Raw genomic sequence first — 72,089 nt, 5'->3', positions numbered from 1 at the left:
AAAGAAGAGGAGGAAAGTGCTCCATGGAGAATCCTGTGTGTTTTTGCCAATCATCTTACATTTGTAACTCAACCAGGTTGGTACAAGTCTATAATGCTGTTCTCAGAAAACAGCTTCCAGCTCAAAACATCCTCAACTTTTTCTAAGACTGCTGAAGGGAACAGTCTCACAGTGCTCAGGAAGAAAATTCTCCAGTATCATCCCTGCACCCACCCCCTCACTCCTGCCTCTGGGCACTGCGGCCATCACACAGCCTCTAGCTGATGAACCTAACAATGCTCCGCTGGACAGAATCCCTCCAGTGAGGACCACACTGTGACTGCTACTCTGGAAACTGGAGATGGGACATCCTTTACTTCCATATCACAAGCATAAGTATGACTTTTTACACTAAGCATAAGTATGACTTTTACCTTCTCTACAGCTAATTGGCCTCAGGTAATAACTCTTTATGAAAATTGTCAGAACGTTTGTGAATCATTTTCTACTCAGAGACTGACCTTTTCCACTTTCAAGAGACAGACACCATGGTGTCTTATGGAGAACCCCTCTACCTCATTCCAGACTGCTTCCACAGGTAACAGCAAACTTCCCCCAAAGACTTCTATATTTCAGGACCTCAATTTAATAAGAGGATGAGAAGTTAAAATAAAATAAGAAGAATTCACAATTTATTCAACATTTATATACTATACTAGACATGATTCCATAGGTAACTTAATCTTTTTAACACCTGCGGAATCGATATTATTATCCCCTTTCAACAAATGTGAAACTATAGTTCAAAGAAGTTAATAGCTTGCCCAAGGTCACATAAGACTCAAGTATGGTCAACTCTACAGTCAAAACCTTCAAATATATCACCCTTCTTTCCTACAGATTATAGAGATCACAAGGTACTGCTGAAGAAGGAAACTCGCAAATATATCTTTTGTACAGTCATTTAATAAAAATAGAACATCCTTCATGAGCTTATATTCTTTTATGACATGTTGGTCTGGATTCCCATTATCTAGTGAAAAAAAAAGTCTAAAAATATTTTGAAAAGTTTATAACCCTATTAAAAGGCAAGGCATTATTATTAATAATTTTTAAGGTTTAATTACCTTTTGCATAAAGAATGTTTTTATTATTTATTTTATTGAATATTATTAAAGAATTATTTATACCATGATCTCAAATCTACAGTGTTAGTGGAAGAAAATAATACGGATTTTCTGATTACTTTGCACATATTATGAGGAGAGCTATGAACTGTGCACACTCCAGAGCTGATTGCTTCAAGATCCTTTATGCAAAATATTCAAGGACTATGTACATGATTTATACAAGGTTGAGTTTAGAAACCTCTTGCTGTTGATAAAATGGAGCAGTAACTTGGCTTTGTTTCAAGAATACTACATATTCGTCTTTATTGTGAATACATAGTGAGTTAATGCTTATGAATGCATGTATAAAACATTAAAAATTATTATTATTATTACTGATAAATTATCCTAGTGATTTAAGTGCAGGCATAGTAAAAATAATCCTAGCTACCATTTATCAATGGTATTTTATGTACCAGCAGGTATATTAGATGTTTTATCTGCATCATCTCATTGTATCTACCTTTTCTAGGTAACTCTCAGAGGTTGGATGTGGAGGCTGAAAGAAGTTAAGTAATGACTCAGAGACACATGTCTAGAAGTCATGAAGTGCTGAGAATTTGAATCCAGGCTCATCTATATCTGAAATTCCTTCCACTTGGCTGGCAGCCTCAGAGTTCCTCATGTGCTGAGGACTGAACCAAGATCAATAATCCTCACTCCACACACAGCTTTGCCATTTATGATTTTTTTTACCCTCTTGGCATTCTGTTGTTCCCTCAGGGAAACTATGCAAAGTGAAGTCTCCTCTCCTAGACTATAGGTATTATTTCCTTTCATCCACATCTCCCTCTTATGAACCTCAATAAAAACCCGATGAGTATAAGTCTGTGCCTAGGGTTATACAAGGTCAGTGAAAGGTACAGGGTAATTTGGGCATGTTAAACTGAAATCACTTTGTTAGAGTTTCTCAGAGATTATCTGGTCTAATGGACAACTTACTAGAATAGTCTGGCCAAAGGCACTGCCCTTGAAGAAGTGAAATTGTAAGTCATATGTCAGACTGTCAGAGCCAAAAAGGATCTTAATAAATTGTTTAACAATTTGTTTTTAGAAGTGAGGACGTTGAGTGCATTTCAGGGAAATGGACGGCCCGCAGTAATTCAGCACAGAGGCAAAGTTCTGAATAGATTCTTTAGACTTTCAGACTTACACTCTTTATTCCGTTAAATATTTATATTTGTATATATATATATATATATATATATATATATATATATAAAACCGTCTGACTGGTTCAGTCAGTTTAGTTGAGTGTCCGACTAGATTTTGGCTCAGGTCAAGATCAGAGAGTCCTGAGATGGAGCTTCTCCATGGAGCTCTACATTCAATGGGGAGTGTGCTTGCTCTTCCTTTCCCTCTGGCCTCCCCCTGCCCACACACACACATGGATGCACTCTCTCTCTCAAATAAACCTTAAAAAACAAAAATAAAAAATAGGAAAGTATAAGGAAAACATAAAAATATATATGTATCCACCACCCAAAATGCCCCAAATTCGCTATCCCAAACCACACTTCCCACCCAAGACAGAGCTACTATCATGAATGTAGGTGTGTGTTTAGTACATTTTATGTTTTTGTATGTATGCATATGTCAATGAACTACATGAAGTGACTTGTGATTCTTATTTACATTAATGACATTATGCAGTGCATTATGTTGCATCCTGTGATTTATTTGCTTAAAACTGTATTTTAGTAACTCGTGTTTATACACAATGACACGTTTTTATCTATTTTAACTGCTCTATACCACCCCATGGTGTAAATATATCAGTTTATTTGGTCATTCCCTAATTGTGGAAATTTGTTGTCTCTTCTCTGCCTTTTTTGTTGTTGTCTCAAACCATGCCGCTATGTACCTGTGTATCTCAGAGCCTATACCATTTTGTTTTGCTTCTTTCTGTAATTTATAAAAACTGTCAAGATTTGGCATACAGTCTTCTGTTTGTCACTAATATTTCTAAGACTGAGCCACACTGACTCACAAAGCTACATTTTGTTCATTTTTACTCTTATATGGTATTCCATTGCATTAATACACTCAAATTATTGACCCATTATTATTGATGGACTTTCAAGCTGTTTCCCACTTTTTCCTATTATGAGCATGGTGCTGCCAACATTTATACATATATCATGGTACATATTTGAGTAAGTTTCTCTAGAACAGACTGATGTGATGCATGAAATGTGTATGTTCAACCTTGGAAGACTGAGAAGTTAAAACACCGTATGAGTTTCCCTATGCCACATGCTCAGCAACCTGTTCATTTTTCTCATGTTAAGTAAAAATAAGATGAGCCATAAAAATATTAAAACTCCCATTTGTCAGGATTCTTAAATTCTGCCTATTTGATGGACATAAAAATGCTTCTCCTGGGGGTCTTAATTTGCATTACCCAGCTCATTAAAGAGACTGTGTAGCTTTATCTGTATTTATTTATAATTCATGCTTCTGTGAAATGCCCATGCACTTGGCTCAGATTTCTTCTTAAGGTAGTTACCATATATTTTACATACATATTTGTCTCTAAATTTTTCTTATTATGTCTAAATTCATGAAATACTCATTATTCTCCTAAATGAAGTAGAAGCATAGCAGATTTTAAAATACCACTAAAATATCTTGATTTTTCTCCCATAAAGTCTTCCATTGTCATTTTTTGGCTCACATTTTATGTCATTATTTTTAATTTTCCTAAATAACTTGGTTTATCTTGAGGGTTTTTCCCCCACCACTTTTAGTAACTTCTACCACATTCTTTGCTCATCTTTTTTTTTCACCCCTTACATCCCATTTGTATTTGGATTCACTTAGAATCCCAACGAAATGTTTGTATGATCATTTTCAGGAAGCTGAGATTTGTCAATATTTGAAAATATCTTTATTTTGCTTGAGCTACTGACTGAGCATCTATTGGTAGGGAGAGGTGATATGTTAATATTTCCACACACTGTATCCCGGGTAATGATAAGTCAGAATGTACAGCAACCACAACACTTGAGACGCATGCCGCTGTGCAGGGGGAGCTCTCCTGAGTGCTATATGTTGAGGAGATCCAGTGTTTCCTAAAGGAAGATTTGGCAAGTCAAAAAGGCAGTGGTGAGGATAATCTTGGGCCCAGGCTGGAGAAGTTTATCAATTGCCTAGGAGAGATCTAACAACTGGCATTGCCACACCAGCACAGCCTGAAAAAATGCTTCCCATGAACCTTATCTTGAGCTAGTTCTTTACCATTGGTGAAAACTTGGGTTTTATATTAAATGTTTTTGTTGATCTTTAATGTTCATCAGTTTTTCTGTGATGTGTCTAGGTGAGGGAAATTTTTTTTTAATCTTGTTTAGTACTCAGAGTGTATTTTCCATTTGTAGGGTCTTCTCTTTCAATTCTAGAAAATACTCAGTCGCCATCAGTTTGAATCTTGCTTCTCTGTTATTCCATCCTTTCCTTCTGGAACTTTTATCTTGGTATGTGTTGATTCTTCTAAATAGATACTCTGTGCTCCTTTCTTCTTTCATAGTTGTCATGATTTTATCAATGCACACTGTATTCAAGGTAAATATTCACTGTCATTGTCCATCTTCCCAATTTGCTCTTTCTGTCCTGCCAAGAGTGTATCCCATCAGTTGACATTTTTCCAATTTCAAGAACATTTTTTATTGTCAGAATTTCCAATTAGATCTTGTTTTTCTCTATTTTGATTTCTTATTTATATTTGTAGATATTATTTCTTTCCTACTATATGAAGATTTCATAAATATATATTTTAAAGTCTTTTTTAAATTGCTCTATCACTTTTAATTATCTTCTTCATTATGTAGATAGTGGCTCTGCTTCTCCGTGTTAAAATTCTAATTGGTGCAGAAGAGCAGGTGCCGAACTTAAAAAAAGAAAGAAAGAAAGAAAGAAAGAAAGAAAGAAAGAAAGAATAAATATCCACAAATTAACTTTCATCTGAGAAGTGAGAAAAGATAAACACCGTTTGATTGTAAGTATAGAATGTACAGGTCTATTCCACATGATTCATCTGTAAATACACGCTCCAGGCAATATTACACCTACCCCTATCTTGCAGGTGATGAGTAAAGGATCATGACTAGGTATCTCACTCACACCAGGGGATTAGCCTCCTAAGTCTTACTCCCTCCCCTGGTTGATTCTCCACATAGTCAGACTGGCTTTTAAAAAACTTGAGGTTAACCATGAGAGACTATGTACTCTGAAAAACAACCTGAGGGTTTTAAAGGGCGGGGGATGGGAGGTTGGGGAACCAGGTGGTGGGTATTAGGGAGGCACGTATTGCATGGAGCACTGGGTATGGTGCAAAAACAATGAATACTGTTACGCTGAAAAGAAATAAAAAACAAAATTAAAATCAGGGTGGCTGGGTGGCTTAGATGGTTAAGTGTCTGCCTTCAGCTCAGGTCATGATCCTGGGGTCTTGGGATTGAGTCCCTCATTAGGCTCCCTGCTCAATGGGGAGTCTGCTTCCTCCTCTGCCTCTCTGTTTCTCATGAATAAATAAAATCCTTTTAAAAAATTAAATACATACATACATACATACATACATCCTTAAAATCAGGTCAACCAACCCTTTTCCCAAACCAATGGTTTTTTAACAATAAAATACCAATAACAATGAAAAATACCTACAAAGCTTTCTTTCTGTACTCAGTGGTTTTGAAATTTTCAGTACCAGTTGAATTTCCTGAGACTAACCTGAGATTTTTGTTAAGATGCAGATTCTGATCTTCAGATCTGAGGTAGGGTCTGAAACTATATATTTTACAAGTTTTCAGGTGATGTTTATCGTGCCAGTCATGCTGGGCTGCAGTTCTACTGTAACCTGGACTTAGCCTTCCTCTCCTACCCAATTTCACACCCTCAACTCTTACTCAGGCTGCCTGCATTGGTCTTGAGGAAAACCAAGATTATTAAAGCCTTGGACTTGGACTTAGGATCAATTTCTGGTCTACTCCCTCACTTCCTTCTGGTTTCTGCTCTGATATGACCTCCTCCCAGGGCTCTCCTCTGAATAGCTCACCTAATACACTTCCCACTCTTCACTACGTCATTCTTTACTGTATCTTCCTTTCTCTTCATAGTGAGACAGAGAGCTGAAGGGACCTCTTGAGAGAAGAAGCTGTTTTTCGTTTTTTTGTTTTTCCTTTCTTCTTTTTGGACTTCTATTCTTGCTAGTACCTATACTTCCACTCTACTCTACACATGCCCTGTAATGCAAATCACTTATGTCCTCCTTGTAATGGACGAGTAGTTAATGGTTCTCTAGAATAAATCACATAAATGGAAGAGCCAGGTGACCAGAGGAAACTCTCATATGTATATTCCAGAGCACTGGCTCTAGACATCTCTAAGCCAAGACCCCCTGGCTCCAAGGAGTAACACCTGGGCCTCCCTGACATGTTCCTGGATGCCCAAGAGGGCACGGACAACAGACCACCATCATCAGTAAAATCCCTCAGACCCCAAACAAAGATGAGACTCTCTTTTTCCCTTTCCAAGTCTCCCGGATTCTCCATCTGTATCTATCTATCTATATATCCTCAATAAATTCTGCTTTCACCTCTTACTGGCTCACATTTGATTTCATCCTGTGTGAAATCTTGGACCCTCTTGACTGATCCTGTTGACCCCTGTTCTCCTTGAGTCCTCAGACTCTGTCTACTGGTACCAATAGCATTTATCATTAATTTACATTAAGTATAAATATATATATATATGTTTTATAAGTATATGTAAATTATGGATACAATATAAATATATAAGGTATATATAATATGTATTTCTTTAATAATTTGCCCGACTTATTAAAATATGCATTCTGTAAGACCTTCGAATCTTTTACTCCTGTTATCCACTAGATAATAAACTCTTTGAAGTCCTAGAGCCTGATTGTCTCTCATAAAAAGAATTTCACTTAGCAGATCTAATACAGTCAACAACCACTTTGTGAAGGAAAGATGGAAGGCAAGTACTTTGTGAACCTACTTGTGTAACCAGTTCCTAGCTCCAACTTAGAGAGACTCCAGAAGCAGTGCGGACTTTTATTCTAAGTCAAAACTTGCCCTGTACTTAGCAGTGTGTTAGGCAGAATTCTAAGACCATCCCCCAAATTTCTGGTCCCCGAGGTACACATACCTTCTTCTGCTTATTGAGTCAAACACTAATCTAGGTGCTGTGGTGAAGGGATTTTACTGATATGATTAAAATCCAAAATCAGTTCATGGTTAGATAAGGAGATCATCCTCCAGTGGACCTAACACAGGTGAGTCCTTAATATGGATAGGCTCTTTGAGAGAGAAATTTGGAGCATAAGAGGAATCCAACATGAGGAAGATTCTCTGTTGTAGGCTTTGAAGAGGAAAAGGGTCACATGGCAAGAGGTGATTCATATATACAGTAAAAATTAAGAAACACTGATCTATAGACTATATGTGAGATTAGAATCAAAAGATGGGGGATGTCCTGGAAGTCTGTCTGGCCTTGCCATGACGACTGAAAGGAAAACAATGCCATGTCAGCCTTTTAAGTCCGGGGAAAGATGGAGTTGTAAGACATGAGGGAGAGTGGCTCTAACTATAAAACCAATTGTTTTCCTTAACATACAAATAAATATATAAAGGAAGGGCTGCACAAGAAAATTTGCAAAAAAAAAAAAAAAATATATATATATATATATATATAGAGAGAGAGAGAGAGAGCACACGCCCATTCATTAATTCTAGGTGGCAGGAGCATGTCATGCATATTAAAGCACCACTTAATTCTATTTTCTTTTATTTTAAAGATTTATTTGTTTATTTGTTGGGAGGAGACAGAAGGAGAGACTCTAAGCAGATTCGTCATTGAACTCAGAGCCTAACACAGGGCTTTATCTCATGATCCATGAGATCATGACCTGAGCCAAAATCAAGAAGCAAGAGTCAGATGTTTAACCAACTCAACCACCCAGGTACCCAGCACAACTTAATTTTAATTAAAAATTTCTAGATACAAAAAATAAAATTATGAAACTTGCAAACCTAGCTTCACCAACTGGAATAAAAAGAATTTCTCTGACTTCCTTATTCCAGAGTATAGCAACTCCAGATCCCAGCTATGAGAATTGAATGTCTGTCTATCGTTACTTTAATTTCTAGTAGAATAAAAATTTAGATGAGCACCTTTGAGACCAGAGGAAGCCACAGCCACTTCTCAGTGCTGCTATCATTGCTACTGTTATCCTAATATTCTAGCAGGGGATACACACAGGTAGACAATTGGACAACAGAAGTTAGTTGAAAGAAATAAAACAGTAACAGCCACCTTCACTGAGGTGGTCAGGAAAGATCTTATAAAGATATGCCATTTGAGTTGAGAATAATGACAAGGATACTTTCAATATTCTGGGAAAATTGTTCTTGGCAGAAAGAAAGCCAAATGCAACTACTCTGATGGGGGAGGAGCTAAGTTTGTTCATGTTTTGGAAATTTGTGGTCATTTCATTCACCTTTCCCCATTCCCTTTCTGGGTCAGCACAGCATGGTCAGGAGGAAGTGACTTAACTCTCAGTTCCTTGCCTCTGGATGAAAGGAGCAGAGTAGAATTTGTTAGTATGATACAGTCTGCCTGCAGGCTACCAAGGGACTGATTTCTCTCTCACCTAACTTGGAGGCCAGACAAGGAAGGTAGCAGAGCTGGTGGAAACCATAGAAGGCAGTGATAGGTATCATGATATGTAGAAACTGTAGGGAGATTATAAACCCATAGATATATGGAGGTAAGAGACTGGCACAGAAAAATATTAGAACACTGAAGGCCCTAAAAGGCTGGGGTGAGATTCTTTGAGAAACTAAGACATTTAAAAGCAGTTATGCATATGGTGGGGGTTGGGGAGGAAACTTCCAGTTATAAAATAAGTAAATCCTGGGGATGTATATAGCATGGTGACTATAGTTAACAATACTGTATTGCCTATTTGAAAATTACTAAAAAAGTAGACCTTAAAAGGTCTCATCCCAAGGAAAAAAAAAATGTAACTATGTATGATGACAGATGTTAACTAGACTAACTGTGGTGATTATTTTGCAATACACAAATGTCAAATCTTTATGTTGTACTCCTGAAATAATATAAGTCAATTATACCTCAATTAAAAAAGCAAAACAAAACAAAGACAATATCTTGCTGTTTACATTGACCTTGTTTTGTGTTCTAAAGCAGAGGCCATCAGTGAAGAAACACATGCATGAAATTTAATAAAGAAAGATTTTTAAGTAACTGTCTTAAACATGCTAAAATTCAAGGAAAACACAAAGAACAAAATCAGGAAAAATGATGTATCAATAAAAAACAATATCAACAAGAAGATATAAATTATTTAAAGAATTGGAGCCTAAAAATGCAATAACTGAATTGAAATTTTCACTAACAGAGTTCTACAACTTAATTGAACAGATAGAAGAAAAAAATCAACAAATCTGAAGGCAGATCATTTGAAATCATCATGTCCAAGAAGCAAAAAGAAATAATGATGGAAAGTGAACAAATCCTAGGAGACCTGTGGGACACACTCAAGCAAGCCAGCATACACAAGATGGGTGTTTTAGAAGAAAAGACAGGGTCAGAGAAATTATTTAAAGAAGTGATGCCTGAAAGCTTCTCAAATTAGAGGACATGGATAGAAACACAAATCCAAGAACCCCAACACTCTGAACTTAAGTAAACCCAGAGATCCACACCAACAGACAATGTAATCAAACAGTTGAAAGTCAAAGACAAATTGAGAAATTCGAAAGCTAGATAAAAAAGGACCACAATTGCATTACAACTTCATGTAAAACCTCATCCAAAGCAGTAAAGGATGATCCTACCAATGGGCAGAGCTTTGAACAGTGTGATAGGTCATATGCCTGGTGTGGAAGGAAGATAAGAGTCTGACTCCTCATTTCAGCTCATGTCATGATCTCAGGGTCCTAGGATCAAACCCCGCATAAGATTCTGCACTCAGCAGGAAGTCTGCTTTTCTCACTCTCCCCTTTGCCCCTCAACCTGCTCGCTCTCTCTCTTTCTCTTACTCTCTCAAATAAATAAATAAATCTGGGGGACCTGGGTGGCTCAATCAGTTAAGCATCTGCCTTCAGCTCAGGTTGTGATCCAGGGGTCCTGGGATTGAGCCCAGTGTTTGGCATCCTCCTCAGCAGTGAGTCTGCTTCACCTTCTCCCTCTGCCCTTCCCCACCACTCATGCTTTCTCTCTCTCCCTCTCTCTCTCTCAAATAAATAAGTAAATAATGTCTTTTTAAAAAACCTTTAGAAAAAATAACCTGAGATTAGAATATATGTGAATTCAGGAGCAATGACCAATGGCACTGTCCAAGGGCCTGAATAAAGAACAATCAGAAGATTAAAGAGAAGATGGTCTGAGGGGGAGACAGAGGAGTGGGCATAAAGTATGAAAACTTTTGTATTACACATTCATGCCTAGCAGAAAGCATCCACCATGGAAAAGGCACTAGATCACAAGCTCACAAAATGTCTAACCCAGTTGGCCTCAACGCCTCTGACACTGGATGCTCAGTACTGGCATGATGGCAACAAAAGTAAAACAGATGTTTTGGCAGAGATGGAAGTTATGCATGGACTCCTTCTAACCATGGCTAATCTAGCTTCCTTCTACCTTGTTCTCAAGTATAATTTCTTCTAGTGATTGATATGACAATTTCCACTTCCTTCTGATTTTCCACCCTCTCCCAGAGCAAAGAGACCCAGTCCTGTGAGCCATTACAAAATAGATGAATATCCAAATTCATACTGTGTTTCTCTAAATAAGGCATCTTACAAATGGATAAGAAAATGTCACTGGGATTCAGGAAGTAAGAATCCTTCTTGCTAGAGGAAGCATAACTGAGGGAGCTAGCAATGTAATTGGATAGTCGAGAACTTGCAGGCATATTGCTTAAATTGACATTTGGATTTCATTGTTCAAAATCTGTACCCTGGCTCTGAGTTAGAGCATGACCAATGAATATGTGTTAAACCACTTCTGAGACCGTGATTATAACTGTTTTCAAAACATTCACATCTTGACAAAGTGTCTTCAGAGCTCTTTCACTTCGAGCCAAAGAAGTAATCGATTTCTCGACACAAACAAGTGACCAGCAAATACTCAGTGACACCTTCTGACTTCCCAAAAATTAATGACTCAGCACTTAGTTCCTAGTCTGACTTTTCCTACTCTGAGTGGCTAATTTCCTCAACTGTTTAAAGTCATGTTTCCAGTTGTCAAAGGAATTAGGTGTTCCTTTTCCTTCTTAAAAACCTTGTGTGTTCAAGTGACGGCTGTCTGCATGACCACAGAATATTTTAATAGAATGACACTCTAAGAGTAGGGAAGGTGATTATATTTGAGACTGTCTACATGTATTAGGAGTTTATCTGAACCCGAGCATTTTCAGTAAACCAATCAGTACCCTTTCTCAATGTCTTCATATGTTAATATTTCTCAGTTCTCTGCAGAAATTTTCACCTCATGATATGTTGTCAAAAGAGAAAGATTCTCCCTTCGATGTGTATCAATACTGATTGTACTTCAGGAAAATTCAATTCAATAAATAAAATTTCCTGTCACAGCCAAAGCCATGACATGAAGTAAGTAGTGGTTCTGAAGCTTGTTAGTCCAAATGGGATTCCTGAGTAAAAGGGGATTCCTGAAATTCACAGGCAAAAGAAAACCCATAATTGGTTTTCCTATTTCCACCTGCCAACTGGACATCATTGGATGACTTACAAGTGCTTATCTGAAGCTATGAAAATCCAGTCATTATCACATCTGCCCTCTTCCTGCCTTCTCATATCTAAATAGCCATCAAAACTTGCCATATTATACCACTTTCATTTTTAAATTCTCCACCCCCCACCCACCAACTTTCCGCCTACACTGCCTCTGTCTTATTATTCTCTGGTTTTTTTTGTTTGTTTGTTTTGTTTTTAGCAGCCTCATTTGTCTTTCTGTCTCTGGTCCCTGTTCCTTTGAGAATTTCTTCTGCCCAGCTGACTGGATTCCATTTCCAAAACAGAAATTGTTGTATCATTCCTGGTCTGGAAATGCCTAGATGGCTTTCGGTCACCCCTAACAGTAGAAAGGGCTTTTGGCACCAAAGCCTCATACTGATTTCGAGCCTCCATTCTGCTGGTTCCCACAAGACAGTCTCTGCTTGAGCAGGACAAAATGATTTTAGTAACCGAGATGTCCCTGATCTTTCCTGCCTCCATTTCTTTACATGCAGTGGTGTGCAGCTCTTTTCTGCTCTCCCCACACACCGTATCTTTTGAAAACCCTCCAGACCGGGTGATCTTCCTTAGTACCCACAAAGAGATCCTTTCTTCTGTACTACACTGGCCATTTGCACTTATTATCAGAGGGCTCGCCACAATTCACTGGACAGAATGAAACTTTCCTGGTTGAAATGATGGCAGCTAGGATAGTTGCAATACCTACCTACCCCTAGCTCAGAAATCCTTTTTGAATTAATGAATAGATTTTTTTAAAAAAGTATGACTGTATCTGACCTCCCCTTCCCCCAACTCTAACTCAGACACAAGATGGATAAAATCTTCAGTGGTATCTCCCTAGGGACTTTATCCCTTTGTTCCAGCATGACAAGCTAACTTCCCTGACTCAAGAACCAGAGTTAACCTTTCTATCTGGTCTCCAAATCACCTTGCCAAAACTCAGGGCCACCTGAATTGACTTATTTATCTCACTAATAAAACATCCTTCCATAGCATTTTCATTTTATAAAAATTTGAATGATTAAATTATCAGATGTGACTTACACTACCAAGAATTGTAAGCATTTAAGATTATTTAGTATTTGCTTCAAATTTTTAAATTAAAAGAAAATAATAATTTTTAGTAAATTCTAATTTAGAGCCATACCCTATGTCATTCTCCCTATTCCCTTCCTATTTCTCAGCCCTAGTCAGAAGCAACCTCCATCTTGAATCCAACTCATTTTTATAGTTTTACATGCACACATACACACACAGACACACACTAATTTTCAAAAAGGATGCATTACACTGTCTTAACAAATTAGCATATTGATTGTGTGTATGTGTTTTTAATTCATATAAATGTGATCACTTGGACATGTTATGCTGCATTCAAAATATGCTTTGATATCTCCTTTATATAACCATTGAGATAAATTTTTCCTATTATCTGATATATAGAATACTATATTGTATTTAATATTACATTTAATTTTATTTGTCTTTTTGAAGAATGTTCAGGCCATTTATACATTTTCTGTTTACAAGTATTGCTACGATAAATATTCATGTACCTGTACCAGAGTTTATATTTATACATCCTCTTTGTGTGTGTGTATGTGTATATATACATATTCTTTTTTTTTTTTAAGATTTTATTTATTTATTAGAGAGAGAGAGAGAGCAAGCACAGGCAGAGGCAGAGGGCGAAGCAGGCTCCCTGCCGAACAAGGAGCCTGATGTGGGACTCGATCCCAGGATGCTGGGATCATGACCTGAGCCGAAGGTAGCTGCTTAACCAACTGAGCCACCCAATACATACATATATATATATATATGTATGTATTCTTTGCATATATATTCTTTGCTGGGTCATTTTTTATTTTAATAGGTATTAAAATTTGTTTTTCAAGTTTTATACTAATTTACATTACCATCAAAAATTCTAAATATTATTTCCATTCTAAATTGATTTTCCTAATTGATCGTATTTTCTTTGTTTATGATACTTTTTGAGATTACTTTTGTTGCTATAAAAATCCTAGTTTTTTAGGAAGTCAGATTACATAATCTTTCTTTCTTTGATTTTTTTTTTACTTTCTTCTTGAAAAATATATTCCTTACCTGATGCCATAAATATACTCTCTTTTATTCCTTCCAATAATTTGATGCTTCCTCTTCCATATTTTGCTTTTAAATCCATCTTTAATTTTTTTTGCTTATAGCAGAGTTTGGGTAATATTTTCATTTAGAATTATATTATATCTATCACATGACATATACATTTTGGGGAGATGTGTTTAAATCCATGATTTCTTATTAAAACACATTTACAAAAACAAAACAAAACGAAAAAGCACATTTACTTTACATAAATTTTTAAACTCACATGTATTAATTGACGTATAATGTGTGTTCCAAAAGACACATATTAACTGCACAGATTGATAAATTTTTACCACCATTCTGATCAAAAAACAGAACAGTAGAAAGAAAGGCAAAGTGAATTGGGGTAAATTGCAGGGGGAGATGAAGCATGAGAGACTGTGGACTCTGAGAAACAAACTGAGGGTTTTGGGGGGAGGGGGTGGGGAGATGGGTGAGCCTGGTGTCGGTATTAAGGAGGGCATTCATTGCATGGAGCACTGGGTGTGGTACATAAACAATGAATCTTGGAACACTGAAAAAAATTAAAAAATAATAAAATAAGCATAACAATAGAGTAAAAGAGAAGTCCTCAATCTTTTGGTATCAGTTGAATCCTGGTTTGTGGCCCAGTATGTGGACTATTCTGGAGAAAGTTCCTTGTGCACTCAAGAAGAATGAGTATTCATTGTTTTAGGGTGGAATGTTCTGTATACATCTATGAGGTCCATCTGGTCCAATGTGTCATTCAGTTCTCTTGTTTCTTTATTGATTTTCTGTGAGAATGATCTATTACTGCTAATGTCATGTTAAGATTCCCTACTATTAATGTATTCATATCAATATGACTCTTTAACTTGATTAACAGTTGTCTTATGTAGTTGGCTGCTCCCACATTAGGGGCATAAATATTTACAACTGTTAAATCTTCCTGGTGGATAAACACTTTAAGAATGATGTACTTTCCTTCTTTATCTCTGACTACAAACTTTAGTTTAAAATCTAATTTATCTGAGATGAGAAGTGTTATCCTAGCCTTCTTTTGAGGCCCATTGGCATGAAAGATACTTCTCCATCCCTTCACTTTCAGTCTGGATGTAACCTTGGGCTCCAAATGGGTCTCTTGTAGATAATATATGGACAGGTCCTATCATTTTATCCAATCTAAAACCCTGTGCTGTTTTATGGGAGCATTCAGGCTGTTCACATTGAGAGTGATTGAGAGATATATTTTTATTGACATCTCTTTAATGTCCTACACTTTCAAAGTCATACCGATCAAAATTCCTATGCTTTCAATGCCATCCCAATCAAAATTCCACTGACATTTTTCAAAGAGCTGGAACAAACAATCCTAAAATTTGTATAGAACCAGAAGAGACCCCAAATTGCTAAGGAAATGTTGAAAAATAAAAACAAAACTAGGGCCATCATGTCGCCTGATTTCAAGCTTTACTACAAAGCTGTGATCACCAAGACAGCATGATACTGGCACAAAAAGAGACACATAGACCAGTGGAACAGGGTAGAGAACCCAGATATAGACCCTCAACTTTATGGTCAAATAATCTTTAACAAAGAAGGAAAAATGTACAGTGGAAAAAAGACAGTCTCTTCAATAAACAGTCCTGGAAAATTGGACAGCTATGTGTAGAAGAATGAAACTCAACCATTCCCTTACACCATACACAAAGATAAACTCGAAATGGATAAAAGACTTCAGTGTGAGGCAGGAATCCGTCAGAATCCTAGAAGAGAACATAGGCAGTAACCTCTTCGACATCAGCCACAGCAACTTCTTTCAAGATAAGTCTCCAGGGGCGCCTGGGTGGCTCAGTGGTTTAGGCCGCTGCCTTCGGCTCGGGTCATGATCTCAGGGTCCTGGGATCGAGTCCCGCATCGGGCTCTCTGCTCGGCGGGGAGCCTGCTTCCCTCTAACTCTCTCTGCTTGCCTCTCTGCCTACTTGTGATCTCTCTCTGTCAAATAAATAAATAAAATCTTAAAAAAAAAAAAAGATAAGTCTCCAAAAACAAATGAACTTTTGGGACTTCATCAAAAGCATCTGCACAGCAAAGGAAACAGTTAACAAAACAAAGAGGCAACCCACAGAATGGGAGAAGATACTCGCAAATGACATTGCAGACAAAGGGCTGATATTCAAGATCTATAAAGAACTCCTCAAACTCAACACACACAAAACAGATAATCACTTCAAAAAATGGGTAGAAGACATGAAGAGACACTTCCCAAAGAAGAAATACAAATGCCTAACAGACACATGAAAATATGTTCATCGTTACTAGCCATCAGGGAGATTCAAATCAAAACCACATTGAGATACCAACTTACACCAGTTAGAATGGCCAAAATTAACAAGACAGGAAACAACATGTGTTGGAGAGGATATGGAGAAAGGAGAACCTTCTTACACTGTTGGTGTAACACAAGCTGGTACAGCCACTTTGGAAAACGGTGTGGAGATTCCTTAAGAAATTAAAAATAGAGCCTCCCTATGACCCTGCAATTGCACTGCTGGGTATTTACCCCAAAGATACAGATGTAGTGAGAAGAAGGACCATCTGTACCCCTGTGTTCACAGCAGCAATGGCCACAGTCGACCAACTGTGGAAAGAACCAAGATGCCCTTCAAAGGATGAATGGATAAGGAAGATGTGGTCTATATATACAACAGAGTATTATGCCTCCATCAGAAAGGATGAAGACCCAATCTTTGTATCAACATGGATAGGACTGGAAGAGATTATGCTGAGTGAAATGAGTCAAGCAGAATTTTGCTTATTTGTGGAGCATAAAGAATAACACAGAGGACATGGGGAAATGGAGAGGAGAAGTGAGTTAGGAGAAATTGGAGGGAGAGATGAACCATGAGAGACTGTGGACTCTGAGAAACAAACTGAGGGTTTTGGAGGGGTGGAGGGTGTGAGGTTGGGTGAGCCTGATGGTGGTTATTAAGGAGATCATGTATTGCATGGAGCACTGGGTGGGGTACATAAACATGAATTCTGGAACACTGAAAAGAAATTTAAAAAAAAATAGAGAGAGGAGTCAAGATGGCGGAGAAGTAGCAGGCTGAAACTACATCAGGTAGCAGGAGATCAGCTCGATAGCTTATCTAAACATTGCAAACACCTACAAATCCAACGGGAGGTCGAAGAGAAGAAGAACAGCAACTCTAGAAACAGAAAATCAACCACTTTCTGAAAGGTAGGACTGGCAGAAAAGTGAATCTAAAACGACGGGAAGATAGACCATGGGGGGGAGGGGGGCGGCTCCCAGAAAGCGGAGGAGCAACGGAGCACAAAATCAGGACTTTTAAAAGTCTGTTTCACTGAGGGACATTGCTCCAGAGGCTAAACTGGGGTGAAGCCCACGCAGGGTCAGCGTGGCCGGAGGTCCCACAGGGTCACAAAAGGATCAGGGGTATAGGAGTGTCACAGAGCTCGCAGGTATTAGAACAGAGAAGCTGGCTGCAGAGACAGAGCCTAGGACTGAACTCTCAGCTCGGGATTACCTTGAACTGGTCATGGGCTGGGTGAGCTCGGAGCGTGGCTAGAGGCTGGGGATACGGGAGTGATTGGGTGCTGTCCTCTGGGGGCGCACTGAGGAGTGGGGCCCCAGGCTCACGGCTCCTCCGGGCCGGAGAATGGGAGGCCGCCATTTTCATTCCCGTCCTCCGGAACTCTACGGAAAGTGCTCAGGGAACAGAAGCTCCCAAAAGCGAACCCGAGCCGATTACTTAGTCCGGCCACCAGTAAGGGCAGTGCAATCCCACCTCGGGCAAAACACTTGAGAGTCACTACAACAGGCCCCTCCCCCAGAAGATCAACAAAATATCCAGCCAGGCCGAAGTTCATCTATCAAGGAAAGTAGGTTCAACTCCTAAGAAAGCAGAGCAATTCCAGAGGAGGAGAAAGCAAAGCATGGAACTCATGGCTTTCTCCCCATGATTCTTTAGTCTTGCGGCTACTTCAATTTTTTTTTTCTTTTTCCTTTTTTCAATTTTTTTTCTTTTTTCTTCTTCTGCTAAATTTTTTAAAACTTTTACCCTTTTCTTTTTTAATGTTTTTGACTAGTTTATCTAAATATATATATATTTTCTTTCTTTTTTATATTTTTTCTTTATTTGTTTTATTTTTTAAATTTTTTTCTTTTTTTTTTTTCTGAACCTCTTTTTATCCCCTTTCTCCCCCCCACAATTTGGGGTCTCTTCTCATTTGGTTACAGCGCATTTTTCTGGGGTCTTTGCCACCCTTTTAGTATTTTATTTGCTCCTTCATATCCTCTTATCTGGACAAAATGACAAGGTGGAAAAAATCACCACAAACAAAAGAACAAGAGACAGTACCGAAGGCTAGGGACCTAATCAACACAGGCATTGGTAATATGTCAGATCAAGAGTTCAGAATGACAATTCTGAACATTCTAGCCGGGCTCGAAAAAGGCATGGAAGATATTAGAGAAACCCTCTCTGGAGATATAAAAGCCCTTTCTGGAGAAATTAAAGAACTAAAATCTAACCAAGTTGAAATCAAAAAAGCTATTAATGAGGTGCAATCAAAAATGGAGGCTCTCACTGCTAGGATCAATGAGGCAGAAGAAAGAATTAGTGATATAGAAGACCAAATGACAGAGAATAAAGAAGCCGAGCAAAAGAGGGACAAACAGCTACTGGACCATGAGGGGAGAATTCGAGAGATAAGTGACACCATAAGACGAAACAACATTAGAATAATTGGGATTCCAGAAGAAGAAGAAACAGAGAGGGGAGCAGAAGGTCTATTGGAGAGAATCATTGGAGAGAATTTCCCTAATATGGCAAAGGGAACAAGCATCAAAATCCAGGAGATGCAGAGAACCCCCCTCAAAGTCAACAAGAATAGGTCCACACCCCGTCACCTAATAGTAAAATTGACAAGTCTTAGTGACAAAGAGAAAATCCTGAAAGCAGCCCGAGAAAAGAAGTCTGTAACATACAATGGTAAAAATATTAGATTGGCAGCAGACTTATCCACAGAGACCTGGCAGGCCAGGAAGAGCTGGCATGATATATTCAGAGCACTAAACAAGAAAAACATGCAGCCAAGAATACTCTATCCAGCTAGGCTATCATTGAAAATAGAAGGAGAGATAAAAAGCTTCCAGGATAAACAAAAACTGAAAGAATTTGCAAACACCAAACCAGCTCTACAGGAAATATTGAAAGGGGTCCTCTAAGCAAAGAGAGAGCCTAAAAGTAGTAGATCAGAAAGGTACAGAGACAATATACAGTAACAGTCACCTTACAGACTAATAATGGCACTAAATTCATATCTCTCAATAGTTACCCTGAATGTTAATGGGCTAAATGCCCCAATCAAAAGACACAGGGTATCAGAATGGATAAAAAAACAAAACCCATCAGTATGTTGCCTACAAGAAACTCATTTTAGACGCGAAGACACCTCCAGATTTAAAATGAGGGGGTGGAAAACAATCTACCATGCAAATGGGCATCAGAAGAAAGCTGGGGTGGCAATCCTTATATCAGATCAATTAGATTTTAAGCCAAAGACTATAATAAGAGATGAGGAAGGACACTATCTCCTACTCAAAGGGTCTGTCCAAAAAGAAGATCTAACAATTTTAAATATCTATGCCCCTAAGGTGGGAGCAGTCAACTATATCAACCAATTAATAACAAAATCAAAGAAACACATCAATAATAATACAATAATAGTAGGGGACTTTAACACTCCCCTCACTGAAATGGACAGATCATCCAAGCAAAAGATCAACAAGGAAATAAAGGCCTTAAATGACACACTGGACCAGATGGACATCACAGATATATTCAGAACATTTCATCCCAAAGCAACAGAATACACATTCTTCTCAAGTACACATGGAACCTTCTCCAGAATAGATCACATCCTGGGTCACAAAGCAGCTCTCAACCGGTATCAAAAGATTGGGATCATTCCCTGCATATTTTCAGACCACAACGCTCTGAAGCTAGAACTCAATCACAAGAGGAAAGCTGGAAAGAACCCAAATACATGGAGACTAAACAGCATCCTTCTAAAGAATGAATGGGTCAACCAGAAAATTGTATAAGAATTGAAAAAATTCATGGAAACAAATGATAATGAAAACACAACAGTTCAAAATCTGTGGGACACAGCAAAGGCAGTCCTGAGAGGAAAATATATAGCGGTACAAGCCTTTCTCAAGAAACAAGAAAGGTCTCAAGTACACAACCTAACCCTACACGTAAAGGAGCTGGAGAAAGAACAAGAAAGAAACCCTAAACCCAGCAGGAGAAGAGAAATCATAAAGATCAGAGCAGAAATCAATGAAATAGAAACCAAAAAAACAATAGAAAAAATCAATGAAACTAGGAGCTGGTTCTTTGAAAGAATCAATAAGATTGATAAACCCCTGGCCAGACTCATCAAAAAGAAAAGAGAAAGGACCCAAATCAATAAAATCATGAATGAAAGAGGAGAGATCACAACTAACACCAAAGAAATACAGACAATTATAAGAACATACTATGTGCAACTCTATGCCAACAAATTTGACAATCTGGAAGAAATGGATGCATTCCTAGAGACATATAAACTACCACAACTGAACCAGGAAGAAATAGAAAACCTAAACAGGCCCATAACCAGTAAAGAGATTGAAACAGTCCTCAAAAATCTCCAAACAAACAAAAGGCCAGGGCCAGACGGCTTCCCAGGGGAATTCTACCAAACATTTAAAGAAGAACTCATTCCTATTCTCCTGAAACTCTTCCAAAAAATAGAAATGGAAGGAAAACTTCCAAACTCATTCTATGAGGCCAGCATCACCTTGATCCCAAAACCAGACAAGGATCCCACCAAAAAAGAGAACTACAGACCAATATCCTTGATGAACACAGACGCAAAAATTCTCGCCAAAATACTAGCCAATAGGATTCAACAGTACATTAAAAGGATTATTCACCATGATCAAGTGCGATTTATTCCAGGGCTGCAGGGTTGGTTCAACATCCGCAAATCAATCAGTGTGATAGAACACATTAATAAAAGAAAGAACAAGAACCATATGATACTCTCAATAGATGCTGAAAAAGCATTTGACAAAGTACAGCATCCCTTCCTGATCAAAACTCTTCAAAGTGTAGGGATAGAGGGCACATACCTCAATATTATCAAAGCCATCTATGAAAAAACCACCGCAAATATCATTCTCAATGGAGTAAAACTGAAAGCTTTTCCGCTAAGGTCAGGAACATGGCATGGATGTCCATTATCACCACTGCTATTCAACATAGTACTAGAAGTCCTAGCCTCAGCAATCAGACAACAAAAAGAAATTAAAAGCATCCAAATCGGCAAAGAAGAAGTCAAACTATCACTCTTTGCAGATGATATGATACTATATGTGGAAAACCCAAAAGACTCCACTCCAAAACTGCTAGAACTTGTACAGGAATTCAGTAAAGTGTCAGGATATAAAATCAATGCACAGAAATCAGTTGCATTTCTGTACACCAACAACAAGACAGAAGAAAGAGAAATTAAGGAGTCAATCCCATTTACAACTGCACCCAAAACCATAAGATACCTAGGAATAAACCTAACCAAAGAGGGTAAGAATCTATACACAGAAAATTATAAAGTACTCATGAAAGAAATTGAGGAAGACACAAAGAAATGGAAAAATGTTCCATGCTCCTGGATTGGAAGAATAAATATTGTGAAAATGTCCATGCTACCTAAAGCAATCTACACATTTAATGCAATCCCTATCAAAATACCATCCATTTTTTTCAAAGAAATGGAACAAATAATCCTCAAATTTATATGGAACCAGAAAAGACCTCGAATAGCCAAAAGAATATTGAAAAAGAAAGCCAAAGTTGGTGGCATCACAATTCCGGACTTCAAGCTCTATTACAAAGCTGTCATCATCAAGACAGCATGGTACTGGCACAAAAACAGACACATAGATCAGTGGAACAGAATAGAGAGCCCAGAAATCGACCCTCAACTCTATGGTCAACTAATCTTCGACAAAGCAGGAAAGAATGTCCAATGGAAAAAAGACAGCCTCTTCAATAAATGGTGCTGGGAAAATTGGACAGCCACATGCAGAAAAATGAAATTGGACCACTTCCTTACACCACACATGAAAATAGACTCCAAATGGATGAAGGACCTCAATGTGAGAAAGGAATCCATCAAAATCCTTGAGGAGAATGCAGGCAGCAACCTCTTCGACCTCAGCCATAGCAACATTTTCCTAGGAACAATGGCAAAGGCAAGGGAAGCAAGGGCAAAAATGAACTATTGGGATTTCATCAAGATCCAAAGCTTTTGCACAGCAAAGGAAACAGTTAACAAAACCAAAAGGCAAGAGACAGAATGGGAGAAGATATTTGCAAATGACATATCAGATAAAGAGCTAGTATCCAAAATCTATAAAGAACTTATTAAACTCAATGCCCAAAGAACAAATAATCCAATCAAGAAATCGGCAGAGGACATGAACAGACATTTCTGCAAAGAAGACATCCAGATGGCCAACAGACACATGAAAAAGTGCTCCACGTCACTCGGCATCAGGGAAATACAAATCAAAACCACAATGAGATATCACCTCACACCAGTCAGAATGGCTAAAATTAACAAGTCAGGAAATGACAGATGCTGGAGAGGATGCAGAGAAAGGGGAACCCTCCTCCACTGTTGGTGGGAATGCAAGCTGGTGCAACCACTCTGGAAAACAGCATGGAGGTTCCTCAAAATGTTGAAAATAGAACTACCCTATGACCCAGCAATTGCACTACTGGGTATTTACCCTAAAGATACAGACGTATTGACCAGAAGGGGCACGTGTACCCGAATGTTTATAGCAGCAATGTCTACAATAGCCAAACTATGGAAAGAACCTAGATGTCCATCAACAGATGAATGGATCAAGAAGAAGTGGTATATATACACAATGGAATACTATGCAGCCATCAAAAGAAATGAAATCTTGCCATTTGCGATGACGTGGATGGAACTAGAGCGTATCATGCTTAGTGAAATAAGTCAATCAGAGAAAGACAACTATCATATGATCTCCCTGATATGAGGACATGGAGAAGCAACATGGGGGGGGTAGGGGGATAGGAGAAGAATAAATGAAACAAGATGGGATTGGGAGGGAGACAAACCATAAATGACTCTTAATCTCACAAAACAAACTGGGGGTTGCTGGGGGGAGGTGGGATTGGGAGAGGGGGAGGGGGCTATGGACATTGGGGAGGGGAGGCGAACCATAAGAGACTATGGACTCTGAAAAACAACCTGAGGGTTTTGAAGGATCAGGGGTGGGAGGTTGGGGGAACAGGTGGTGGGTAATAGGGAGGGCACGTTTTGCATGGAGCCCTGGGTGTTGTGCAAAAACAATGAATACTGTTATGCTGAAAAAAATAAATAAAATGGGGAAAAAAAATAGAGAAGTCCTCCTCAAATTCTCTGTAAGTGATTATCCTTACAGGTAAATATTTCTTAACTTGTTACACTAAACATACATATAAACACAATTGATATATATATATATACATATATATATATATATATATATAAGTTAAACCTAACTATGAAAAAGGAGATTCTCAGATTGAAAATAAAATCAAAATTAATTAGCTATATATTGCTTAAATTATCCATGCCAAAATAATAAATCATTTCTCTGTAAGGTTATTAAAAAAGAAAAAAGCTGGTGTATTCTAATCAAAATGAAGCTGATATAATAATGTAAATATAAGAAATAGAAATTAAGAAAACAAGTGATTTTACCAAAATTTATTTACCCGTTCCGGTGCTGATAAACATTTGGGCTGTTTCCACTTAGGACTCACATAAACATTGTAGCTATGACTATAGATAGATAGGTCTATCTATCTATCTATCATCTATCTTTTCATCAATGCTGTTCTTTTGGGTATATGCTTGGTGATAAAACTGTTGATCATACAGTATGCAAGAATTTAATGTTAGTAGATATTGTAAAACAGATTTCCAAGGGACTGTATCAATTTACAGTCCCACTAGCAAAATTAGAGAATTTTAGTACTAAAGAATTTGTTTTCAATTACTGTCATTCTGATACATAGGTAAGAGCATCGGATTGTAGCATAATTTTTATTTCTAAAGTAACTAATCATGTTAAGCACATTTTTATGTTTCCTAGCAATTTTGATACACTTTTTGTAAAGTGACTTTTAAGTCTTTTCCTCAATTTTAAAATTGTATTGTCTGCCTTTTTTTAGTGACTGCTAGAAATCCAGATCTCTCTGAAACAGGTTGATTCTCACACATTTAAGTGTATGTTCTGATGAGCACAAAGTCTTAAATTTACTATAACCGAATCTATCAATCATTTCCTTTATAATTAGGGCTTTTCATGCTCTGTTTAAGAAAACTTTGTCTGCTCAAAGATGATAAAAATATTCTTATATGTAATCTTCAATAAACTTTATTGTTTTACCATTAATATTAGATCTACACAATCCACTTCAAATTAATTTCCATGTATGGTGTAAAATAGAGGTTAGGGTAATTTTTTCTATATAGGTATTTTATTGATAAAGCTTTATTTATTAGACAAATCTATTACTTTTACCTTCATTGTTCTATTTGTATATTTTTACATGAATACCACACTGCCTTCCTTACTATAATATTATAATAAATCTTGACATCTACAAATATAGGTTGCCTAACTTGTTCTTTTTCCAGATTAATTTCACTATCCTTGATCTTTTTTACTTCCATATACATTTTAGAATCAATGTGAAAATTTTCACCAAAAAAAAAAAAAAATCAGCTCAGATTTTAGTTGAAATTGTAATATATCAATGGGCTGACTTTTAGGGAGCCCTAACAATTTTATTTCATCAAGCCTTTAATCCCTTACTATGAAATGCCATTCCTTTTTTTTAGATGTTCTATGTTCTCTCTCAGTAGTATTTTGTAGTTCCCTGTGTCAATGTCTTCCAAATCTTTTCTAGATTTATTTCTAGAGTTGCTTTATACTACTATAAATGATAATCATTTATGAAATATTATCTTTTAATTATTTGTAGCAATATACCTATAAAAAGGTATATTGAAATGAATCCAGAGATCTTACTAAATTTACTCAGTAATTTTAAATAATTTATCTCTAGACATTTTTGGATATTCTAAGTACACAATCTCATCATGAATGGGTGCTATGTTACATCAAATGTACTTTCTGTAACTGTTAATGATCAAATGAGCTGCTCATTTATTTTGCTATTATGGTGGATTACATTGTTCGATTTACAAATGTTTAACCAACTTTGTATTCCTGGAATAAAACCCATTTATTTATGATGTATTATCCTATCAGTATATCTCTGGATTTAAACTGCTAATGTTATGTCCAGGGTTTTTTGCATGTATATTTATGAGGAAATTTAGTTTGGAATTTCCCTTTCCTGTAGTATCTTGATAGATTTTAGTTTCAAGTTTATTCTAGTCCTTCAAAAAGACTTGAGCAGTTTTCTCCCATTAATTATGAATTAATTTATTTCATAGATCTAGGACTATTCAGACTTTCTATTTCTTCTTGAGTGTGTTTTGTTAAGTGACATTTTCCTAGGATTTCATTCATTTCATCTATTCTTTCAAGTTGATTTACAGAGTTGTTTATGATATCCTTATATTAATTTTTCATATATGTGCATTCTATTATGGGTGGTCTGTGCATTACATCAACTTTCCTTTGTTAGTCTTGCTAGTAGTTTATCAAATTTATTAGTCTTTTCAAGTGATCAACATTTTGTTGAGTTTCTCAATTGTGCATTTACTTTGCCATTTTAAAATTTTCTAACCTCTATTTTCTTTAATATTAATTTGAAGTTTTTTTTACTAAATAATTAACATGTCTCCTCTCCCTTGCTTTATTATAAAAGAAATGTAGCTACTGTTTCCCTTTTCCTTTTATCACTTTTTATTTTTTAGCTTGATCAATATGTGGTAGACAGAATAAAGAATGTCCCTAAAATGTTTATGTTCTAATCCTTGGAATCTGTGAATATGTTACGTTGAATGAAAAAAAAAAAAAAGAAAGAAAAAAAAAGACTTCGAACAAGTGATTAGTTACAGAATTTGAAATGGGGAGATTTTTCTGGATTATTTGTGTGGGCTCAAAAAATCAAAGGGGTCCTTAAAAGGAAAAGATGGAGGCAAGAAAGTCAGACAAGGAAATGTGACCACGGAAGCAGAAGAGAGAATGGAGGTTTTTTTTTGTTTTTTTTTGTTTTTTGTTTTTAAAATTTTTTTTAATTTTTATTTATTTGACAGAGAGAGATCACAAGTAGACAGAGAGGCAGGCAGAGAGAGAAGCAGGCTCCCTGCGAGCAGAGAGCCCGATGCGGGACTCAATCCCAGGACCCTGAGATCATGACCTGAGCCGAAGGCAGCGGCTTAACCCACTGAGCCATCCAGGCGCCCCAAGAGAATGGAGGTTTAAAGATGCTACTTTCTTAGCTCTGAAGATGGAGAAAAGAGCCAAGAGCCAAAGAGTGCATGTAGCCTTGAGAGCTGGAAAAGGCAAGGAAGTGTATTCTCCCCAAAGTATATGAAATACATCAAACCTCCAGACATCTTGATTTTAGCCTAGTGAGAATAATTTTAGACTTCTGACCTCCAGATTTTAAGATGATAAGTTTGTGTTTTTAAAGAGCTAAATTTGTAGGCCTTCCACACAGCAGTGCTAGGAAACTAATATCATATATTTAAAGATCTTTTGGTCAGGTTTTTTTTGAACCTGCTTTTTCCAGCCAGATTCAATGTTATCCTTCTCAGCTACATTCTCAGTGGTTTCTTCCAGGTGAGTCAATGGATATTAAACTTTAATAGCCTTCATATTTCTTAAATGCCTTGATTCTGCTCTGACACCTGCCATGTAGTGTAATGGTATAACAAGTGGAAGCACTCTCAAATCAGGTACTTTAACAGTTTAGTAACCTTATTTACTTTTAATGAAGAAAAACCCATTGTCAAACTAATTGTTCTTGCATTGTGGAAAATCTGACTTCTTCCCCCTCTCATAGATATTTAAGGTTATTTTCTATTTATCCTAGATATTAGTGGGGATTTCCCCTTCGTTTTTTATTTCTTTTTTTTTTTTAAGATTTTATTTATTTGACAGACAGAGATCACAAGTAGGCAGAGAGGCAGGCAGTGACAGAGAGAAGGGGAAGCAGGCTCCCGGCTGAGCAGAGAGCCTGATGCAGGGCTTGATCCCAGGACCCTGGGACCATGACCTGAGCCAAAGGCAGAGGCTTTAACCCACTGAGCTACCTAGGTGCCCCTCCCCTTCCTTTTTAAAGGAAGGTCTATATATTTTATTTAACATAAAAATACATTTTTATCTACCCTTCCTTTTTGTTTGGAAGCGATAAGGAGGAATTTTCCTTATGCTCCCTCACTCATCTGGACCTAGAAAGGCTCTAGAGCTATTTAATGAGAAATGGAAGAGCTGTATTAAGACTTCTTGAAATATGACACATTTAATTAAAACATGTCTATTGATTTTAACACATTTGTGCATTCTTTGTATTGTTTCAAAAATTTCTTAGTAAGTACTATTCTGTCCTGATCCTATATTTTCCTCTTTATCACTTTTCTAGGACTCTGAATACCACTTATTCACATAAAATAGAGAATCATGTTTCAGTTTAACCACTTTAATATATTTCTTTAAATTATGCAGATAGAGACAGGGTTCTTATCTCACATTACAATTGATCATTAAGGAAGATGATGTCATCTTTCAAGGAAGAAAATAGAGAAGGTAGAAGAAAGCAAACAAAATGCTTGTTGTATATGTTAATTAAATTTCCTGACGTTTTTCTATAAAATGTTGATAGTGTGTGGATCTTTGCAAGATTATTTTTTATACTTAATTAAAGTAATTGAGTAAAAACAATCTGTAACTAGCAGGACACTCATACATGTGTGAATGTACGTGCGTGCACACGCACGTGCACACATGGCAGCTCCCCTCTCTCGTGAACACCAATTTTCTTTCTTTTATTTTATTTTAATCATTTTTTAAGGATTTTATTTAATTACTTGAGAGAGAGAGAGAAAACATAAGTGAGGAGAGGGCAGAAAGAGAGGTAGAAGCAGACTGCCCGCTGAGCAGGAAGCCCAACTCGTGGCTTCCATGCCAGGACCCCAGGATCATGACCTGAGCTGAAGGCAGAGGCTTACTGAGCCACACAGGCACCGTAGTGCCATTTTTCTTATTAAAAATAAAATAGGGGCGCCTGGGTGGCTCAGTGGGTTAAAGCCTCTGCCTTTGGCTCAGGTCCTGATCTCAGGGTCCTGGGATCGAGCCCCGCATCCGGCTCTCTGCTCAGCAGGGAGCCTGCTTCCTCCTCTCTCTCTGCCTAGTTGTGATTTCTCTCTGTCAAATAAATTAAATAAATAAATAAATTAATTAATTAATTAAATAAAATAAAATAAGGGGCACCTGGGTGACTCAGTGGGTTAAAGCCTCTGTCTTCGGCTCAGGTCATGATCCGGGGTCCTGGGATCGAGCCCCGCGTCAGGCTCTCTGCTCCGCAGGGTGCCTGCTTCCTCCTCTCTCTCTGCCTGCCTCTCTGCCTACTTGTGATCTCTCTCTGTCAAATAAATAAAATATTAAAAATAATAATAATAAAATAATAAAAAATAAAATTAAAAAAAGAAATGCTTCCTACAACTCAGAGTGGGTATTCTCATTATTCAGTAGGAATAATTTTGTTTAGAGTTATGAGTGCTGCACTTTCCTCTTTTGAAGAGTGAGAGGTTGTACAGAATCAATGCATGTGGATAGCTTATGAGAGGAATTCAAAGATCTCGTAGGTGAAAACGACAGGAACTGCTCAGAATGGCAAATGTGAGCACGTTGGGAACGGAGCACCTCCTCAAAGCCAGGCTGCTTCCTTAGGCCCCCAGGCACTCACTCAGCTATGAACTGAACTCTGAAATGTTTCCCCTTCTCCCTGCCAATCCCAGCATCAAAATCTTCTTCCTGTGGTTGTCAGTAGTTGCCACAGAGGAGGCAATTCATATTGATCCAAACAAGAAACGATACAAAAATCTTGGCCTGTGGAGGTATAGCCCTGAAGGATAAATCCCAGCATCACCACCCATCAGTAAATACACAACCTGCCTCTTCCGAGTTTTCCCTTCAAGGAAATGGAAGACAGCAAATATAATGGCCTCTTGCAATAATTATGAGGAACCAATGAGAAAACGTGCATGCAAATGGCCAGATGTGCGATGCGGCCTGCAGATACAGTATGTAGAGAACAAAGCACTAAATCTAAAGCATAGTCCAAAGCCAAGACATGCACTGAATGCTGTTATTTACGACCTGTAGAGTGGTATGTGATTGTTCATTGTAATAACAACATTCCTACAAATTCACACATCACCCTTGCTCAGGGGCTATGCTAATCTTCCCCGTATCATTCCAATTTTAGAATAGGTGCTACCAAAGCAAGCACACAACAATATTCTCAATAAGTATGAACACCTAATGTGCTTTCCAATAACTCTTTCCCTCTTACACGATTCAGTTTTGATGGAGGGGTTTGGTATATACGCTGTAATGTCGGCAACCAACAGGACGGTGAAAGCCAGCCAGGAAACAGAAAGAGACAGCAGAGAGGGTTGGTATACTAAAGGCTTAAAGTGTCCCTCAGATCAGGCAGAAGGGAAATCGTGTGTTTTTGTTTCCATTAGACAAGGATTACCTTGTACCAGCACGAATATACAAGCCACTTAGCAAATTTATTTTAATTCAAACCATAATGACATTCAGTGCAACATTCTCCAGAAGTTAACAGCTCTCCCGACAAGCAGCAGCCAGTAGTTTGTGTGGCACTAATATGCAGCTAAGTAGTTTGGGCTACTCAGACATCTGGCTCAAGAGAAACAGCTGGAAAAACGCAGCTATTAACCTTTTGGTTGCAATGAGAGCTATCCCTACAGATGCCAAAGCTTTGTGGGAGACTGAAATACCTTGTTGTGATGCAGACCACTTTTCTAATTGCAGGTGGTGGTGTTATGCCTTCTTTTCCACATTTTTAGGAAAGAGAATCCTGTCTGGTTTTGATTATTTGATCTGTGTGTTGTTTTTGCATACACCCCATTCCATTTAAGCTCACCACATGCAGGCAGAGTGGGGCTCTATAGAAAAATAGTATACCATGTCTAAAACCAAAGAAACAGTGCCTTAGGGAGGACATTTGATGAAAGGGAAATTAAATCGACATTTTTTGAAATTATTGTACCAGAAGTGCAGGGCCACAGAATAAATATCTGAGGAGAGCTAATCCGATATATATGTTAGTTCTTTATGACTTTTCTCATTTTTTAATGTTCAGTGGAATTTTGTTTATGGAAGAGAGGGAAGCATGGAGAGCTTGTGTATGTTGTTCATGAAAACATACTTAGGACATGGTCATTCTGAGGTTAAGAACCTAAGCAGTCCCCCTGGACCTTCCATATAACGCCCTAAATATATCAGATTCTAAGAGTGCCTGGATGGCTCAGTTGGTTAAGCATGTGCCTTTGGTTCAGGTCATTATCCCAGAGTCCCCCAATTAGCTCCATGCTCAGCAGGGAATCTGCTTCTCCCTCCTCCTTCTGCCCCTCCCCCACATGAGCATGTGCACACACTTGTGCACGCACGTTCTCTCTCTCTCAAATAAATAAAATCCTTAAAAAAATATATATCAGATTCTAATTCTTGCCCAGAATTTTAAAAAATCTGATTAAATTTTAAAATGTTCCACCTAAACTCCATAGTGGCAGTTTTGCGGGAAATGCTAAGTTCCAGATATTTCTGGATACTTTGTGTGTCTCTGTGGTTATTTCATCAGAAAAAGATGTAGATAAATAAATGGCAGTATCTACCTCAACATCTTAGGTGGAAGGCTCATATGTGTAACAGTCCTACTCAAATACATTTCAAATAGTCAGTAGTAGTAAGAATGCAAAGTGATCAGGGAAAGCATCAGAGCAAGACATGTTGGGAAAGGTAGACAAGGACAAAATTATAACATGAAGACTTAAGGTTTACGACCATTCTTTTCTAAGTAAAAAAGGAAATCTATCCCAGTATTTTAAACAGGTGGGTGTTAACATGACTTGATTAGTGTTTTGACAACTATGTTTGGCTGTGGTTGAAGAAAGGATTCCCGGAGGAAGAAAGGGCAGGAGATGAAAATATCTTGGATTATGGCAAAGGCTTGAAGAAATAAGTCAGTACTCTGTTAAGGATTTGGATTTGGAGACTACAGAAGGAGACCTACGGGAGGGGCGTCTAAGTGTTCTGTCTTGTGTAACTGTGTGAATGTCAGTGTATCCATTCACCGGGGGCATGAAAAGAAGACCATGTATGAAGGGAAGTCCTTGAGTTCACTTTGGGACATAACAAACTTGAAATAAATTTGGGACACCCAACTGGGGATATCAAGCACTCAACTGCATGAGTGTGTTACACAGCAAAGTATCTTGGGTTAGAGACATGCACTCAGAAATAATTCTTAGTTGAAGCCTTTTGCACAATTAAGATTACTTAACAAAAGAAAACCAGAACAGACAAAAGACCAACACAGAGATGAGTTACTTTATTTTTTTTAAGATTTTATATATTTATTTGACAGACAGAGATCACAAGTAGGCAGAGAGGCAGGCAGAGAGAAGAGAGAGCAGCCTCCCCGCCGAGCAGAGAACGCGATGCAGGGCCTGATCCCAGGACCCTGGGACCATGACCTGAGCTGAAGGCAGAGGCTTTAACCCACTGAACCACCCAGGCACTGGTTTCTCTTCAGATCGTATAAATCTTTCGCCTTTTACTTTATTACATGCCAAGTAGCATACTCAACTTGAAAAAACACTGGTGCCTTGGACTATGTTTTAAATAGGCCCCTTGGAGTGGTCCAGTGTGATAGCACTGGATAGAAGTTTGAGGACCCAATAACTAAGGGAGAGAAGGAAAAGCTTATCAAGTGAGTGCCCATAAAGACACGTAAGAGGAAAACATGGGCCATATATGGCAATGGAAGGAAAGAGAAGAGACTATCTCAAGAAGGGCAACATGAGAAGTTACAACTGTGACTGAGACATCAAGTATGGTGATGATATAGAAAGAAGGACATTGAATGTAGCAACACAAAAGTCATGAGCATTCTTAGCAAGAATCATCTCAGTGGAATTACTGAGGAAGAAACCGGAGTGGAGTAAGAGAACAAATGAGCAGAGGTCTGACCGCAACTGTCAAATCTCATCAAACTCTGAATTCTGTAGTAGCATTTACCTCACTGCAGTGAACCTATGTTGGTCTCAACCTCTCAAATGAAGTGTGAATTCATAGACATTAATTAGGACCCTATCAGGTTTATCTTTGCATTCCAATTTCATTATAGCAGAGTGGTCCTTCCAAATCATAAATCAGATCAGTTTTCTATTCTATCTAAAATTCTCCACTGATTCCCAGTCTCCTCAGAGGAAATGGCAGAATCCTTCATCTGACCCTCAAGACCCTCTATCTGCTATACCCATTATCTCTCTGGCTTTATCTTCCACTACTTGCTTTTCAGCCATTCACTAAATGACTATGACCTCCTTACTTATCCACAAAATGCTAAACATGTTGTTCCCTTCTCACTTACTGTTCCTCCCGCCTTGAGTGCTCTTCTTCTAGACTCCCTTGTGGTGAATTTCCAAGCTTCTTCCTGGTCTTTATTCAAATATCTCCTTTTCTGAGAGTCTTTCCCTGACAGCCCATCTGAAATGTAGACCCCTCACCTTCCCAGTACATCAGTCTCTATCCTCTCTCCCTTTTTACATATTTTTTTCCTTTAGTACTTAACACTCTCAAGCACCCTCTATAAATTATTTGTCCTACCTATTTTTCCTCTTCTCCCTTAGAATATAAGTTCCATGAGGGTAGGAATGTCACATGAGTTTTACTGCAGTTTCTTCAGCTCCAAAAAGGTAGGCTGCACAGGAAAGTGCTCAGTAATTATTTGTTGAATGAATTTAAGTTTCTAGTGCCTAATACAGTGCTTTATACATAATTGAGAGTTGATACATGAATGAATAAAGTTTTGCATTATGTCTAAATTACACTATTAATTGCTAAGATTGTATTAAATGAAAGGATACAACTGTTCTTTTTAGAATCTGCTTGTCATTAGTTTTTGATATTTATTTATAACTCATCAAAATTGCAATATAGTCATTATGGCAAAATTCTTTGCAGCAGTTTGAAACTGCAGGGTTTCACTGGCCATTCATATCAATCCTGAAATTAGATTGATATAATGCTATACATTCATTTGAATCTAATGCGTTTCCTGGAGCCTCAGAGTAAAGAAAAATGCCATTTTTAAAATAATAATAATAATAATTATTATTATTATTTCCCTAGTAACAGCACTAAAAATACAGATTGTACAAATCTAAAATTCTTTTGTTTCTAATCCCATTCTAAGCATGAGCCTGGCTTCAGTAAATAGAAAGAATAGATAATACCAGAGTCTAGACTTGTCTAAGAGGGTAGATTAAACAATTGGGTGAAATGTTTCATAGTATCTTTATGTCCCTTACCGATGTTTATTTCAAATTGAGTCACTTATTGCTCCAAAAATTTCAACTTAACACAGTTTCATATCACCTTTCTCCCCAAAGAAGATAAAGACCAGGTTGTTGAGCCATATCTCAGTTGGCTTTATAAATTGATGACCTGTCACCTGGTATAAGTATGTGAAAATTGTCATAATGTCAGAGATTAGTCTGTCCAGGGCAGAGCGAGATCTTGATGCATAACTTCTAAGCAGAATAAACAATTTTCTCTGAGGAGCTTGGTGAATGTTTGTAAGAAATATGGTCCACTGGTGATATTGTTGCAAGAACAGCTGTGTTCGGGGATTAAAAAAAAAAAGACATTTAACGGATGACAGGTATGAGGCACAGCAGCCACAGCTCCCCTGAGGCTCAAATACTACAGAAAATGTGTACTGAGAGTACACATATGGCATGGCCAAAGGTCATGGTGTAGGTTTCATGTCAAAAGCAAAAAAAGAAAAAATAGTAAATTCCTTCCTTTGGGACATATTTCTACTTCCTTTTCTCTTATAGTATTCAAACTAAGATAACCTTACTTTTTAAATTCATTAACATTCACGATAAATCCCTTTCAGAGCCTTAAGAGGAAGGCAGCAGAAATTGTACTCTGATCCCCAAAAATGTATAAATGAGGCAATTGGGAATTCCTCATCCTCTATCATAACAGAAACAATATCATAAATGTCGCCTTCTATAGATTTCTTTTTTTTAAAGGAAACAGCTCCGTGGCCCACTTGGAAATCTCCATGGCACCCAGTATACTCATGCTTTCCAACACAAATCTCTGACACATCAGCTCATTCAGGCTGGATCCAACCCTCAAAGTCCCAGTGTATTTAAAAATATCCTTTTCAGCGAAATGGCTTAGGGGAAGAGGTGTTATCGTGCTGTCATTTGCTTGTTTTAGAGCCCATTCAGTTGTACAGTGATATCACTTCTGTGTCTTTATCCATAAGAAACCTTTTCCCTGATGAAAGTCATTTACCAAAGGCCTTTGTGTCCTGCCAAACTAGAACAGTTGTTAGTTCCACAATGTGAGTGCAGGCTGTAGAATGTGAGGAACCTCCCAAAAGTGGTTTGTCCCGCTACTATCTGTATCATACTGGGAAAATTACTTGAACTCATTGCGCTTCAGCATACTCTATATGAAATAGGAAAAACTAAGAATATCTACTTCATAAGGTAGTTGTGCCAAGTAGTTGAATGACTGAGAAGTTCCTGGTTCAACTAATATTCAGCAAGGGAACGAAGAAGAATCAAGGGGGAAAGGATAGTTTCTTCAATAAATGGTGCTGGAAAAATTGGAAATCCACATGCAGAAAAATAGAACAGGACTGCTATCTTGTACCACCCATAAAAATGAACTCAAAATGGAATGAAAACTTAACATCGTACCTGAAACCATAAAACTCTTAGAAGAAGGGGCAAAATTTCTTAATATTTCTTTTGGCAATTTTTTGGGCTATGATACCAAAAACACATGCAAGGGAAAAAATTAATAAGTGGGATTATATCAAACTCAAAATCTTCTGTAGAGTAAAAGAAACAATCAATAAAACAACAAGGCAACCTATGGATTGGGAGAAAATAAATGCAAATCATGTATCTGATAAGGGCTTAATTATATCCAAAATATAGAGAGAACTCATATAACTTAATAACAATGAACAACCTGACTTTAATAAAGGGTTTGATTATATCCAAAATATAGACAGAACTCATATAACTCAATAACAGTGAACAATCTGAACTTAAAAAAAAAAAATCTGACTTTAGGTGGGAGACCTAAATAGACATTTTTTTTTTCCCCAACAGGCATGTGCAAAGACACACAACATCACTCATCCTCAGGGAAATGCAAATCAAAACCATAGCGAGGTATCATCTTACACCTGTCAGAATAGCTGTCATGAAAAAACAAGAGCTCACAAGCATTGACTAGGATTTGGAGAAAAGACTTTCCCTGTATACTGTCTGTTAGTTCACAGGCTCCTAGGGAGTTTCCCAGGTGAAATCTGAAACTGACCCCCACAGGCAGAGGGCAGGGAGAGGCCGACTAAAGAGACAGGCCTCTCCAGATTTGTAGGTGGCAGTATTAATAAGTAAAGGAACTTATATACCAAGCTTGATTGGGTGGCTACAGACACTCGTGTAGCTCTCTACACCCACCTGTCAAATTTTAGAAATATATATACAGGCCTTACCTGGGTTCAATCACGTCTACCATTCAGATGATCTCAGCACCATATCACTATTTCAAAGCTTCTGGGACTGGAGAAGGCAAGTGATAACCACATTCTATGCACAGAAGCCTCCAATTACCCAGGTCCCGCTCACAAGTCAACCAGTGGTAATGTCTTCTCGAAGACCTCCCCCAACTCTGTACCTTTGTTGAGCTCACATATTGCCCTCTTCACCAGTGTGTCCTCAGGGGCCAGCAGGGGTTTCACTAGCTTGAGGTGGCTCCTCTGATGGTTATCTGGCCGCACTGGAGGCAGATGTCAGAAGAACAATACAGGCTCATGCAAGAGAAAGCACAGATTAAGGCAGTGATTCCCAAAATCAGTGGCAACTTTTTCCTCTAAGAGCCCCCATGATATGAACCACTGACTTACTAGATCTCTTAAACCAGGGGTCAGGATCGCTCAGGGAAGTCACTTATACCCTCATGTGATTTGAAAAATGGTACATTAACAGATCCATCAGATATGAACACACAATATTCTGTTTGGATAATGGCACAGGTGTCTCCTTCTGAGACAGTATTAATGTCGAAGTCCATTGTATTTCAGAGGACAGCTTTTCTCATTAAAGCTCTCTCAGTGTTCAGTAAGGACAAGCTTTGTGGGCTATCCTCTGATGCTAGCGGAGTGAATTTCATAAGGGTTTCTGTGTATGCTACGATGTGTTTTAGGACAATGGAGGGAAAAAAGATAGCAGCCAAATGATTGCACTGGTGAAAAACAGTGTCTATCTGGCTTTGAAGAGAGGGGGATTGGTGGTTTTAGGAGCTTGACCTGGTTGTCAATCGCATATATGTTAGCCAAGAGGGCCAGCACTGTCAGACATGAGGAGATGGACTGGGGACAGGACAATGCCAGAACAGAACCCTCCCCACCTCCCCTCTTTCACTGGCATATGTTCCATTCCAAGCATAGTAGGTCTGGTTTATAGGAAAACATCAGGTTTCCCATTGAGACTGAGTAGTCTCCCCTTCACTCAGGGATGCCAAGTAACTTTCCCAGCCCTGAGGGACATTCCACTGCCATTTCCAGTAGATAATTCCTTTCCTAGGTGTGATGGGGCATGGTGCTCTCATTAGCAGAGCATGTGATCCATGGTGAGAGTGGGCCCACTGGTTGTTTCCCATGACTTCCTTACTTTCACTGTGTTAGGTTCCTCAGTAGGGGTCTATGAGCTGGCATAGGGGCAACAGGCCTATCTGGTTAATTATTCACATGTATTAAAGCTTGGACAGTACGTTAGTCCACCCAGCCAAGGTGGATTTACCTGTTAGTAATTTAACCTGTTATTTTAATATTCCTTTGTCCCTTTCTACCAAACTGGCTGTTTGCAGGTTAAAAGGGAGATGGAAACTTTACCCAAAGTTATGCTGTTTTGCCCAATCTTATATATCATGACCTTTGAAATGTGACCCCCAATCACAGTCTAGAAGATAAGGGTATCTATACAATGGTACTCAGCTTCCATTATCCCCCAGTGATGGCAGCCTGGTTTGCAAGGCAACGGACGACAGCTTGGATCAGGCCAGATGCAGTGTTCATATAAGCCAAGGCATATTTAGAAACCTCCTTGGAAAGAAGTGGCCAATACAATCAATTTGCCAATCCCTTACTGGTTGAGAACTCCAATGGAAAGTCCCAAACTCCTTCGGCAATGGCCTTGGGCAGCATTCAAAACACACAAGACATGTGGTCACTGCATTAAGCAAGTCACTGTATTTCAAGGGCAACCCAGCATTCTTGGCAATACTCCATCACACCTGGGCACTGTGGTGGCAACTGTGTCTCTGCATCCAATCTGTTGCATCTACTAAGAGTATGTTGCTGGGCTCGTCCTGGAGCTAAAGCATCAAATTCCCAATTGCTGGGGCGTGTCAGTGTCTTATGAGCCAAGACATGGACGACAGTGAGGACTGCCTTAAGCACTTACAGATGGAAAAAAAAATATATCTTTCCACATATCCTGACCCCACAAGGGCTTATTAAGACCATGTACCCCTTGGCCGTAGGGTTCATCCCTTTAGAACAGCCCAACCATCAGCACATAGGGTTAACATCCATGGCTCATAAGTCATCCATCACCAGCCAGACTGCTCCAAGCTCAACCCCACTGGCTGCCTCACTGGCTGCTGTGTGAGGGGCTGTACCCTACCCAAAGCCTCGCAGCATAAAAAGCTAGCAGCTACCATTCCGTAGAGGTATATTGGGTTTCTGCCCAATTCCAGAGCTGGGGCCAAAATCCTAGGGCATTTTTCCCCTTCTGTTGTTTTTGTCACAGTGTCTGATCCATACATTCCTGAGTCACAGACACATCGAACTCAAATGGCAACCCTACTTGGGAGATGCCCAGAACTTTATTTCACTAAGTCCCTCAAAGATGACTTGCTGCTCTAATTCTCAGTCCCACATATGCTTTTTTTTTTTCTTTTTTCTAACCAGGACATAAGGGACAGGCACTGTACCAGGTGGGGATTAAAAGTCCTCCTAGCTCCCAAAATCTCCATAAAGACTTACACTTCTTTCACATTCTTAGAGCGTCGATAGGCTTATCAATCTCAGCTTCTGGGAAAACATGCATTTAACCTGACCAAAAGGCTCCCAAAACCTTCTGATGATGCGGGGTCCTCGGACTTTCTGTGGCTTCGTCAACCATCCTCTCCCTCACAGACAAACCTTCAGGATGCCCTTCACCAGAGGCAAGTCCTCACACGTTAACATCAGCTCATCAGTGTAATGGCCCATCTTACTGATGTGGGAAAGCAGGGGGATAGGGACACGTCTCCAGCTCCCATCCCATGGCATACTGTCAGGCTATGCAGATAGCCTTGGGGGAGCACTTGAAATGTTCATTATTGTCCCTCCCACATGAAGGCAAATTGATCTCAGTGATCAGAAACCTGTCAAAGTCTTTTCCATGAATCTCTCTGAAGATGATACACTTTTGCAAGATGACTTTTTGCCAAAGCATCGGAATAAAACAGTAACTGTCTCAAATGACGAAAAACTAAAAAATTTACCATGGGTAAGGAGCTGGTGAGAGTCCTTTAGAATGAAGTTGATGAGAGAATATAGTTATTTCTGTGACATACAGTTTGTAATTGACTGATAACTATGCCAGGGAGCATCAGAGTTTTAGGCATGTCACAACGCTATACTCTAAAGAAAGTAGCATCACTTCTTATTTGACAATGCTTCCCATAAAATATAACATACACTACAAAATTGTAAAGAAGTTGGGTCTTTTAGTAGAGAAACCTCGGTTTTCTTAAGTAATCAAACACCCGGTAAAGACAAAAACACAGAACTTTTGTGTTTTTAGTTAGATTACATTAAAAGGAAAGAAAAAGTCTTTGTTTACAATTTCTTATTAAGAGCTGGTCGATAATCTAAGAAAACTTTGGCCTTTTACCGGAGAAAAAACAACTTCTAATTTTACACCAGTGTACTCTTGACATTAATATCTTTTTTTTTCCTTTTAGCTTACATAACCCATTCCAATCCTAGTTTGACTACACATAAAATTCCTTGCTCGATATCCCTCTTCCACAAACCTGCAAACTTCTATATCCATTCAGCTGCTATTTCAAACCTCTAGCCAAGAACAGGTCCCCATCCACGTGGCTAAAGCTGTTCACAGATGTCCGTGAACTTTTGGAGGCTCTGCACTGAATTAGGTGAGGGAACTCCTCTAGCAGTCTATATCCAAAAAGACCTCTCTCCCTCCTCCTTTTTTCCTTCAGTCTCCTCAGGCAATGCCTTTTTGTCTATCTCTGGGTATTTCTTTTTCAAAGACATGGTAAGATGGACAACTTCAAGAGATAAAGAAACAAATGGAAGTTTTCTCCTAGAAGTTTTTTAGGGTAATTGCTATTTAAAATGTTCCCCTCTATGAGGGCCCAGAAAGGGCATGTGGCATTTTTTTTCTGTTTCCTCATCAATTAGCATAACATGCTCCTCTTCCTTTTCACCACTTCCCCAGAGATTCCACTGCTTAGCATTCTAATCAGACTTTGTCCCAAGTGCCTGGATCATAAGCAGCAAGGGCACTTTTAGTCTTCCAGAGCAGGAGCTAAGGTCTCCAGCTTCCCATCTTGCCTTCCGGCTTGTCTGCCAGCCCCAAAACCAGCAGAGTGGTGGACACTCAAATATCTTTCTCTAACCTGAGCTTCTCTTCCAACTTTTTTTTTTTATTTTTTAAGATTTTATTCATTTATTTGACAGAGAGAGAGAGATCACAAGTAGGCAGAGAGGCAGGCAGAGAGAGAGGAGGAAGCAGGCTCCCCGCGGAGCAGAGAGCCCGATGCGGGGCTCGATCCCAGGACCCTGAGATCATGACCTGAGCCGAAGGCAGCGGCTTAATCCACTGAGCCACCCAGGTGCCCCCTCTTCCAACTTTTAAACTTGAACTTCAGCCTCTAGTTGGGCATCTATGGCCAGCCCACTGCGCTTACCTTCTCTGCCACAGAACACTCTGTGAGGTTCCTCAAACAAACCCCTAAACCAGCCAACATGAGTCCCCATACTCACATGACATCTTACATGGACCACCAACCCCCACACAGAGGTCACAGGCCAACTCCAGCTTTCCTCTGGGGACGCCTGTTTCCCAACCAGCCATCCTTCCCCACAGAGAGGTCAGTGGCCAACTCAAGATGTCCCCCCTTAGATGTCTCATTTCCCATGGACGGGGTCTTCAGTCTGCTAACTGGCTCACCCATTTTTGGTTTGCAAACTCCAAGGGAACTTTCCAGGTGTGATCTGAAACTGGTCTCCATGTGCACAGGGCAGGGGAACCAGAGAAAGAGGCAGCCAGACTGGTGGCAGCAGGTCTTATAAGCAAAGAAACACACACAAAGCTTGTCTTGGGTGGCTGTAAGATGAGTAGATCTCTGTACCCATCCACCAAACCTTCCAAGTATCTATAGAAGTTTTACCTGAGTTCAGCTATGTCTACTGTGTGAGTGTTCTCAGCACACATCACTATCTCAAGGTTATGTCTCTGGGGCAGCCTCTGAGTAGGCAAAGCAGGTGGAACCCATGTCCCAAGGGCAGGGGAGGAGGTAAGGAGCTTCTGTTGGTTGGTGGCTAGCTCAGGCATGAACAGGCAGTCACATCTTCTCAATGATCTCCCCCAACACCATTGGTGAAAATATAAATTGGTACTGCCAAGATGGAAAACAATACTGAGGTTTGTCAAGAAATTAAAAATACAACTATTATAAGATCCAGCAATCCCACTTCTGGGTCAATAGCTAAAGGAAATGAAAACAGGACCTCAAAGAGATATCTACATTCCTACATTCACTGCAGTATTACTTACAATAGCCAAGATAAACAACCTAAGTATCCATCAACAAATTAACAGATAAAGAAGATGTGGTTTATGTACACAATGGAATATTATTCAGTCATGAGGAAAAAAGCCATGTGAAGACATATTTGAAACTTGAGGACATTATGCTAAGTGAAATAAGTCAGAGAAAGACACATCTTCTGTGATCTCACTTACATGTGAAATCTAAAAAGAAGTTAAACTTAAAGAGAATAAAATATTTGTTGCCAGAAACTGGGAAGTGGAGAAAGGGGGAGATGGACAAAGGGTACAAACTTCCAATTTTAAGATGAGTAAGTTCTGGGGATCAAATGCACACACATGGCATTAGCCATATAGTGATAATTATAGCTAATAATACTATCCTATATACTTGCAATACTGTCCGGGTGCTAAGATAGTGGATCTTAAATGTTCATACCACAAAAAAAGAAGTGGTACATGAAGGGACAGAGGTGTTAGCTAATGCTGCAGTGGTTAAGGATTTTGGGATGTATAAAATGTATCAAGTCAACACACTGTACACCTGAAATTTACACTATACTAAATATCAGCTATTTCTCAATAAAGCTGGAGAAAAATAAATGAAAAGAGTGCCTGACACAGAGTTCGAACTTGGTTGATAGGTGTGGCATTCTCTAGGTCAGACTTCAGACCACAAAATCATGGAATTCTCTCATGTGAATTATCCTATCTATGATGTGACCATCCAGTAATGAAGTGGACTCCACAACTGACTGGTAAAAATTAGAATCCTAGTGCCTAGTGTTAGCAATAGCGTCAGATTATTTGAAAAAAAAAAAAAAAAAAGTATAGATGCCAGGCAGTAACAACTCTAAATTAGTTTCCACTTGACTAAAGTTTTTTGATCTCTATTTGTGAGCCAATTTTGAGAAAATGTTAGACTCATAGAGATCCTTTCTTGCATCGCTAGAGATATCTTTTTAATCATTGAAAAATTCATGTGTAGCATCTCTTCTTACAGTATGTTACGATATCACACTGTGAAATGTGAATCTAAAGCATCAGGTAATTTGTAATTTAGCTCTGGGCGCCTATTGAGGGAGAAGAGGTTTGGAAGCGGACTGCCTACAATCAGGCCATCCAGAATCACAAGTGAAAAACAGCTTGTTGCCATTTGGATTCTTACTCTGAACTATTTTATATTCCTAATACTTACAGAAATGAATAGAGGATGAAGAGAGGTGTCTATTTTTGTCTCTTCATGCCACTTCTGCATAGTATTTAAACATTTCTTCAGAATCGTCAAATTCCCAAAATGTATAAAACAAGTACATGTATTCATCAGTCATCTACTTACTGGTACCTACTGTATACAAAGATATCAAAAACTGGAAATGCAACAGTAAATATGAGAAACAGTCTTTCGTGAGAGGGGATTACAGGCTAATGCGAGCTCCTAGTTAATTTAAAAGAAATTGAATAGTGTTCCGGTTGTTAGTCTCTTATCTCAAATTGATTGTTTATTCAAATGATGCCTAGATATTCCTTTACAAACAGGATTCGTTCTTAACGGGGATGCACAAGTTATACTAAGTTAAATATGCCACATTTGTCAGTTTGGGATCTGTATACACACTTTCACTGACAGATAGCAAACAAGGCCAATGAGATAATCTATCATACATATTGCCCTGAGGAATAGAATTGTGATCTTCAGCACAAACTGACACCTTTCTTCCCTGTTGTAATACTCATTATTATTGTGGTGGAGGAGGTATCTTTGTTATATTCAGAAACTGCTTGTCTCTTTCACCACTTAAAAATGTCGGAGCTGATTTCCCAAAGCCTCACCGGTGCCTCTCAAAGAGGGAGTGGTTGCCAGACGAGCAGCCCTGGCGTCAGCTGGGAACTTGCTGGAAATGGAAACCAGAGGCCCTATTCCAGACCTCTTGGATGAGAACCTCTGGATGTGGGGTCTAGCGATTCGTGTGTTAATAAGCTATGCAGGTGATTCCAAAGCATAGTGAAGCTTGAGAACCATCAATTCAATCCAAAGCCATACCCTTGGAGTTCGTTCCAAGAGTGTCATTCACATGTCCTAGAGCTACAGAGTCCCACAGGGTAGTTAGTACTCGGTGTAGCTATGCAGCTCTTGAAATGTGGTTAGTCCAAATTGAGATGTACTATAAATGTAGAAATTGTCCAAACTTCAAAGATTGAAGATGAAAAAAATGTGTAAAATATTTAAGTAATTTTTTTATTAAGAAATTTTATTTTTTAGAGCAGTTTTGGGCTCTCAGTAAAGTTAAAAGGAAGGTACAGAGATATTTATAGACTTCCTGCTACCTCATAGGCCAAGGTTCCCCCTGCCACCATTATCAACATACCCCACCAGAGAGGTACATTAATTATAATCAATGACTCTACATTAATACATAATTATCACTCAAAGGCCAGAGTTTACATTAGCCTTACCCTTTGGTGTTGCACATTCTGTGGATTTGAACACATGTTAAATTACATTTATCCACCATGATAGTACCATACAGAATCATTTTACTGACCTGAAGTCCTCTTGCTTCACCTATTCGACCTTCCTTCCCTCAACATCTGAAAACCACTAATCTTTTTATTTTTTTCCATAGTTTCACCTTCCTCAGAATGCCATAAAGCTGGAATTATACAAAAATGTAGCATTTTCAGATTGGATTTTTCAATTCAGCAATATGTCTTTAAGGTTCCTCAATGTCTTTGCATTCATTCATAGCTGATCCCTTTTTTTTTTTATTTTTATTTTTATTTATTTAAGAGACCAAATTTTCAAGTTAGGTTCTAAGGTGTTGCTTTTGCTTGTTTGTTTGTTTGTTTGTTTGTTTTTTCAATTTATTTATTTGCCAGAGAGAGAGCGAGTACAGGCAGGCAGAGTGGCAGCAGAGGCAGAGGGAGAAGCAGGCTTCCCGCCGAGCAAGGAGCCCAATGTGGGACTCCATCCCAGGACACTGGGATCATGACCTGAGCTGAAGGCAGATGCTTAACCAACTGAGCCACCCAGGCGTCCCGCATAGCTGATCTCTTTTAACACTGAATACTATTTCATTGTGTGGATTAGCACAGTTCATTTATTCATTCATCTACTGAAGAATAACTTGGTTGCTTCCAGGTTTTGGCAATTAAATATAAAGCTACTATAAACATTCTTATGTAAGTTTTTGTGTAGACAAAGTTTGCAACGCATTTGCTTAAATAGCAAGGAGTGAGGTTGATGGGTCCTAAGAATATGTTTAGTTTTGTAAGAAACTGCTAAATTCTCTTCCAAAGTAGCAACATCATTTTGCATTCAGACCAACAATTTACGAGACTTTACTCACATCCTCGCCAGCACTAGGAGTTATCAGTCTTCTGGATTTGCCCATTCTAATAGGTGTGGAGTTTCTTGTTTTAATTTGCAATACCTTAATGACATAATAATGTGGAGCATCTTTTCATATGCTTACTTGTTACCTATATATCTTCTTTGCTTAAGAAGGTCCGTGGCCTATCTTTAATTGGGTTGTTCATGTTTATTTTATTGTAGAGTTTTAAGAGTTCCTTGCATAATTTGGATAATAGTCCTTTGTTAGATGTTTCTTTTGCGAATATGTGGCTTGTCTATGGCTTGTCTTCCCGTTCTCTTAATAATATCTTTTTCACATTGATTAGATATTGATGTGATTACATTTTTGAGATGTTGGATTAACTATTACAAAACCATATGGAAATTACTTCTGCTTTTTAAATCTTTCTCTTCTTAATGTGGCTACTAGAAAATTTAGAAGTTCACATGTGGCTTCCCTTTTTTTCCTATTACATTTCTGTTGGACAGAGCTATGTGAGAGTCTTACATCTCTCTTTGGAAAAATCTCGACTTCATTGTGATACACGGTGCAGGAAGCAACGGTGTCAGGAGTTCTGAGATAAATACCATAAACATGAATTACAATGAATTGTGAAGAACATTGAAAATAATTTACTTTAAAAAAATGATTACTATACGTTATTGTCGTCAAGAAAACAATCTTGAAAAAGGAAATACTTGCCCCAAGTCAATTCTACTAGCAAATGTAAATATTACCACTTATCTTGAATATCTATTAATGGCTGTAGTCACATACCAGGAATGGGATGTCAAGCATTGCCTTTGTTTCAAAACTCATATGTTCATACTCTGGTTAAAATGACTGCTTAGGGGAGCCTGGGTGACTCAGTCAGTTAAGCGTCTGCTTTTGGCTCAGGTCATGAGCCCAGGATCTTGGGATTGAGTTCCTCATCGGCTCCTTGCTCAGCAGGGAGCCTGCTTCTCCTTCGGCCTGCTGCTTCCCCTGCTTGTACTGTGTGTGTGTGTGTTCTCTCTCTAGTTCTCACTCTCTCTCAAATAAATAAATAAAATCTTTAATAAATAAATAAATAAAATACAGACTGCTTTGCCTCTATATCTGAGACATAACTGCTCGCCTCCCTTTTCAGACCCTCTTGGATTCACCTGTTTCTTAGTACCTGGCTATCTTGCTTTGCCTTAGCAGTAATCATGGAGATTCGCTCTCTGTGGACTGGTGCCTCTGCCAGGAGCCTGCCACTGTCTGCCGAGAACCTCCAAAGTCTTGTAAATGTGAATGAAGAACCACATTCTGGTGCCTGGGACCTGGTTTTCCAGGCAACTGCCAGCATAACTAGGCACACAGTCCAGAGTGACAGGGAGAAAGAGAGCTCCCCTTCGATAAATGTTGATCAATGAGAAACAGAAAATGGCAAGTAGGTACACTACATGCCCTCCCCCTTCCTCCTCTCCTCCAGCCCGCAGTCCAAAGACGTGTCTTGCACGTGACCTTTCACGGTTCATCTTACAGCAGAGGCCAGCCTACTGACCACTCCCTGACATTGCACCCCTGCCTCTGGCGCCTGTCCCTGCAAACATTAAAATCCAAACCCAGGATGGAATGCTAGGTGGGACAGAGAGAGGGGAAGCAAAATGAGGTTAATGAGCTGTGAAAAAGCAGTTGCGGTCATGAATCAGAGGTCTCATTACATCGAGATGATGTGTGGAATGAGGACAACGAGAGTAAATTCCTTCAGTTAAAACAAAACAAACAAAAAAATGTACGTTTAGTTCAAACAAAAGGATTTTTTTTTCATTTCCGTGCCATACAAGGAAGACTTGTAGTCTGTGCAATACAAGGACTATTTCTGAAATATAATTAATTTCCTGCAGTGGAACTAAAATAGCTTCTGTAAGTAACAATTGACTCACTTCTTTACTATATATTTAGAGGTAAAATGAAGATCCTCCAATAGAAAGCTTCTCTGACTTATTCTTAGGTCATCTCCTGCTAGTTGTGAATGTGACAGAAAAGCTAGCTCATTAGTGCTCTGTAGATGCTTGTGTGGGAAGACTTAGCAGCCCATTTTACTTAGCTGCTTGACATTTTTCTCTCTAATGTGTAGTCTACTGAGAGAAGCTAATCCTCAACTCATCCTGCTCAGTAGGAAGTGAAGAAATTGCTAATTATCCCATCGTGAATCCACAAGTACTGTAAAATTTGGTTTGGGTGTTTTGTACACAGCATTAATGAACTAACACCCATTCCTCAGTGCGGTGATCTAAAAGTAGAATGTCTACCGGATACTTGCCTTATATTTGCACTGGGCGTAAAACTAGGAATATAAGGGAAAATCTCCTTCAAATGTTTACAGGCAGCTGGAAAATAGTACTGTCACATTTCTGTGAGGGCAAAGCTAAAGGAAGCTTCTGAGAACAGAACTCCACAAATGCTGAGGAGGAATGTGATACCCAGCATGAAGGACTCCTAAGAGAAAAGTCACAATCTGGCAGATCCTTTGGCTGAATTCAGCTCACAGACAGGTTGAATTCAACTCATTCAGTGTTTTTATAACATGAGCTAGTTGCCAAAATTCAAAAATTGGCAGGCTGCACATACAAATGCAATCCATATTTCTGACTTCCTTTGAAAAACAGGTCAGTCTAGCATACTGGTGCCCCATTCCATAGGGCTATTGTTGGTTGGAGCAGGAAAGCATGCTGTCCCTAATTCACCTCTGTTCCCCTCCCTGAAACCCCTGCTGTCACTCGTTTTACCAACTTGCCACCTATTTGCATTCTCAGTTAAGAAATTCCCTACATTTTGGGACGTCTGGGTGGCTCAGTAGGTTAAGCGTCTGCCTTTGGCTCAGGTTATGATCCCAGAGTCCCAGGATTGAGCCAGACTTCCAGCTTCCAGCTCCCTGTTCAATGGGGATTCTGCTTCTCTCTCTCCCGTTCACCCTGCTCTTGCGCTTTCTCTTTCAAATAAATAAGTAAAAATCTTAAAAAAAAAAGAAAGAAAGAAAAGGAAGAAAGAAAAGAAAAGAAAAAATAAAAGAATTTCTCTACATTTCAATTGCATCTGATGTGACAGGTCTTTCCCACTGGGGCATTCTGGGACAGTGATTCCCAAATATGAGCACATGCCGGAGTCGCCTACGGAGCTTTAAACACTCCTCCGCTTAGGCCACACCCATCAGTCACCAAAACCAACTTTGGGGGGAGACAGGTTAGCATTCCGGCATAATTGTTTTTCAGAGTTTTCCAAGTTATTTCAATACGCAGTTAAGTTTGAACAACACTGTACCTGAAAACTTTTCAAACTCCTGACGCATTCTTCCACAGAATTCAGACAGCCAGGTGCTGCCTCTCCAGGAGCAGTGAGATGGCAGGCGGGATGGCAGACAGAGGCACGGGGGAGGGAGAAACTGGTTAGGTCAGGAGTTTGTATGCAGGTTGCACATTAGAATACCATCAGAGAGCTTTGGGGGAAAACAAAACAAAACAAAACAAAACAAAACAAAAAACAAAAAACCTAGTGTCCTGGCCCCACTGCCAGATATTCTGATTTGAATGATCTGGTTCAGTACTCATTCATCAGTAATTTTCTTTTTTAAGCCACTGAGCTTTTCTAAGAAAAAGCTAGGGTTGAAGACACTGGTTAAAGCTTTTACTACAAGGTAGAGTACTTACCTGGGTAGGAGTTCTTTACTCATCTAATAAGGACGAGCAAACAGACAACTGTATATCATTGAACAAAGCAGCCTTTCAACGGATCTCATTTCCTTCCCATGCATGGATCTGACCTTCAGCTTTCCGTGGCCTTTTAATTCCCATGAAAATTTGTCACGTCTCCAAAATTAGAGGGTAAGTTTCTAATTGGCAGAGTCTATAGCCTAATTTCATTTTTAACATATATTTTAAATGCCTACCAGCTGCTTGTTTCTATCTTCTTTCTTGCTCTGTCTCAAGAACCTCATGTGGAATCTGGCACCTGGTAGACTCCCAGAAATGTTGGCTGAATTTAGAATAGAGCTGGAGAGTTTTCATAGATTCTAACATCTGCCTCTAAGTTTTCTCTTTCTTCATCCTTAATTATAAAACAAATACCACCACAAGTTCTTTTTTCTTAAGATAATTTCCTCAAAGTTGAAAATGTGAACTTACCTCAGAAAGTTGTTTACTAATTTAAAGTCTTCGAGGGTAACCCCCTTCATTATTCAACACTCCAGCATCCATTTCACCAGCTCATAACTTCATCTTTTTTATTTCAATGTCTGGATTTCTGTTTCTCATTGGAATGGGGTTAGAGCTATCACCAGAAAACTTGAGGCAGCATGGACCAGATGAGGAGTAAATATGCTATCCACTGTTGGGGAAAACAAAAGTTATATTGAGGAAAAGAAAAAAATATATACATAATCAAAAGGAGTCAGCAAATATGCAAGTAGGAGGATACAAACGAACATAAAGGCCAAGAAAAGGACAAAATCTCATAAAAGAAATAGGATCAGAAGAAATGTTCAGAACAGAGATAAAAGGGAGTGCATTCCTGGTGAAAGACATGGAAACTTCCTTAAAACCTAAGGACATAGACAAATTTATTGTTAATCATCATCCAGGATTGGACTTTCCTATTCCATAAAATTCCCTCAAATTAAACTTCTTTGGCTCCTGGACTGTATCATTTGGAAATGGTATTCTAACTGATGTGTATGGATTTTGTCTCAGATTGATGAAAGCAACACTTCCCAAGCATCCTCCAGAATGCCAACCACAGTGGCAACTACATCTAGTTGTCTTTCTCCAGCTCATGTGTGGCTTGGGTTCTGAGGCAGATTGTATTTTGTACAGATGGCTCAACTATCTGCCATTCCATGTTCTTGTTAAACCTTTCCATTCCCTTATTGAGAAATGGAGTTGACTTCTACTCTCCTTGAGTCTGGGCAGACTAGTGACTTGTTGGTAAGCAATAGAATGTGCTGGATGTGATTCTGTGATGCTTGAGGCAAGGAATGAAAGGTAATAGAGCTTCCACTTTCTTCCCTAACTTCCACTTTCTTCCCTAAGACACACTTGCCTTTGGAGCCATTGAGATGCCACATATGAAGTACAACTACCATGAAGGCCATCGTGCTCAAACTAGTTAACACGGAGAGAACACTTGGGGGGGGGGGATTACATAACAAGAAAAAGATGGGACACCTAGGTGGCTTATTCAGTTAAGCATCTGCCTTGGACTCTGGTCATGATCCAGGAGTCATGGGATCGAGCCCCACATCAGGCTTCCTACTCAGCAGGGAGTCTGCTTCTCCCTCTTCCTCTGCCCCGCCTCTGCTCATGCTCTCTCTCAAATAAATAAACGAAACCTTAAAAAGAGGGAGAGAGGGACAAAGATGCATAGCCAACCCTGCTGTTCCAGCACACTTGGGATCCAGCTCTAGCCACCTTCTGACTACAATTGACTGATAAATTCTTAGCCATAATTACCAGCCATCGTCTCTCTGGAATTACTTACCAATAGAATTGTGAGTTATAATAACAAAATAATAGCTGTTGTTTTAAGTTACAAATTTATAGAATTTTTTTTAAAATTTAACAACATAAGAAACACATTTCTATTACAGGGCTCATTCTTTGGATATGGAAGTTCCTCCTTAATCTGCGGTGTGTTTGTGAACAACCCGCTCTTAGGGTGGGTGGTGGGGGGAGCCCTAGTTAGTAGCACTTGCTGATTACCTTGTAATTTCAAGCTACCAGTAGAGACATCACTGGAAGTAGGTTTGGAAAGAGTTACACAGCGGCACATCATTATGTTTTTCCACGTATGGACAAAATAGGTTTAAGTAGCCTCAAGGGCATAGGTAGTAGTCATTTCTACAAAATAATTCGGAAGAGGTGAATTTTAAATTTATCTATCTTTGTTTTTAATACATGTAATTTTAAATATACACAATTTAACGTTTCATGACGGCTGTGTCCAACAAGTGGCTTACAAAATTCCTGAGAAGTTAACCATTGGCTCCAGACATGGCTGTGCTTGCCTTTCTCTATCACCCTCTTCCTCAGTTCTGCTGTAAGTGCCAGTGCTCAGGAAAATGTTTCAAATGCCAGATGAGATCTCTTTGGCACAGATGTGCCTCCCATCCAGCATCCATCCCACTCACACTCCCAGCTTGTCCCAGTGACTTCACTGTTTCACTGACCTCCGACAATCTGATGGTCCGTAATTGTCGAAATCAAAATCCATTTCCCAAATCAATTTACTCAGACTTATTACGAGTTCGCCTCACACGTACCTCATATTCAATTTACAAAGAGTTGAAGTCATCAACTTTCTCACCACCCCTTTTCCTCAGCTTCTTTATCTTATTCAGTAGCATCATGAAACCCCTGTTCCCTGAGTATACGTGGATTCCACCCTCTCCGTGTCCAGGCATCAGAAAATCCTGTTATCCCAGTGTCTTCAGTTTTCACAATTGTGTTTACTTCTCTCCACTTCAGATGTGACTATCACAGTCCAAGTGTTGATGCTTTCTATACACATCATTGAAACAGCATCCCAACCTCTGCTCTTCTACTTATCCTTTCTTCATTCTGACCTCAGGTTTCCTTTCCAGACCACACTGTGTTTCTTTTTCTTTTCTTTTTTTAAGATTTTATTTGTTTATTTGAGAGAGAGAGAACACATCCAGAGGGAGAGTGGCAGGCAGAATCATACTCCGTATTGAACAGAGAGCCCAGTGTGGGGCTTGATCCCAGGATTCTGAGATCATGATCTTAGCCAAAGGCAGGCACCTAACCAACTGAGCCAACCAGATGTCCCCACGCTGTATTTATGTAGGTTGCTCCCATTCTTCCAAGATTGTGAGAAATAGTAGAGCATGTCACAAGCACCCCCACTCCATAATTTCATTGTCCAGTGGAGACAACAGAGGAGGCCCCCTGGGACACACACTGGGTTTACATATATACCTTCATATACAGTGTATTAACTCAGATTATAAATTTAGTCTGAAGTTTCCTTTTGACCAGTACTTACCCTACTTGTGGAATTTCACTATGGTTCAGGTAATTTAAATTGTTCATAATTCATTTCAGAGATATTTCTCCTTTGTACCTGTATTCTCTAACAAACCCAGTCAATGGAAATTAAAATCTATATGAGAGATATTTGCTATTGTCTGGAGATTAGTCTTAATTTTTCCCCTTGATTGCATCGTGAGATAGAGCTATCAAAACACAATTATGGTCACCCGATTTAATTCTTGAGGAATGATTCCCTTGAGAGTTGTGTTACTTTGATCAACCTTAATTTACAACAATAGAACCATCTGGGTCTGATTTTTGTGGGCACCAAATTAGAAAGAAAATCAGTTAGTTTACCCACATTTCACCTCTGAGCTGTATCATTTCATTTAAGTGACAGTAGTTGCATAAGCAAAAATATATTGGATTTTTTTATTAACCCTAATTCATATACTCAGTATTTTAATCTTAATCCTAAAGTACTTAGGTTCAGCATGAGTTGCTAAAATGAATAAAATGCATTGGATCATAAAAGAAGATAGAAAAGTTAAATGATCTGAAATACGTTTTATATGAGACTCTCATTTTTCAATAAAGCTTCAGAAAACATGCCTGTATTCTACAAGAAGGGATATATTACAGTCACATTGGAAGTTTCTATAATTTCTGATGTTCACAGTGGATTATTTAGGTGCTTAAAACTGAGGGAAAATGTTTTTCATCAAATTCTGCTGAATTACGTTTTCTAGGGATATTTTTCCAATACAGTCCTATACAGTGGGAGGGGGGGCTTTAATAAAATTATCTTAGAAAGAATAACAGATTTTAACGGAGAGATCTTCATGTTCTTCGTTCCCATATAGAAAGTTTTTCAGTTCTTTAAAATCTGGCTCAATACAGACAGCTACGCCCAAGAGTTGTTTTCTTCTTCGCGGTGCCTGCCTCCCGAATGCTATTTTGTACTTGTCAGCCACGTCCCTGTGTTGTCAGCCTCCCATTTGTCAAAGGCACAAATTCCACTTGCAAGGCTTTACCACTTCACCTAAAAAGAAGAGATGGCATTTCCACACAACTGTCATGGGATTTCTTGTTATGCCACTTTGTTTTGATTATTTCCCATACAGAATAGGATGGATTCTGAACTTTGGATAGAAAATAAATTGCAGTGAACTATTATAGAGTATTCCTTAGATTTGCATTGTGTGTGGATTTACCAAGAGTATTTATGCATTCATTTACTACCCCTCCATGTCTTCCTGAAGTATATGTTTTAATAGTGGTTGAAATTTATTGAAGACTTACTCTGTGCCAGAACTCATGCCCAGCATTTCATATATTAGCCCGTATATATATCCCCAAACAACCTTAGAAGACATAAGTACTTTTATTATGCCCATTTTGTGGAAGGAGAAGCTGAGGTTAAAATGCTTTTCATGTGGGACGAGGTTTCTTTCACTGTACTTCCCACCATTAGCTTTTAGAAAGAAAACTTTGCATCATAGAATTGGTAGAGAAGGTGATTTCCAACTTACGTGAAGACGGCTGCAGATTTAGAAAATAAAAATATAGCATGCCCATTTCAATTTGATTTTCAGATATAAACTTTTTTGGTACGAGTGTGCCTTGTACAATATTTGGGACATACTTATGTTAGAAATTATTCATTGTCAACTTAAAATTCAGCATTAAATAGGCATCCTGTATTTTATCTGGAAACATTTTATAAAGCTAGTTCAGGCTTCTAACATCGGGTCCCATATATCATACCTAAACAAGACTTACCAAAACTCCTGGGAGTACAGAGCCATGTTCCATACTGTGATTTTAGCTTTGATTCCAGCCACCCTGTGGAACAGGTAGGGTGATTCGTGCTCCTCAGTGGATCTTCCTGCTATGTCCTCTGGCCCCCTGGCTAACTAGACCTAGATCCCTCCTGCTGGCAGGGCGAGAGATCTTTGCTTCTGGGTCTCTCTTCCCATGGTGCCATGGATCTGCGGTGTTGTCTGCAGTTTGGGTTCTGGACTCCTCTGGCCCATCCTGCTGTGCTTGTGTTACAGAGCATGGACAGAATCCTGGCCAACGAAACCAAGTGGCACTCAGAGAACTTGGAGGATCCGAGGTTTATTTCACGCCGGTGGGCCCAGAAGAGAATAATCTCTCAAGGTCTGAGCTCCAAACAAACAAAGGGGGTATTTTATATACTTTTACTTCTGTATCTATGCCACTCTTGTGGCTCAGGCCGGTGGGGCTGGGGAAAGCCCGGAATGGCCCTGAGGCTGGGACTGGGATTCCCCTGCTGGATTGGTCAGCCACCTCAGAACACAGATTTTCCTTATCATTCCCTCCTTTGATGCCCCTTTAAACACCTGGTTTAGGAGGGCATCATTTTATTATCTGCAGGGCGATAGTGAACGAGGAGCAACTGGAATCCGATCTTAGCAATATGAGCAGTGAGGAGGAACAGCACACCGGGCAGCAGAAGACCGGGGCTGACTGGGCTCAGGAAAACCATAGTGAAATGTGCTTAGGAGTGGACAGTCAGAGGGCTAATAAAATTGGGGTCCACAGCCTTAGCTAGAGGGAACCATTGTGGCTAGCTTGGCAGCAGATAAAACCTTTGGACAACAAGCATAGTAATATACCTTAGGGTCACTCAATAAACAACAACAATGGCAAGTCTCTGGGGTAAAGTCCAGCCAGAAGAGGCAAGAGTGTGCAGTCCGACTCCTAGAATGAGGGATGCCAATGAGAGTTAGGGACCATGGCAAGTAGGTGTCCATCAGTAGGTGGGGTTTCATTGAAGGAGAAGCTGGAGCGGGTCTGTGGGGTTTGTCTGGACTTCCCATTGGCATGGCTCCTCATCCAGGTGATGGGCTTTTTTTCACTCTGAAGTGGTGAACCTACGGGGTGACACCAGAGTCCTTAAGGGTAGTATGGGTGGTCAGAACAACAAAGTGAGGTCCTGTTCCCTGGGGTTTGAGGAGGTCCCTTTTCTAATCTTTGACTTAGACTGAGTCTCCTCCTGGAAAGAGTGTACCTGGGACCCTCAGAGACTGGGCCTCTCTCAATGGTGTACCTTTGTAATTTACTTAGGGTGGCCCCCAGGGCCTGAAGTTGTCTTTTTATTTTTTTATCCCCAGTCTGATGTAAGTTTCCTGGAGGGCACTTTAGGCACGGGAGGTCGTCCATACACAAATTCGAAAGGGGAGTAACCTAGGGTTCCAGGTGTGAGGGGGGAATGCAAGGGCCGGGAGAGCAGATCTGGCCATGAAAGGTTAGTCTCTTGATAAAACTTTGCTAAGGTTCCCTTGAGGGTGTGTTTCATTTGCTTTCCTTTCCCTGAGCTTTGGGGCCAGTAGGCAGCGTGGAGCCTCCAGGTGATGCTGAGAGACTTGGCTAAGACCTGTACAATATCTGCTACAAATGTGGGCCCATTTTCACTATGGATTGTTAATGGCAAGCCGAACCAGGGAACGATCGCCCACAAGAGGACTTTGGTTACTTCCCAGTTCACTCCGTCCTGGTTGGGAGGGCCTTAACCTATCCAGAGAGACTGCACATTATCACTAGGAGATATCTGAAGCCCCTGCTCGGCTGCACATCTGTGAAATCTATTTTCAGATCTTTGAGAGGGGCTCCTCCCATCCTCTGGACACCTGGTGAGGGCCATGGTGCAGGCCGAGCACTATTTTTAGCGCATGTTATGCATTGCTCACTGCTTGCTTGGCATAGTGCTGGCAGCAGGCCAATGTAGTAGTGTTTTTTGAGGAGGGCCTCTAATGTAGTTTTTCCCAGGTGGGTGAGTTGGTGGTATTTCTTGACTAGATGCCCTCCTGTTGCTGTTGGGATGAAGACACGCCCATCTGGCGTCTTCCACCATCTCTTTTTAATCAGGGTGACCCGCTCAGCCATGGCGTATTTTTTTAGTGTAACTAGGCAGAGGGACTTCTTCTGGGGGTGTTAGGGCCATGGTGAGAGAAGGGGCTTTGCCTGTCCTTACTGACTACAGTCTTGGAAGTCTCATCTGCAGGATGATTTCCTCTCGCTATGCGGTTATCTCCTTTCTGGTGTCTTTTCAGTGCAGGATTGCTACTTCTCTTGCAAGCCAGATCGTTTTGAGGAGTTTTAGTATCCCTCCCTTGTATTTGATAGCTTTTCCTGTGGTGGTAAGGAAGCCCCTTTTCTTGTAGATAGTCCCATGTATATGCCCAGCAGCAAAGGCATATCGAGAGTCAGTGTAAAGGTTGACTTGTTTGCCTTCATTGAGGATGAGGTCTTGGACTAAGGTATATAGTTTAATCCATTGTGCTGACCATCCAGCTGGTAATGCCTTAGCTTTTAGAACTTTAGTGGTCATGGTCACTGCATAACCCGCTTTTTAAGTACCCTTTTGTAGGTAACTGTTGCAACAATGTGGGCTCCGGAATTTTTATCGCTCGATGCCGTAGATCTGGATGGCTTACATAGACTTCATCTCTTGTTTCGGAGCGGTCATGGTCTGGTTCCTCCTGTTACGTGGGGAGAAAGGTTGCTGGGTTTCATGAGCTGTTTCAAGAGTGACCCATGGATTCTCGTGGAGGAGCCCTTGGTATTGTGCTACCCAAGATTTGGAAAGGAAGCGGTGCCCGGTGTGTTCATGAGGGTCACAACTGCATTAGGGACCTTGACGTTAAGTTTTTGTCCCATGGTGAGCTTGTTTGTCTCCTTAATGAGTAGGACTATGGAAGCTAGCGCCCTGAGGGACAGTGGCCATCCTGGGGCCACGGAGTCTAGCTTTTTGACAGCTATGTAACCAGTCATTGTCAGGGCCCAACAGTTTGGGTGAGCTATTTTTTTTTATTTTATTTTTTTTTTTTTTTACCCTGTACAAAGAGATTGAAGGGTTTTTCTATGTTTGGTAGGCCCAGGGCTGGAGTTGGCCCCAGAGCAGCCTTTATTTCTGCGAAGGTGGCTTTTGCTTTCTCAGTCCAGACAAGGGGTGCTAGATTGGGTTTCCCTAAGAGATCATAGAGGGGTCTTGTTATTGCCAAGAACCCAGGAATCCAGATGCAGCAGAATCCTGCAGCCCTCAGAAATTCTTGTAGGCCCCTTTTTGTCTGGGGGCTGTGACAAGGAGATGATGACTTTTTTCTCCGGCCTCAGTTTTCTTTTTCCTTGGGTGAGGAGGAAACTGAGATATTGGACTTGTTGTTGGCAGATTTGTGTCTATTTCCATGAGACTCAGTATTCCTAGTCTGACAGGAGCTGTAGGAGGGCCTTTGTGCCTTTTGTGCAGTCTTCTTGTGTGTACCTGGCTGAGGAGGAGCTTATCCACATACTGGAGGAGGGTGTATGGGTTTGGGGCCACTGGGTTGCAGGGAGATGGCTACCTTGTTGATGGCCCGCAGGTCTTGAACTGGTCAATATCCCCCTCCTGGCTTCTTAAATGGCAGGAGTGAGGCATTTTAAGCTGACTGACTCTCGACTGGGATCTGGTCAGATGCTCGTGAATGCCAATCCTACCTTCTTGTGGGAGTGAGTATTGCTTTGCCTCTGGGATTAGTTCAACAATGACAGAGGCCTGATTCTGGGCTAGTCCAGATGGGTAGTCTTTAGCCCACACTGAAGGGAAGATGAGCCTGAACTCCAGGCAGGTCATTCAGCTGGGCCTGGGTGCAGAATAGCCTCCATTCTTTTTCTCTTGGTGTGGTAATTGCTAGTACCAGAGACCCCATCTCCTCTTGCCCTAGGTTCAGTCAGAGTCTGGTGTGCCCAGTGGGCTCAAAGGTTATTTGATCCCTAAGCTTGGAGAGTATGTCTCAGCCTGGGAAAGGGGATGGGGCAATCAGGTAGATAAAGGAATTTATGTCAGACCTTATGGCTCCTAAGTTTACATTGATGAGCCTGGTAAAAGGGCTATTTTATTTCTCATGTCCTGGTAACCCCAAGGATGGTTGCAATCCGCTTCCTGAAAGGGGCCATTGGGTATTAACCCAGTATTAACCATAAAAGTCACTGCTTGGCCCCCTCTTTTTATTTTGACCATGGGCTCATGGGGCCAATAAGAAGAGAGCCCAGACCCCTTCAGTCTGAATCTATTTCTGCAAGGCCTATGAGGTCCCCCTTCTCGGTTTTTTTTTTTTTTTTTTTCTTGTAGCGGCTGGGCTTCTGAGCCTTTCCCCAGTGGAATACCCCCCCCCCTTTTTTTTTTACAGTAGGCACACTGATCCCTGGCCTAGGGGGTTCTGGATTTCCCCCTTTTGATGGTTGGGGCCTCTCCACCTTACAGACCTGCCAACAGGGCCGCTCTGAAAAGCCTTCTTCCAGAATGAACAGGTAGGCTCATGGGTCCAGTTGAGGGGGTAGGTGGTAGAGAAAGGCTGATAATACCTCATGGAATGGCCAGGTTGAACAGTCCTGTCTTTATTGTGCCTCTCAGGTTCTTGCTTTTCTTGTACTGGCATTTGAAGGGCACTTGGCCTGGCTTGCAGTGCAGCCTGGCTGCTGGTCCTGGAGAAAGTGGATCCTCTTGGCCTAGAGTGCTGGGAAGACTGATGGTGGTGGAGTGTCTGGAACTGGAGGGTGGCCAGGCGTAGACAGCCTTGTGGGTGCATATGGAGGGAATAGGATCGGTTTATCCTTGGGATCTCTGGCTAGGATCGTGGAGGCTGTGACTTCTGTTGGGCTTTTTGGGCTGCTTTGATGAGGCAATTAAGACCCTGGCCTGTCCTTGCCTATTGCAAGTGAATTGTACCCAGTGGGGAGGGTCTGGGCAATTCCTACCCAGGAGTCGATGTACAGAAACTGGACAGGGTGTCCTGGCTTCCCTGTTACAACTTGTCACACCCAACGATTCGTTGGGACATCCAATGTCCCTTCTGAAGGCCATCCGCCATTAAAGCCATTCTAACTCAACACAGGAATCTCAATTTCCCAGGATGCATCTTAACTCCATAGTCTTTTGAAAACCCTTCCTGAAATTTTGATCATACAGTCTAGGACTGTAGATTTACTCTGCCTTGATCCCATTGTGATGTTCCCATGTGTGCTGGTGCAGAGACAGACAACGTGTGGGTGCCCCTCTAGAGGAAAGACCAGTCAGATGCCCGCCTGACCACCCTCCTGGAGGAGACTTGGGTGCCTCTTAGTCATAGTGAGTCCGTATAACCCTGGACTGATGCCCCTATGAGATCACCACAGAAGTAGGCTGGGGCCTGCTCAGACCCCGCAGTCTCAAAACCACGGCGCCACAGAGTCAGTCCAGCTGACAAGCCAGGCCAAGCTGCACATGCACTGGCGCATTCACGCCGAAGTTATTACAGTTTGCCCCACCCTAGAAGTCCCTGACCTGCGGCGTTCCTTTCAGAAACTCCTTTCTGATCCCGCTTTTGTGGGATTTCTGACATGAGGGACATCCGTCCCTGGGAAGTCCTGCTTGCGGGACCTCTAGGAGGTCTCCAGGAGGTGATCAAGCTACTGCTTCCACCCTGAGGGGTGGGTCTGACTGGTCCTGGGGACCCAGGCCTTGCCAGAATCCAATGTTGGAACCGGGTCCTCACCTGCCAAGTCTCTTTTGAGTCCAGCAGGAACAGTGGAGCGGGACCTGTCCAAGGTGACCTGGTGGGACACTGCCAAAGATTAGGCAGGGTGTGCCTTCTCCGTTACAGCCCCTCGTTCCGTCACCTCCCTGCCATTGCCCCCAAACCAGTGGCAGCAATGGGTCAGCACGGTTGGGTTTCCCAGTCAGGAAACCAAATGTTACAGAACATGGACTAGATCCCGCCCCCCCCCCCCCAAAAAAAATACCAAGCAGCACTCAGAGACCTTGGAGGATCCGAGGTTTATTTCATACTGACAGGCCCAGAAGAGACTAATCTCTCAAGGTCTGAGCTCCAAGCACAAACAAAGGGGGTATTTTAAACACTTTTACTTCTGTATCTGTGCCACTCTTATGGCTGTAGCCAGTGGGGTTAGGGGAAAGCCTGGAATGGCCCTGGTGCTGGGACTGGGACTGGGATTCCCCTGCTGGATGGGTCAGCCACCTCAGAACACAGATTTTCCTTATCACTTGGAAACCTCTGTGCTTCTCCTGGCCTGACTGGTGTCAGGTCGTGTTTATACCAAGCCTGTCCCAGGGTTCCACATTGGAGCCTTGGGGCTTTGTATGCCACCATTCTCATCATTTCCTCAAAATTCATAGGAAAAAAAATATATCCATTCCATGCCGTACAAGATGTCTGAACACTGAAGAACTTACGGGACCAGGGTGAAGGAACCATGACAGATTCAAGACGATCAAAGTAGGAGCATAGAACACAGCAGGGACAAAAGTGAGAAGGGCTGAGAAGGTCCACCTTCAGCCCAGGTGGAAGTTTGCAGTACTTATGAGACTAACAGAAGAGAAGAATACTACTGCCCTCCAGCTGGTCCCTCTTGGATATAAGTGTCTTGAAAAACTCTGAGATACATTCTTATTTCTTGCAGGGCCAGAGGAATGGCCAGGCAAGCAAGGCACTTGAATACATTTAAGGAGACTCTCACTCCTAGAGTTCCATACTTCATTAAATGATCCTGAAATGAACCACCCTTAAAAGTTATACCCTAGGCACCTCGCATGCCTCCCTGAAGCCTCAGCCCTGGTGGCTGGACCTTCCTCTGCCCCACCAACATGGTGACTTTCTAAGAGTCCCTCTGAATCTTCATGTAAAATGAGCATGCATTGAAATTATTTAATTTCTAGAATGAGTTTTAGGTTAATTAAAAAAATACTTTATTTATCAGTTAGTAAAATATAGTTGCATGACCTTACAACTCCTAACTGCTGACACTAATCCCTGACCTGGTATTCACTTATTCCTTCCAAGTAAAGAAAATCAGATCCAGTACGGTATGATAATAAATCACAGTGTACAGGAGCGTGGATTAGAAAAAACAGAGAGGTGCACCCCAATGCCAGCTCCATCAGCGACTGTGTGATTCTGCATGAATGGAATCATCTCTGTGAGATAGGATTTTTTACATGTGAAATGTCAGATAAGCACTGAAAAGGATTGTGCTAAGGATTTTTTTTTAAAGTACTGACTTAGAGTTGACTGAGGGCTAGTGAGTTCTCCGGAGATACTGGCTGTCTTGCCTCCTCTGTCTTGGCAATAACATCTTCTTGCATTCAGGTTAACTAACTTTAACTTCTTTTATGAAGCAGAGAGTACAGAAAGTCCTTTCTCCTAGACCATCTGTATTTATAGAGGAGAAGGAAGCCTAGGCTTGAAAGCAGGAATCTGGGTTTGAGCTTAAACTGACCAAACACTACCATGGGTGGAATAATTTCACCATTTAACTTCATCGTCTGTGCAAAAATGTGAGTATAGGAGACCCTTTTCTTTACCAATATCTACTTAATTGTCCTGTAGTCAAAACTGCTGAAGAAAACTGTCCAGACGTCATGACAGTAACATTTGTAAAATGATTTTGGCCACATCTGTCACATGAATTTCTGAGCATCTTTGTTTTTGAAATACATTGTGTGCTCCCCAAATTTGTGATCATTAGCAAAAAAAAATCCAAGCACCAGCCAATCAAGATCAGCCTAGAACAGCCAAGTCATCAAGGTGGATTTAAACTCCAAAAAAATACAATACATGGCTGTTTTTAAGTCTTTAGACCTGGATGGTCTGTTATGCCACAGTAGCTTACTGATACACTGTCCTCTAAATCCTGGCCCATCCCCTACTGATTCTCAGATTCCCCTAATTCCCCTGGTACAAAATCATTGCTCCTTCCTCTGGATGTCTGTGGAACACAGAATTTTCACTACAAGTTCACAACTAATGTTGGAGTACCTGCATACATTCCTATATCCCTAATCTGACGGTAATTGCCGTGTTAAGAGAATCTAGTGCCTCTTTGCACTCACAGATCCTTATACAATGCAAAGAATATATAAGTATTCCTTTCTTTGATTGATACAGTTTTTGTTGTTCAAACCCCATCTGATTTTTTTTTTTTTTTAGGGAAAAAAAAGTGGCATAGTATTTGTTCTATAGTACCAGCTCTCAACAATTCTGATTTAATTAAATTAGGGTGAGGCCTGGACATTGGTATCTCAAGTTTCTCAAGAGATTATAATGTATAGCCAGGATTAAGAACTGCTGCTTTCAGCTCGGCTGTGAATGAATTAAATCCTTAGGAGACTTTCTTTTAAAGGTGTTTGCTCTGCCATGTTCACTTACTCCAGGTAGAAATCACTGACTGCCCCTTATAATCTGCTCAGGTTTTTGGTTTATTGATGTCCTCCTGCTTCAGCTGTTTCTCTGTCTATTCCTGTTCCCGAGCAGCGCTGCATGAACCCTTGCTTCTTTCTATACTTTAAATAAAAACAAATCCTTTAAAACCAAATGGATTCAGCTGGGGAAAAAAATAGCACCAAGTGGAATGTTAGTATTTTTATAACTTCTATGTGAACAATCCATTTTAAATGATTAATTCCGTTACACTGCAATTTACATCGAGTGCCAGCTAATGAAATAAATTAGTTTCAACATCAATTCAACCCGCTTCCCTTTCTCACGTGCTCTCATTAGCTTCATCCTGAATGTTTTTCCACAATAATTTCCCTGCCATACTGGCTGCACCATTGCAGGGCTGTTGTTATTGATTACTGAGGAGTCCACCGCAGGAAGGAGGGATAGGCAGGACCTGATTACCATGGTCACTTTATACCCAGGGTGGGAAAAAGTTATTCTTTTTTTTTTTTTTTAAGAATATTTTTCCTGGGACGCCTGGGTGGCTTAGTCGTTAAGCATCTGCCTTCAGCTCACGTCATGATCCCAGGGTCCTAGGACTGAGCCCAGCATCAGGCTCCCTGCTCAGCAGGAGGCCTGCTTCTCCCTCTCACAACCCCCCTTCTTGTGTTCCTTCTCTTGCTGTGTCTCTCCCTGTCAAATAAATAAATCAAATCTTTTTAAAAAAGAATATTTTTCTTTTTTTTATATTTTATTTTTAAGTAATCTCTATGCCCAATGTGGGGCTCAAACTCACAACCCTAAGATCAAGAGTTACATGCTCTAGCAATTGAGCCAGCCAGCTCTCTGAGATATTTATTCTATTGTCTTTTTATTTTCTAGAGGAAATGGTGTATTTCTGCTCCCACACATGTTGAAAGGCTCTGATAGATAAGCAGGTTCTAAAACTGTTTTCGGGGATGTAGCATAGAGGACTTGATTTATTATATTAAGTAATAATGTTCCATATGTTGCAATACATTTCTACACTTACAGTGCTTTCTCATTCCCCTATCTCGAACTTTCATGGAAGTGTTAGGAATTCAGAAATATACATATTCAGCCACATTTTATTAAAAAAGAAACCATAAGTCAGAGGGTCTCTGCAAGTGACTTCGGACTTCTTAGTGGCAGAGTTGGGACCAGAATTTGTTTTTCCTGATTAGCCTTCAAAGCCAAGAATCAGAAACCAAGAATATCATGTTTAGAGAATCTGAGGGTATATATGTTGTACAGCAGGGAGAGATGATTGCACATAGAGAGAGCTTCTATCCTCCATACTCTCAAACACTGGGATGGCAAAAGTGACTATAAATGTTCCACTGAATAGGCTACGTATCAGAAACACCAGCATTCAAGGAAGGAACCCATTTACTTGACAGTTTTATTGAATAAATAAGCCCTTTTCTCTCATGAAGACATCATTTGAAACCAATTGCCCCAGATGCAGCACATCCTATTAAACCAATGTGTCTATAAATTTAGGCGATGAGTCCCCCAGTAAAGGCCTAACAGACTGTGGCATAGAATGGATACATGTTGCTGTTCAGACGAGGGGTAGATTCAATGATTCTGGGAGAACAGAGTCAGGGGCATTGAAACAACGTCCTTAGAGTCAGTATTCATAGAAGCAGGATGGAAAGAAGGTGATGTACCAACTAGTACCCTGGGACTTCAAGGAGAAATTGGGGCCAATGTTTTCTATTCATTATTTAGTGGAGGATTATATGTCAAAAGCATGGAATAAAGAATATCAACGTTGCAATCAGAGATGCAAAATCCCTTTCATCATTATATTAGTTGAGTGACATTGAGAAGTCGCTTAATATTTCTGAACCCCTGGGTTGTCATCTCAGAAAAATATACAACTAGACGTGCCTGGATAGGCTCAGTTGGTTAAGCCTCCAGCTCTTGATTTCAGCTCGGGTCATGATCTCAGGGTTGTGAGAACTTGGGTTGGGCTTGCACTTGGAGCCTGCTTGAGATTCTCTCTCTCCCTCTTCCTCTGTCCCTCCCCTCCCCTGCTGGCATGTGTGCTGTATAAAGAAGGGAAGAAAAAAGAAAAGAAAGAAAGAAAGAAAGAAGAAAGAAAGAAAGAAAGAAAGAAAGAAAGAAAGAAAGAAAGGAGAAAAATATATAACCAATGATGAAACAACCTACTATGTTAAAAAGTTCCTCTAGAATACAATATATGATATATAATATGTACTATCGTGAGTACTCAAAAATAAAAATGTTTGTCCCATTTCCTTCCTCTTCATCTCTTTTCCCTAAAAGTATTACAATCCCCAAGTCCTCTAAGTTTTAAAACATTTATCTTTATGGCATGGCTAAAAGTTCAGAAGATGAAGTCATATACAAGTGGACAAATCTTGTCTACTTACAACTGTAATCTTGAGTGAGGAATTGAATCACACCATCTTTAAGGACTTTCTGAATTCCTCATTTATAAAACAGTACCTGTTTCTTAGAGTTGCTGCAAAGAGGAAGTATAGGAAAAGTCTCAGTGCGTCACTTAGAGCAAGTGCTCAGCAAACTCTCCCATTGCCAGTATTATTATTATGTAGTATTATGTGTTCTAGTCACCACCTGTAGGCTCCCTGGATTTGATTAGGGTCCTTTCCTACAAAGTGCCTTTATCTCTGTCTCCTAGCATCTGTCATCCCCCAGTCTCCCTGAGATGCACACACTGGCCTCCTACTGACTGAGGCACTGCCATATCCTCCCACTGAGCATCTCCACTCCAGGCAAGCCTACCCAGGAGCTTTTAGGTTCCTTGCTTAGATCTCCAGGTGACAGTTACCCTCATAGCAGTTTACAAGATGAAGTTACATACTTCACCTTTTACTGGTCTCATACATAAAATGAACTGGCTCATTTCAGGTCTCAAAGTATGGCGATGGTCATATTTAAAGTGAAAATGATTTGAAATGCAATGTCAGTATTTTTCTTGCATGTACATTCTTAACTGGAACATCTGTCTACTTAACTATTGGTAATCTATATAAAATCAGCAAGTAAAGCCTGTTCAAAGTCATATAATACATTGGATCTGTTTTATTTTAGAGATGATTAAAACAAAAGACATATTTAGCTATCCAATTTCTTGAAGTGAAGACAATCTTGAGGAGTCTGGCAAAATCAAAGATAGCAGGTATGGTTGCTAACATTAAAAGAGTAGATCAACCCCTTAGGTTCAATGGTGGTATTTTTTTAATTGTCTCATCCTTGCATTTTTTTTTCTGGTATCAAGCACCCTTCAGCACATTAAATGGTTATTAATTTTCAAAACTCATTCACAGTCTCCTAAATCTCAGAGAACTCCTATCTTGCATCAATTTAAAATGTACTTGATTTTTGACCTTTTTCCTAGATTCCTAGCAGAACTGAGATTTAGTGATTGAATTAGGAGAGAGAATAGAGGATTTGTGGCCTAATTCATATCTCTGCTTCTTTCCTTGTTACCTCTTTGACCTTGGGTGCATCACTGAATCCCCCTGAGCCACACATCCCTCAAAATGCTGGATCTGAAGTTTGGCTAATACAGAACATGGGGCCCTTAGAAAACATAAGAGCAAGAAGACAATAATATATTTCTATTTGGGGGTGGGGAGGGATTCTAGGTCATCAGCCTCTTTGCTCAGTACTCAGCAATACCGCCCAAAATGGTGATTTGTCATAAAACAATATTCCACAAGTTAATTAGTTTTCTTTCCGTTTAGCTGGAATTATAGGTACTAAATGTGTTCACACTGGTTTTTCATTAAAACTCAAAGTTCAGGATTGGTAGTCATATGTGCTTTTGATAAATAAAGTTAATTTTGGCATTTGACAGCTGTCATGATGCTATAATATTGAAGTCCTAGAGGGGGAATAATAAAAAGGAAATTGGGAGTTAAAATGGAAACTACTGACACACATGTAAGGCTCGAACATTTGGAATTTGTGGACACATAATGCTACCTAATAATTTCAATTTTTTTTCTCAGTTACATCTCATTCTTCTTTTCTATAGAGGACCAATAAAGGGTTTCTAGGAGCTACCTCTACCCACATCACAGAGACAATACTGCCAAATGCTATTTTCTCTTATCTGTCTCAAAGCTCTCTGACATACATTCTTACACCAAATTCTCAACACAGTTGACAGTTCATTGGCAGGAATTGAGACAAGGTGAGGATACTCAGACCCAGAACGGCTACGAGAATTTCATGAGATCAAAGAATGATTAAGTGACAGGTTCAGGGCTAAAACTTGGGTCTTGATTTGGCCAAAGGCGGTTCCAGTGAACACATGTTGAGCCAACATAATTATTAAATAATCACCCTCATCTTCAAAGGGAATCAGATTGATTCCACGACTACCTTAGCTGGAAAACACATCCTCTGCGTCTCTGTCTCATGCCTGTTCCAATGTGCCCAGCTGAGTTTAGACACACCTGCGCCTTCAAGAAATAAGAACCCATATCAGCCAGGACTGTTTTTGCTACTGCAGAGCAGAGAGGAAATAACTCCAGGAGGAGGGGCGGGGGGGGGGGGGGGGTCATTACCACCTTGGCACACACAAAGTTTCTGTTTCAAATCACTATCAAGAGTATTAACTTTTCAGACATCATGCTGAATGATGTCCTGAAGTTTTATTTTTTTTATCAATATGTCTCCCTAAAGCTGCAGTCTAGAAAAGTCTAAATCATTACTGTAATTACATTAAAAAGATCAAAAAATCGGCATTAATTTGTACTCGCTGGACAGTTTAAGGGTTCAATGGAATCCATTAAATTTGATTTCATTATTAATAAATATCAAATGTTTTTATCAAGTATTCAAAGAGTTTCATTTCAGCTCTGTGTTCCCTTTAACATTTGAATTTAAATTTAAACCATCTGTTCCTCATGAGCACAACACATCGTGCTTATCGGTCTAGGCTGAAGGTTGCAAGTTGCATATGAGATCAGTCTGGGTCTTATTAGCATTGGGCTCATGAATGTACATAGCGAACAGCTCACAGTGTGAAACGGAGCCCAGAAAACCAGTCTTCAGCTGGGTTAGCAAAATGAAGTACAACTCAATACAAAACCTCTTACATGTAGATAGCTCTTCATGTTTTCTGCATTTGTCTGAGTTGTCTAATATCTTCGGAATAGAAACAGGCCAGGTGCTACCAAAGTCCTCAGCTGGAGAAATCAGCCTCGAGCTCTCTGGACAGCCTGATCAGCAAGGTCAGCCAAAGACCAGGTAAAGAGACAGTCAAGGAAGGCCCCTCACATGAGGGTACGGACGCACCCAGTGGTGTTAACCACAGAGGTTCCTTCACTCTTTTCCTTGTTGTTCTTTTTTCCTGAGCATCACCATTCTTCCTGAAGCTTCTCTGCCCAGTGGGGTTTTACAACATTTCTTCTGCTTATACCATCTTCCCACTTCATGCCACCCAAGCCCTGTTCTGCTTCTTCCGTGCAGGCTGTACAGGTAACCTCCAACCATGGCTGGGAGGCCCCGAGAGGACCTGGACCCCTAGAAGTGAGGGACCCCTCTGTGGGCACATGATGTCCAGTCTTGGGGAGCAGTTGGACAGAGGCCTGCTCTGAAGCAGCCCTCTCTTGGCGCCAGGAACATCAGGGTAATGGATGAAATGGAGCCTCTGGCCTCACAAAACTTCCAGCCTAAGTAGGGGAAGCAAGCATGAGGAAAAGAAAACTTAAGTGTGAGGTGATTCAACCATTCTTAGGATGCGAGAAAGCAGGGCAGCCTATGGTGTGTAGAGCTGGGAAGGTCTTTGGGGAAATCAAAGGAAAACTGAGATGTGAATAAGAATGGAAGTTAGTCAAGAAAAGCCAGTCAGGGTTATGATGACTCTTCACAAATTATTTTAACGATAAGATGCCATCACTCCTTCTCCATCAAGTCTTTCAAATATCAGCATCGCCTTATTGCAACACCTTGTTTTGTTGTCAACCAGCCTCACGTCAGGACTTCTGATTCCAAACTCAGCCCTATGTCAGAGGTCCTGCTGAGTATTAGCTCATTTCCTAAGTGATGAGCCACAGTTCCAGCATTTTTCTGGAATGTACTTCTGGCCAGAGAAATCAGGTATCCATAACTTAAAGGGCATTTCACACATTCAAGTGGAATGTGTGAAAATACCGTGTGTGGCCCCTGATCAGAAAAGGATCGCGCAGTGTAGGAAGAGGGAGCATGTCAAGAAGGTGCAGACCTGGGCTCTCCAAGCCAGGCTCTGCCGGCAGCAAGACCCTGGCCCAAGGAAGCCTGGCCACAGACTCCACGCTGACCTGCAGAGTCAGCATGGATGGCTGCCAGGGGCTTTCAGCCAGGACGGAGTGTGAATGATCATAGGAAAATAGTTCAGGGATCTAAGAAGCAGAGAAGGTCCCAAAGAGGAGGCCTGCATGTGAGCAGAAAGGCTTGTGTGAGAGGGAGAGATGGCTGTATGCAACAGGCCCAGGACTGCAGGGTCAGGGACCTGGGATCCAATCCCCGGTGTCACTCCCTCACTGAGACACTTAGAGGCAGTTCTGGCAAAGCAGTCCACACCCACAGTGGCACTTGGCAATGCGCCATAAGTGATAGGTCTTCTTATTACCGACAGTTATTAGAAGGCCAGACCAAGTTTGAGAGCCATTCAGACAGCGAAAAGCACCATTTATTGGGACTCTTCTTTCCCTGGAAAAGTGAGAAGAGGCACAGCGGAAAAGAATGCACACAAAGCAAAAACCCCAGGAACCCTCACACAAGCTAAGGCAGCAGCACAGAGAAGTCAGGCCCAGCAGCAGCAGCCAGGCCCTCCTGACACCATGTCCAAGACTCCTGCAGGTCTGGGCACCCGGGATTGTGCAGTTCCCGCCAAGCTCAGGTCTGGTGACTTACCCTCCACTTCCAGGCACCAGCTGGTCTGAGAAGACAAGGCAGTGATTAGAATAATTAGGACTAATCATTGCAATGAAGTAATGAATCACCAGCCTCCTGCTGAACACAATGGCAGATTTAACAAAGAGGATAACTCCTAAAAATGTCGCAGGCAATAAACATTCTCTGGCACTGCCCCTGTCCAGGGAATACTACCTTTTTTTTTTTTTAAGATTTTATTTATTTATTTGAGAGACAGAGATTACAAGTAGGCAGAGAGGCAGGCAGAGAGAGAGGGGGAAGCAGGCTCCCTGCAGAGCAGAGAGCCCGAAGGGGGGCTCGATCCCAGGACCCTGGGATCATGACCTGAGCTGAAGACAGAGGCTTTAACCCACTGAGCCACCCAGGTGCCCCAGGGAACACTATCTCAAGAGGAAAGCAACTTTCCCTGTTCCGGATTTGACTGATCTGATCAATCTGGACCCTCGTTGAACTGATTTTTTGAAGATAAGATCCTGGAGGTTAGACAGCATAACAGCAGGAAACACTACAAAGGCAATCCTTGCAACTGAACCTCACACAGGTGTCCTCTGGAAAAAAAAAGAAGAAGAAACAATATGAGAGCGTTCATTGTCCTTCACTCTGGTTCCTGAACTATGGGAAAGATTCTGATCTCTTGGCCAACATCACATGCTGATGTGTGGTCACATTTCATTCACCAGGAAGCAGTGGGTGTAAAGCACTGAGAATATGGAATTCGGACCTGTGATAGACACTGTACTAGGTATGTTCGGTAAGGGTTTTTTTTTTTTCTATTTAATACAGTAATCATATTAAGAGATGTTATCTTCAGATTACCAAAGAGAAAACTGAGAGTTGGATTGATTGCATATGTACCTTGCCTGAGGTTACACAGAAGGGAAATGGTAGAGAGCATTCTAGTCACGGGGGCTCTAACGTCACAGCCCGTATGTGTCCATGTGCCCCTATGACTAGTTCCATCTTGTTAAGAATCAGCAGCCCAGGAGGCTATGGACATTGGGGAGGGGAGGCGAACCATAAGAGACTATGGACTCTGAAAAACAACCTGAGGGTTTTGAAGGGTCAGAGGTGGGAGGTTGGGGCAACCTGAGGGTTTTGAAGGGTCAGGGGTGGAAGGTTGGGGGAACAGGTGGTGGGTAATGGGGAGGGCACGTTTTGCATGGAGCACTGGGTGTTGTGCAAAAAGAATGAATACTGTTACGCTGAAAAAATAAATAAAATGGAAAAAAAAATAACTTCAAGTTCCTAATGACTTTGGGGAAATGGCATAACCACCCATCCCACTGTTTCCTCTCAAATTCCAGTAATTTTGAGATCAGATGATGACGCCAAAGTTTCTTCTTATCTTTCAAGCAAAAAGAACTAGCATTATATATTTTCTCATTTAAATCCTCTAACAAAGTTATAAAGCAGGCAATATTTCTTTCCATTATGAGGGGGGAAAAAAAAGAAAGAAAATAGAGTCTTGCAGAGGTCAAGCAATGCTAAGAATGCCACAGGCGCAAGCTGTTAGAATTGGGATTCGTGGGTGGTTTTAATGATAGAATTTCAGGCACTTGAAAATGATTGTGTGTGCATGAAAATGTGTGTATGCTTGTCCATGTACACATATATGTACATGCGTGTATAAAAGTATATACTTTAGGGATGCCTGGGGGGCTCAGCTGGTTAAGTGGCTGCCTTCGGCTCAGGTCATGATCCCAGTGTCCTGGGATCCAGTCCCGCATCGAGCTCCATGCTCAGCGGGGAACCTGCTTCTCCCTCTGCCACTCTGTCTGCCTGTGCACCCGCTCTTTCCCTCTCTCTTTGTCTCTATCTGACAAATAAATAAACAAAATCTTTATTAAATAAAATAAATAAATAAAATAAAAGTATACACTTTAGAGACTACAATGATTTCAGTGCTTTCCAAATCACACCACCTTACTCTGTCTAGATTTATGATGTCACCTCCCAGCTGCCATCTCGAAATGTGACTTTTAAAACCATAATTGATGGTGAAGTTTTGAAACTGTGAAGAGTCCTAGAGATCCGATTAGTCAAATTATTCTTTATTTTATACAGAAACACTGGAACCCCCAGGGTGCTGCTGAATTACCCTCAGTAAGACCCACAGAAAGCTAGTGGTTGAGCCAAGACTTTCACAGGACGGGCTGTACTCCAAGCTCAGTATTTGTCCTGTTTTTAATACACTGCCCCATAGATAGCAAAGCATTAATGTGCACGTGCGCGCGCGCGCGCACACACACACACACACACACACTTGCATACACAGGCACACGCGCGAGTGAAAGGGAAGCTATTTTCACCCCAGGTGACATTTCCCTTTTATTGAATCTCTACTGATCCTTCTCCCCCAACGCCCCAGTATTCACAATATTAGCATCCTCACTGAGGGGAAAAAGAAAAGATGATTAAGAACAGAATAGGGAAGGAACTCCAAGATAACTCCCACTCCTGCCTGCTGCTTTGAATACCCACTGCATCCCTTCCACGTTCCTTGCTCATTTCCCCGCGCTCGTCCTTAAGAAAATCATTCACTGCCTGCCTATTGTGGCGCAAGCAGATCCCTGGAGCTCCCTGCAGGTGCGCCCCCTCTGGCCATCTCCGGGAGGAGGCGACCTCACGGAAAGGGGGCGAAGGCTCCCCTACCCGCTTCTCTTCTTCTGTCTTCAGACGCAAAAAAGTAAGTCAGGGAGGAATTGTGACAATTCAACCAAACATCAAGGCAGTCACAAAATAAGAGCTGCCGCAAGAAAAGAGGTTGAATAGCGATTCATCCCTGGGTGGGGGGTGGGGGACAGAAGGAGAAGAGAGGGGAGCGCGCAACGCTGTGGGTACCGTGTCCTGCACTCGGAGCAGTCTCTTGGAATGCTTTGCGTGCAGCTCAGCAGACAGCTCATGCATTCTGGAGGATCATAGAAATTAGAAGTATAGGTCACGGGTCCCAGGCCTATTCCCCTGTGACCCTTGCTTTGTTCTGCGTTAGGCATTTCTTTGTGTGTTGTGCTTCTGTTGTGGCTGGAGGCGCTGGCCCGCTGGTTGGCCTCTGAACTGCAGCAGGTATGATGAGCACAGTGCTGAGGCCCAGGGAAGAAAGTTCTGATAGAAGCTGCAGGTTAACTTTGGCTGAGGTTGGGGACGCAGCCCTCCCCAGTCAGGAAAAACTAGATCGCCTCACTGGCGCTCCGGGACCCTCTTCGTGCTCGGTAGGACCAGAAGC

General features: G+C 40.4%; 1 non-coding gene across 1 annotated transcript; it reads right to left on the bottom strand.

Moving 5' to 3' along the window:
- Window positions 1–29,545: 29,545 nt before the first annotated feature.
- Window positions 29,546–29,649, bottom strand: LOC123951250. Its single transcript, XR_006820400.1, has one exon. It is a non-coding gene; the product is annotated as a U6 spliceosomal RNA (small nuclear RNA).
- Between the last annotated feature and the right edge of the window lie 42,440 nt (window positions 29,650–72,089).

Source organism: Meles meles, chromosome 9 (assembly GCF_922984935.1).
Source record: "Meles meles chromosome 9, mMelMel3.1 paternal haplotype, whole genome shotgun sequence".
NCBI lineage: Eukaryota > Metazoa > Chordata > Mammalia > Carnivora > Mustelidae > Meles > Meles meles.
Note: the sequence above shows the minus strand (reverse complement) of the source record. Positions and strands in the feature narration are given on the sequence as shown.